This window comes from Saccostrea echinata, unplaced genomic scaffold (genome assembly GCF_033153115.1).
Source record: "Saccostrea echinata isolate AGI-Se365-2 ecotype Australia unplaced genomic scaffold, CSIRO_AGI_Sech_v1 ptg000005l, whole genome shotgun sequence".
Taxonomy (NCBI): domain Eukaryota; kingdom Metazoa; phylum Mollusca; class Bivalvia; order Ostreida; family Ostreidae; genus Saccostrea; species Saccostrea echinata.
The window spans coordinates 6069924-6137500 of record NW_026889754.1 but is presented as its reverse complement, the minus strand read 5'-3'; the positions used below and the strand labels follow the sequence as shown (position 1 = coordinate 6137500).

General features: G+C 34.9%; 2 protein-coding genes across 2 annotated transcripts; one reads left to right on the top strand and one right to left on the bottom strand.

Moving 5' to 3' along the window:
* The first annotated feature begins 19967 nt into the window (after positions 1-19967).
* On the top strand, positions 19968-22069 carry LOC133179857 (ATP-dependent DNA helicase RecQ-like). The gene is made up of 3 exons (XM_061314555.1): positions 19968-20250; positions 20956-21109; positions 21208-22069. The coding sequence occupies exons 1-3, from the start codon at positions 19968-19970 to the stop codon at positions 22067-22069; spliced, it is 1299 nt and encodes a 432-aa protein (XP_061170539.1).
* A 1223-nt stretch (positions 22070-23292) lies between these two features.
* On the bottom strand, positions 23293-25755 carry LOC133180014 (uncharacterized). The gene is made up of 4 exons (XM_061314637.1): positions 25256-25755; positions 24692-24813; positions 24372-24587; positions 23293-24154 (listed from the first exon to the last, which is right to left on the bottom strand). Exons 1-4 carry the CDS (start codon positions 25340-25342, stop codon positions 23359-23361), a joined length of 1221 nt encoding a protein of 406 aa, XP_061170621.1. The 5' UTR covers positions 25343-25755; the 3' UTR covers positions 23293-23358.
* Positions 25756-67577: the final 41822 nt, after the last annotated feature.

Here is a 67577-nt window from a genome sequence, read left to right as displayed (position 1 = left end):
CGCCATAACTGGAGAGGACCCCTAAACGCACCCGGTTTCTCGGGATCGAAATAAAGTGAACTTAAATATTCTTGGAGTTCTTCAGATAGAGGCATTTTTTTTTTATCTTAGCTGGTTTCCAAAAATTGACAACACAACAACACTGTTTCCTTTAGATCGCACAGTACGCTCCACATTTCGGGGGATAAAGAGAGATCTCGCTTCCCCTTTTTGATTTTAACATAATACCGATGTTTTCTTTTAGATACGGTCACTAAATGAGTCGATTTGATATGGCACTTTATTTTACGTTTTCCTTTCCAATTGACATTCACATTCTCTCTGATACCACACATTGAGTCGTGATTAATTTTCCACCCTATATAAACTTAATTTATACAAAAAACGATAAAGAACAGGTGTTAACATGGATCCCAACGACTTTGCTTTTAAGGTACCTTTCTGTGGTAAAACGCGATTTACATTACGAATCTTAAAAAATATTGACAAAGGGATTCTCTCAAAACCAATTAAAAAGATTGTGTATGCATATTCTCAATGGCAGCCTACGTTTCAAGAAATACGAAACTACAACCCAGCTATCATTTTTTATGAGGGACTCCCTTCCAAAGAGGATATGGCGGAATGGGCGGGGAGCGGTGAATTATTACTCATTCTAGACGATCTAGTATACAGGGTCATCCAGTCCTTTGATTATATGGAACTCTTTACCATTCATGTATATCATATGAATATATCGGTCATATTTGTTTCCACAGGGCAAGTACAGTCGAGTCATTTCTTTAATTTGTCAATATCTCGTACTTTTCAAAAATCCGAGAGATAGCTTTCAAGTGAAATACCTTGGGACTCAGCTTTACCCTAACAGAACGCCATATTTTCTCGATGCGTATGAAAAAGCGACGCAAAAACCATAGTCTTATTTATTGGTGGATCTGACCGTAAGTGGACAAAGAGATTATGCGCTGCGAACAGGGATATTTCCAGGTGACCTATTAACAGTTTACATGAGAACAAAGACATGAATGACCGTCTTCGTCGTAATTGGGCTTTTTTTAAATTTGTTAGCTACAGTACCCGCATCGTTATTCTTTACAATTCTATCGTGTCCTATCGTGCGTTTATCCTATCGTATCGTGCGTGTATCCTATCGTATCGTGCGTGTATCCTATCGTATCGTGTTTTCCGTTTATCAGGTTTTGCGTTTATCGTGAAGATCGTTTATCAGGTTCTATCGTGTATTGTGTTTTGCGTTTATCGTGTGCATTCGGAAACCCTCGCTTTTTATCTTTACCTTGAGAAGAAACACCCGAGGTATCCCGAGTTCATTTTTCGTTTTGTTAATTTATTAAGGATTAATTTAACTGTTGAACAGAAACACAAATTAATACTCTAACTCTGGTATATTTGTATTCGTGGCCTGTGTGTATATACATATGAATTCTCGGAAATAGCGGATAGGGCAATCCGAATAGTGGCGGAAGAAGGCGAATTAAAAAATTTTGCTCAGTTTCTTCATAACTATTAATTCTTCATATTTGCAGTGTTCGACATTTTTTTTTGTCATGAAAGGAAAAAAATACAAATCAAATAACGCTCAATATCGAGTCGCTAAGCGAAGTACGAAACTACGGGCACTAAAGATTGCTGGTACTTCGGATAAAATCGGCAGCCTTTTGTTCATTTTCCCGCCAAACAGTCAAGATGTCATCAAGTAAAAAAATCAAACTTGCGGTTTTATTCAGAATGTATCATCGGTAAGAACAAGTCGGACAAACAACAGATACTTTAATACAACTGTGCAAGTCCAACGAGATACTTTTAGCAAGGTTGCTTGTTTTGATGTGGGAAGCATTCAACCTTGGTGGAAGCGAGTAACGCAAGAACGCCGCTCAAACTTAGTGATGTGCATTGTACCCAGCCGCATTTACTCATCTAAAACAGAGGTGCTTATGAATTACAAGACAAGGGTAGAGGTTTGCAGAGAATTATCTTTTACATATCAGAAATCAACAACGGATGAGGACTCGGCTGCCAATGTTACAACCTAATTAAAATTAGATGTTCCGAATCTGCTACCGCTTCTCAAACATCTAACAACATCCCATTTGGGGGTTACGTCAGAGCGACCTTTCGATTATGAATAAATAAAAATTTTGGCCAGTCAGATTCAAGCTTCTGTATACAATTCTAAAATTAGTTCCACGGCTAAATCTTAACATTATTGATGCTCAGTAGACTGTCTTATGTTGAATTAAAGTAATTTTGGTATAAATTAAACGTATTGTCCGCCAATCTGGCATTCTTACCTGAATAACGCAAACGTAAATGCACAAACTATACGTCTGTAAATAATATATCCCGCACGTCACATTCATATTTATACAGTACGGTCTTTACCATGCATACTTTGTTTACTACGAAACCCCTCGGGCGTTTAGGTTGGAAGTACAGAAGGAAACGCATCCGAACTATAAGCCAAGATTTCGGAGATGGCGATTTCATCGGGTAATCGAAATGTCGCTCTGACGTGACCCCGATGTTTGAGAAGCGGTAGCGAATTCTGAACATCTCATTTTAATTAGATTGTTAGGGTCCAGTGCATTCAGCTTGTAAAACAGTTGTCATCATCCATTTATCTCGTCCCTTGTCTACAGAGTCTACTTCCATTACATGAAAAATTAGAAGAAGCTGGCTACTCTTGTGAAAGAGTATTTGCCCCATGCACAGCAGAACAAACAAGCAATTACTCCTCAAGGATTCCTGAAGTTCCTGATGGTTGAAGTGAAGAATCCCAATTTCATCTACATGGCGACTATGTCAATGACTTATCTACAAGTCCGCATTGGTCTCCGAGTGCATTAATTATAGTTGAGACGCCAAAGTAACTTTCTGTAGAGTTTTATTTTCTATCTCTCAAAAATGTAGAAATTACAACTTTTTTTCGAAAAAATTGAAAGAAAAAAATCACCCCGAGAGCAATGTGAAGTCTTTAAATTTTAAATCACACTTGGGATAGATATAAAACTTCACGGAGTTGTAGTCAAGAACCAACAGGAACTTTCTAATGTGTTTTATTGTCCTTCTCTCTCTGTCTCCAAAAAAAAAAAAGAATTATGAATTTTATCGGCAAACATTAAAGGAGACATCAATAGTGTCTACATTTAAAGAGAATTGAACTTAATCTTGTCTCAGTTATTTCTTCACTCATCGTTAAAAGCATTCAATTCTACGGAAGCCGGTTGGTGCCAGGTAGAAAAAATATTTTATCTGGCGGCCGCCAGATAATTATCTGGCGGCCGCCAGATAAATAACTGGCGGCCGCCAGAAAGTTATCTGGCGGCCGCCAAATAATTTTCTGGCGGCCGCCAGATAAAAAGATCTGGCGGCCGCCAGAAAATTATTTGGCGGCCGCCAGATAAGTTTCTGGCGGCCGCCAGTTATTTATCTGGCGGCCGCCAGTTATTTATCTGGCGGCCGCCAGATAAAATATTTTTCTACCTGGCACCTACCGGCTTCCGTACAAATCAGATATGATATGAAATTATAATATTCATGTAGCGTTCTTTTCTTTCTCTATTACATGTGATATTAATACCATTCTTAGTTTAAAAATCTTTAGTGTAATGCCCCCACAAGACAATCAGGAAAAGGCAAAGGGGATAAAACTGATAACATGGAAAAAGTGCAAGATAACGCAGGTCAACCTCAAGGAATCCAATCAGGTGATGAATGGGTTCTAATTAAAAAAGATCTACAAGAGATTAAAGATCAACTAAAAAGCACAATAAAACAGACGACATTAAATCGTTAGTCACCAGCATTGTAAAAGAATTGCTCGAAGAGCACAAAAGAGAAGCAGAAAAGAAAGAACTCTTTTATAAAGAAAAAATAGAAGAAAAAAAAAACTGAGTGACAGCGTAGACAAACAAACACTTGATAATGAGACGCTCCGAGAGTAATTATGAGAAAAAAAAAAAAAAAAAAAAAAAAAAAAAAACTCGCGAGCAAGAAACCAAAGTCCAAGAAGTAGAAGAACTGGCCTCTTTTGCAACAGTTAAGGCAAATTATAACGAACAAGATAGGCCGTTAAAACAATGTGAAAATATATGGAGTCAAAGAAAATAAAAACGAAAATACTTTGCAGGTTGCAAAAGAAATATTGAAAGTTAAGGGAAATGTGGACATCGACGATAATGATATTATTGCTATTCATCGCATACCGGGTAAACAAAAGGCCCCAAGACCTATCCTAATAAATTTTAAAAATGCAGACAGAAAAGCGAAAGTTACGGGTCAAAAGTCAAAGAGTCGGAGGGCATTATGAGGGTTAGGAGATGATGTGACAAGGGAAAACAGCGAACTCATCGCCAAACTTATTGAACATCCAGAGATTACATCAGCCTGGTATTTCAATGGTTCTGTGTATGCCAGTGTGGATGAAAAACGCATGAAGTTTGACATTTTAGACGACATTGATTATAGATTGAAGAACCGGAATTCTCGTGACTAACCGCTATGAACTCCGCATTTATAACTCTCTTCACGATTCCGATTTCGACAGTGAAACGAAAGACATGCCAATGATGCTACTCAAGCCACTTGACTTTTGAAAGTAAATTTTATCTGTTACACAGTTAATCTATTTTCATTTCTCATTCATGTCTGTGTTATTCTCTCCTTACTTTCCTTCTTCTGTCTCTCTTTTTCTCTATCTGATTTGCAGCCTGTTCCCAAAATCCCGTTGGATCCGTTTATTTATGTCTGTTTTTATACAAATACCCGATGGTTAAAATAATATCAGTCAATTGTCAAGGTCTTGGTGATATCGCAAAACGCAGAGATGTTTTTAATAACCTTAAGTCTTTAAAGTGTAATATGTATTGTTTGCAAGATACTCATTTCTCATCAGAAATGGAAAATGATATTCGAAATTTGTGGGGATACGAATGTTTTTTTTTTTTAGCTCATACACCACTTATTCCAGAGGAATGGCTATTTTAATAAATAACAATATTGATATCAAAGTAATCTCAGAAAAAGATGATGCAGATGTATACTTAAAACATGTATAGAAAACCATGAGGTATTGATATGTGATGTTTATGCTCCAAATACTGATAAACCTGATTTTTTTGAAAGTATACAAAATCATATAGAAGATTTGCAGTGTAGTAACATTATCTGGTGTGTAGATTTCAATTTGGTTTTGAATCCAGAGTTAGATCATTATAACTATAAAAAAGTAAATAATCCAAATGCAAGGAGCAAACTCTTAGAAATAATAGAGATTAATGGCTATGTACATCCTTTTATACAACTTCATGAGTCACTTCGTAGATATTCATGGAGGAAAGTCTCCATTAAAGCAAATTAGGTTAGATTTTTTCCTACTGTCAGAGCCACTTTAATCAGGATTAGATACATGTACAATAGAGCCCAGTTACAGATCAGATCATTCTATCATTTCTCTCTCGTTAGTATTTAATGACTTTAAGAGGGGTCGCGGCTTGTGGAAATTCAATAACTCATTACTTTATGACGAAAAGAACTTGAACTGTATTAAGGATGTTATCTTACAGGTTAAAAGACAATATGCAATTCCAGTATACAATTATGACAACATGCACACAGTGCCAGATGAAAATATTTTCTTTACCATAAATGAACAATTATTTTTGGAAACCTTACTATTAGAAATAAGGGATAAAACTATAAAAATAAGTACAACTCATCATTTTTTTCCTGGTGGTGTGTTTCTTTTATAAACAACCAATAACAAAAATTATTTTTTGCGGCCCACTTGACGCTTGCGTCAATATGTTTTCTGTTGATGTTGAAATGCAGTCGAGGTTGGTTTCATCAACTCTTCATCTGTTTAAAAAGACTGTATTCAACTTCAAAATCAGGGGAAAGTGCTTCAAATATTTAAAGGAGTTTCCCCTATTATTCCATTTTTAGGTCACCTGAGTCACTCAGGTGACCTATTGCTATCCGTTTCTGTCCCTCGTCGTGCGTCGTCCGTTAACGTTTGAACATGTTCAACTTCTTCTCTAGAACCGCTCAACCAATTTCAACCAATTTTGGCATATAGCTATATGGGTGAAGGAGAACACAAATTGTGAATTTCATGGTCCCTGCCCCCTTGGGGCCCAAGGGGTGGGGCTAAAACCACCAAAATTGATGCAGTCTTTAAAAATCTTTTTCTTTACTCCTGGACATCAAGCAGTCAAACTGTTGGCATGATTGTAATAAGCATTGGGCCCTCTACCTAAATTATGAAATTCATGGCCCCAGGGTCAGGGGTTCTGGTGCTAGGGCGGGGCTCTATTGATTATATAGTGAAAATGCATTAATTGTTTGAAAATCTTCTTCTCTGCTCCTGGGTATTATTTAAACAAACTAAGTGCATGGTTATGACAAGCAATGATGCCTTTTCCGAAATTGTGAAATTCATTGCCCCTGGGTCAGGGGTTCTGGTGTGTGTGTGTGTGGGGGGGGGGGGGCTCTATTGATTATAGTGAAAATGCATTAATAATTCTTTGAAAATCTTCTTCTCTTCTCCTGGGTATTATTTAAACAAACTAAGTGCATGGCTATGAAAAGCATTGATGCCTTTTCCAAAATTGTGAAACTCAAGGCCCCTGGGTCAGGGGTTCTGGTGTTTTTTTGGGGGGTGGGTGGGGGGTGGGGGGGCTCTATTGATTATATAGTGAAAATACATTAGTCTTTGAAAATCTTCTTCTCAGCTCCTGGGTATTATTTTAACAAACTAAGTGCATGGTTATGACGAGCATTGCTGCCTTTTCCAAAATTGTGAAATTCATGGCTCCTGGGTCAGGGGTTTGACCCTTTTTTCAGTAACGTAATTATGCCATGTGTGTATTGTTTTGGATTAGGGTCTCTCTCCGCTTATTGCATACTTTTTTCCTTGACAAAAACTTTTTAAAGCGTTTGTAAGACTCTCTTACAGGCAGTGCCAGGGAAATCTTCAGAGCAAAAAGAATAATAGTATTTGTTCTCGACATTCGTCACAAGTCACGGGGATTGAAAGTGAAGTTATGAGTTCTTACTCAGTACTTGACTAATTATTTCATTAATCCTGATCATCCTACTTCTCTTGCTTTTAAGCAACAAAGCTTCTATCAGTTTATTTTATACTCTATGGATCCTTTGAATTGTTGTTTTATACTCAGGTGACCGTTAAGACCCTTGCCCCCCTTTTTGTAAATTTCTACATGCAGAATTTCTTACCAATTGGTTTTGTCTGACTTGGTAATACGTTAACAAGAAAGAAAATTGTCATTCCTATTAAGTATTACTATTTATTATATACTTTAGGTTCATTCATGTATTAATATATTGGATCTGTTTTTAGATGAATCAGTGATGAAGAAATGACAATTTAGATTACTTGACTCTCAGAAGAATTCAATCATACCTAGATTATGATGGCATTCCATTTCTGATTCTGCTAAAAAGATTTTGGAGTGTCATCAAGGTCCAGACAGAGATGGAAAATCTTATTAAAAAAAAAACAGAAGAGTATTGAAAATGTGGTATAGGATAAATTCATGTAGTTTGCAATAACAATTTCCTCATTTCTGTTACTTCTTCGTAGATGAAGAATGTTGAGAGTATTACTTGACCTGTTTCGTTAATATGTAAAATAATTTGCAGGCAAAATATACAATGGGTTACATAAAATGTTCATTTTTAATGTGATTATTAAGGCCAATTTTTGTAAACAAAACTTTCCTTGACCCTTCCTTACTTGGAATAACAAAATTGGTAAGGTATATAGAGGTTTTTTTTTTATATACAGTTATAGAAAAAAAACTTAATATTTCAAGTTTGGATAATTAATAATGGGACAAGAAAACTTTGAATTATTACTTTAATTTTAAAACGAAGTGTTTCCTAGTTATTAATTAAAGCTTTGATCGGGCAGGTTTTAGTCAGTCCAGCGAGGGCAAACAATTTTTTTAAAGATTGCCTTGTTTGTTTGTTCTTTAACGTCCCTCTCTACAATTTTTCACTCATATGGAGATTTCACTTGTCAGAAGAGAGCTGTAAATGTTGTCCTATACTCGGCACTTACGGCCATTGAGCAGCGAGGGATCTTTTTCGTGCCAGCACTCACTGTAACACGGGACCTCGATTTATACGATCTCATCCGAAGGACCGATCTCCACGTCACACAGTGGGATTCGAACCCGCAACGCAAGGATCAATTCCTTTCTCGCTGACTCAAGAGCAGACACTCTAACCACTGCGCCACGCGGGCGACAAGATCGCCTTGAAAGTGCATTGTAAGTGATAAAATATCGAAATTAATGGACAATTTATTTTGTAATTTTATAGTCTGATCATACGTATAGAAAGAAGCGTAGAAGGGTACAGACTAGTAAGAAAAGAGGTTGCCCTGCAAAAATTAGAATTCGGCATGTACTGTAGTTTCCAAGTTACCAAGTAAACTTTCAATAGAGTCAATATTAGGCCATAATAAAAAAAAAATCATAGATTCTCATCCACGCCTGCCCCGATTTTTTTTTAATTTCTATTTTCTTTGGAAGAATAAATATAATTCACAGACAACTTTTTATTTTGAAACTTATGTTTTTTTTGCTGCACTTTAATTATATAAGTCGCATTTTCTTCATGGTTCATTTTATATTACAGATTATACAGATACTTAGCATACAGGCGATTTACTCGTTGGATCTGGCATATCCTTGGAAAAGGGAGACGAAAAATTATCCCAGCTTGTGTGGTTTCCAAAATCAGACAGACATTTCCATCAGAGTCTTATGCTGGTTTCAGCGTTTATGAAGTGATATTAATTCCACTATTAAATCAATCTTGTATTAAATACAACACATTTTACACTATCATTTTCCATCGAAGTTTATATATCTATATGTCCTTGTTGATCAGTTTATTTTTTTCATAGTCTTTATAATCATGTGTCAGTGGACGTGGTTCATCTGCTTTATGGCTAAACGCAAAAACTTCATAGGCAAACTTTAAGGAAGAATAGTGCCGTCATTGAATGAAAATCTTTCCCAGCAATTTTCTAACATATTCTGTGCAACGAAGAGAAAATAAGAATGAAGATTTTGGAAGGAAAGCAACTAAGTGACTTTGGATGATTTCATTATAGCTCCTTTGCCGCTGTTGCAAAATGTAGAATCTCTGAATACGTCAATGGTGTATCACCTTTTGGGGAAAAAAAAACATGAAAATAATTTTGTCAAGGAATCTGGAACATTCTTTCAATATTTGAGTCACCACCGTTTAATAATGATTTGACATCGTGAAAAAAATACCATTATATATACTGATCTGTAAAAACAAAATTATAAACAGAGAGAGTCTGCACCACGCTAAGAATGACCAATTTCATTGGTATACAGTGACTTTTTATTTGTGATATGACTCATGATACAAAGTTTAAATGCTGATATTTCATGCACTAATTTGATTTCTTGAATTTTTTGAATATACTTCATAATTGCATTGACCATCACATGGATTTCACTTCGATCTTTAGTGATCAGATCACTTAACCATTGAAGTGTTAATTGACTTGATATACTTTTGTCAACTTGTCAGATAATTATGATGACTTGTCAGATCTCAGAAAAATATTATGTCAACTACATGTAGATGGCACAAACCGGGCAAGGACTTTCATGTTAAATTTTAAAACAAGAGAATAAATGACTAATAAACAAAAAGATCTAACAAGTGAACATAAGTATCTAACAAGGCGATAAAGTTATCTGACAAGTGTTTGCAGATATATGCCACATGTTAAACTGCATAGATTTTAATATTTCATTTAAAGTTTCACAATAATGCAATTTAAAGTGGTAAAAAGTTGTATACATTTATAAAGATACCGAGAGGTAAAATTTTGAGCAACATAGTAAGTTTACAGTTTCTTAATATTTTAGAACTTTATTATTCACTTGTATCTGATGATTTGGAACTTTAAAAAACTTGAACAATATACCTGATGTCAATGATTTTATGTTTCCCCCCAATTAACAAGAAAAGAAGGAAGACTTAGTTTCCAAGCTAACTTTTTGGAGAGGAAAAAGAACACCTTTTTCCACCTGGGACAGCTCGTTGCATTATCTATTCTTCAAGATGGACCAGGAGCACCAATCTTCTCAGAGTGTATCACTGACTATATACTGAATGGAAAATCCAATTCACTGGACCAGGATGATTTGATGGAAGGTCCAAAGGAAATCTTGGAAAAAGTACAAAGTTTTTTCCAGTAATAATACGTTCATATAATAAATGCTAAAAAAAGCTTCATATATTAGAATTTTGTATATTAACAATTAAGATTGTTAATATAATTACATAATTTTTAGTCAAATGACCATTTTTGAACATAGCTAGTTTTTTTTTCTTCAATTGGATGTACTAATTACCATGCACTGGTAACTTGTAGATGGCTACTTGTTCCTCAGAGGATGAATTACAGCAACAGTACATGACTATAACAGACTATGCTACTGATGCTGGATTTCTCTTACCAGTAAGACGATTTACTGAAAAGCATGTGCCAACACTCCAAGCATGCTTAATAGAAAACCAAGTTGTGAGCGGTAAGAAGGAGCTGGACAAGTTTATTAAAGGTACACTGATGTGAATTAAGTATTCCACTCAAATATATGGTATTATAAAAAATGTTCTCCATGAACATGCAGTATTTATAATATTAAATGATTTAAAGAATTCTAATTGTAATTATTTTTTTATGAAACGAAGTTGCAAGAGGTTGTTCTGCTCTACAGTGTCCTTGCCAATTTGAAATTACCCAATATTGTATTATCAGAATATATGTATTAAGCTTGTGTTTTTTAGGATTAGATACCCACCAGCTAAAAAGTGCTCTTCAACAAGAGGGGACGAGAGAAAAATGTAGAGGACTTTTTAGCAGGAAGATAAAACCAGTAACAGCTGCTGCTATTCGACAGTTACTCAAATTCAAGTACACAGATGGAAACAAAAGGCAGCAGGGGATGGTAACTGGACAAGGCTTCCTTACCTTTTTACAAGCTACTAAAGGTATGCAGTTTACCTAGTGTAATCTAGCTTAACAATTTTTACTACCTCATCTCCCTTCAGTAATTTACTAAGAATATCTATATTTAGCAACTGAAACCTTATTTTTATGCACGGATATTCAAAGACTGGAGAGGGGGGGGGGGTTATAGTTTTTGCCTTGTCCATCTGTCTGTCTAGCTGTCTGTCCACAAAAACTCTTACCTTGCCTATAAATTGGGTAGAGCTATGGCTTTCATTTTCACAAGGGATTTGATTTTTTGATTTTTTTAACCTTGACTTTTTTTTTTTTTTTTTTTTTTTTTTTTTTTAATTTAACCTTGACTATAACTCTTCGATAATTAGTACCAAGACTTTCATGTTAATTTCCTTATGACAAGACCTTTCTTGGGATACCAACAATTTTGACCTTGAAGTTTGACCTACTTCTGAAAAACTTTAACCTTGATCGTAACTTTAAGACAGTACACTTAGTGCTAGGGTTTTTAGCTCACCTGAGCTGAAAGCTCAAGTGAGCTTTTCTGATCACTCGTTGTCCGTCCGTCTGTAAACCTTTCACATTTTCAACTTCTTCTCAAGAACCACTGGGCCAATTTTAACCAAACTTAGTACGAAGTATCCTTGGGTGAAGGGGAGTGTAAATTATTAAAATAAAGGACCAGGTCCCCTTACAAGGGGAGATAATCAAGAAAAGACAAAAATAGGGTGGGGTCATTAAAAAATCTTCTTCTCAAGAACCACTGGGCCAGAAAAGTTGAAACATATGTGGAAGCATCCTTAGAAAGTGTAGATTCTAATTTGTTAAAATCATGACCTCCGAGGGTAGGGCAGGAACACAATAGGGAATCCAAGTTTTACATTGAAATATATAGGAAAAATCTTAAAAAATCTTCTTCTCAAGAACCACTGGGCCAGAAAAGCTGAAACTTATGTGGAAACATCCTGGGATAGTGTAGATTATAAATTGTTCAACTCATGACCCCCGGGGGTAGGGCAGGGCCACAATAGGGAATCCAAGTTTTACATTGAAATACATCAGACAAATCTTTAAAAATCTTCTCAAGAACTGCTGGGCCAGAAAAGCTGAAACTTAAGTAGAAGCATCCATTGTTCAAATCATGACCCCCGGGGGTAGGGCAGGGCCACAATAGGGAATCCAAGTTTTACATTGAAATACAAAAGAAAAATCTTTAAAAATCTTCTTCTCAAGAACCACTGGGCCAGAAAAGCTGAAACTTATATGGAAGCATCCTGGGGTAGTGTAGATTATAAATTGTTCAAATCATGACCCGCAAGTAAAAGATAAATAAAAATGAGACAAAAATAACTTATCTTATTAAAAGTTCTTCAAAGACCATAAGAGAGGTCAATGCGAGAGGTCTTAATATGGGTCTACCTGATTAATAAAACTAAGAAAATAACTTTTTGAATTATATGATAAACATTCTTGCATAATTATCTTATTCTATTAACATTTCAAATACATTATTTACAGTGATTAATTATCAAAGGTGAATGGCAAAGGGGAATAACTTTGCTCAGCAGAATACAACTTGATATAGCCCTGGCCAGGACCAGAACACTTGACTAAATGGTCCAGGTGTTCAAAATTCTGATAAAAATACCCTTGCGTATAAAAACTTTTACTCTGTTTGCCTCGCATATGCCCAGAAACATAGAAGATTTTCAAAGAAATGCATTTCACTATATTATTTAATAAATAAAGCATCATCCTTACACCAGACATCTGACCAATTGGCCATGAACTCACAATTCTGGAAGAAGCACCCTTGCTCATCATAACTACACTTGTTTCTTTGCTTTATAACCAGTAGTAGACAAAATATTTTGAAAGAAATAAGGCATTTTCACTATATAATCAATAGAGCCCCTCCCCAATTCACCAGAAGCCCTTGCCCAGGGGCCATGAATTTCACGATTTTGGAGAGGCATTCTTCCTTATCATAACAATGCACTTCCTTTGTTTGAAAAGTACCCAGGAGCAGAGAAGAAGATTTTGAAAGAATTTATGCATTTTCCCTACATGATCAATAGAGCTCTGTCCTAACACTAGAACCCCTGACCCTCGGGCCATGAAATTCATAATTTCTCAGGAGGCAGCCATTGCTCATCATAACTATGTACTTCATAACTAATTAGTTCATTTAATATCCAGGAGCAGAGAAGAAGATTTTCAATTAATAAATGTATTTGCACTATATAATCAATAGAGCCTCGCCCTAACATCAGAACCCTTGACCCTAGGGCCATGAATTTCACAATTTCTGAAAAGGCAGCCATGCTCACCATAACTATGTTCTTAGTTTATTTAATTTCCAAGAGCAGAGAAGATTTCCAACGAATAAATGTATTTTCACTATATAATCAATAGAGCTCTGCCCTAACACCAGAACCCCTGACCATGGGGCCATGAATTTCACAATTTTGAAAGAGGCATTTTGCTCATCATAACTATATTCTTCGTTTATTTAATACCTAGGAGCAGAGAAGAAGATTTTTAAAGAATTAATGAAATATTACTATATAATCAAAAAAGCCCCACCCTAACACCAGCACCCCTGACCCTGGGGCCACGAATTTCACAATTTTGGAAGAGGCATGCACTCTTTGCTCATCATAACTTTATACTTGGTTAATTTATTTAAAACCCAGGAACAGAGAAGACTTTCAAAGAATTAATGCATTTTCACTATATAATCATTAGAGCCCCGCCCTAACACCAGAACCCCTGACCCTGGTGCCATGAATTTCACAATTTTGGTAGAGGGCTCAATGCTTATTACAATCATGCCCACAGTTTGACTGCTTGATGTCTAGGAGTAAAGAAGATTGATTGATTGTATGTTGTTTAACGTCCCCCTCGAGAATTTTTCACTCACATGGAGACGCCACCATTGCCGGTGGAGAGCTGCAAATTTTGTCCTATACTCGGCACTTACGGCCATTGAGCAGTGAGGGATCTTTTTCGTGCCAGCACCTACTGCGACGGGGGACCTCGGTTTATACGGTCTCATCCGAAGGACCGGCTTCCACGTCCCACAGTGGGATTTGAACCCGCGACGTAAGGATCAACTCCTTACTTCGCGACTCTAGAGCAGACGCTCTAACCACTGCGCCACGCGGGCGACGGAGTAAAGAAGAGGATTTTAAAGAATGCATTAATTTTGTTCGTTTTAGCCCCACCCCTCTGGCCCCAGGGGGGAAGGGACCATGAAATTCACAATTTTTGTTCCCCATCACCCATAGATGCTTTATGCCAAATTTGGTTGAAATTGGTTAAGCGGTTTCAGAGAAGAAGCTAAAAATGTTCAAATGTCGCACGATGACGGACGAAAACGAATAGCAATAGGTCACCTGAGTGACTCAGGAGACGTACAGTAAAGCTTTATGCAGTCAGAATGCTAAAAAATACTCAAGTTCCTATGGTTATGGTCCTAGTTGCCAGGGTAAAGAATGAAGACGAACATAATTTAGGAGAGCAGGGTACATTATGGACCACAAACTAATTTCAATTCATTCCAAGTTAAAAATTCTTTGAAAAAGAAATAGCTGTATTGTATACTAGCAATACAAAAAATCAAAAAATAAGGAAGATGAAAAAAAAAAAAATGTTTGTACTACAAATGTCTGCATTCGGATATGAGATTTACTTGATTAGTGAGACAAAATAATATACGTTATTCATAAATCAGAAAAAAAACAGTACTCTAAGTCTGACCTAAATATAGTTAAGTTACTGTGAAATTGCAAGGCAAGTTAACAATGAAACTATGAAAAGCATATTTTGTACATTAATCAACAAGTACAAGGATATTAAACAGGTCGAGGAATCTAACTTATATGGATATATTGTTGTAACTGTGCACAGCGGTGTTTACAGCGAACAATGGTCCAATCCAATGAATTAGCCGAAAAGCATGATGGTCTACTACATGTTTATATTTTACTACAAACACGTGGGTCAGGCAAAAGGACGAGATTTCAAATGACTGCGGGAAAGTCAACTAATAATTATTTTGAATGTTTTGGTGAAAAATATGAAGAAAAGGTACTAATTAAGATTTCCCATGCTCACATTAACAAACAAAGTCAATTTTCCGTGTTAAATAGTACGTTGAAATACCGCCCACAAAGTCTTCACAAGTAAATAAGAATCCAGTTTTTATAACTTGATATTCGTAAATTTGCCATGCTACTGGTGTTATTCATTGTTGCTTTGTTATTATTTGTTTACTACAAATTAAAAGTTAATGCATTTATAAACAAGAGGCCCATGGGCCTTGAATCGCTCTTCTGATAAACTGTACAACCTATCACTTCTATTTGAAGCCTCGAAGTATCCTGTATATTTAGATAAACCCTTGAAATTCCAATTCACACTCTGAGAACCCAAGATGATTCTAAGCCAATTAGTACCTGAGAGTTGGTCATGGTGACCTACTTATCACTTGTCATTCTCTGAGGACCCATCAACTAAGTTTGATGATTCTAAGACAATTAATACCTAAAATATTTTTTAAAATTATAACCATAAAATTTTATAAGTAGGTCAAAGTGACCTACTTTTCAATTGTTTAACTCCAAGGACCCAAGATGCATCAACTGACAAAGTTTGATGATTCTAAGCCAATTAGTATCTGTAATATTTAATTAAAGCCATAAATTTTCAAAAGTAGGTCACGGTGACCTACTTTTCAGTTGCTGTACTCCGAGGACCAAAGATACATCGACTGACAAAATTTGATGATTCTAGCCAATAAGTACCCAAAATATTCAATTACTGCCATAAATTTTCAAAAGTAGGTCACGGTGACCTACTTTTCAGTCAACCAACTCCGAGGACCAAAGATGCATCAACTGTCAAATTTTGACGATTCTAAGCTAAATAATTCCTGAAAATATTAAATACAGCCATAAATTTTCAAAAGTAGGTCACCGTGACCTACTTTTCAGTTGCTGTACTCCGAGGACCAAAGATACATCGACTGACAAAGTTTGATGATTCTAGCCAATAGGTACCCAAAAATATTTAATTACTGCCATAAATTTTCAAAAGTAGGTCACCGTGACCTACTTTTCAGTTGTTGTACTCTGAGGACCCATGACGCATAAACTGACAAAGTTTTATGATTCTAAGCCAATTAGTACCCGAAATATTTTATTAAAGCCATAAATTTTCCAAAAGTAGGTCATGGTGACCTACTTTTTTGTCGACCTACTCCGAAGACCCATGACGCTTCAACTGACAAAGTTTGATGATTCTAAGCCAATTAGTACCTGAAATATTTAATTAAAGCCATAAATTTTCAAAAGTAGGTCACGGTGACCTACTTTTTAGTCGACCTACTCTGAAGACCCAAGATGCATCAACTGACAAAGTTTAATGATTCTAAGCCAATTAGTACCCGAAATATTTAATTAACGCCATAAATTTTCAAAAGTAGGTCAGTGTGACCTACTTTTTAGTCGACCTACTCTGAAGACCCAAGATGCATCAACTGACAAAGTTTGATGATTCTAAGCCAATTAGTACCTGAAATATTTAATTATAGTCATATAAATTGAAAAGTAGGTCACGGTGACCTACTTTTCAGTTGACCTTTTTTGAGGACCCAAGATGCATCAACTTACAAAGTTTTATGATCATAGAACTTAAAATGTCCAAATTAAGCCTCTAAAACGCTTTGAAATCGAATGCCTGCAAAGTTCAAAAAGTAGGTCACTGTGACCTACTTTTTAATAAATATGTTTTATGGCCCCAAGATGCATCATCTTACTAGATTTAATGATTCTAAGCCTCCCCGTATTTGAATTAATGACCTTAATTGTTTTAAAAAAGATTAGCCATAAAATTCAAAAAGTAGGTCAAGGTGACCTACTTTTTAGTTGACGTACTTTGAGGACCCAAGATGCATCAACTGACAAAAATTGATGATCATAGGCCTTAAATTGTTCAAAATATGCCTCTAAATCATTTTGAAAAAGAATGGCCGCAAAATTTAAAAAGTAGGTCACCGTGACCTACTTTTGAGTCAACATGATATGAGGTCCTTAGATGCACCAACTGACAAGATTTGATGATCCTAGTCCTTATAGTAAGCAAAATATCAACATTTTAATAAAATGTAATTTTTGGTCAACTTTGAAGTGACCTTGAGACCACGCCCTTTGCCCCAGGGTAAATCCCCGTGCAAATTTTAATCTACAACATATCCTCATCCTTTTGTGTAAGTTTGGTGATAATCTGCCCAGTGGTTCTAGAGAAGAAGATTATTTAGCAACCAGTACTTTTGTTTCTATTTTCCTAATTATCTCCCCTTGTTAAAGGGTCACAACCCCAGTTTTAGTATAAAAGGGAGCCCTTGGGCCAAGGATACCCTGTGACAAATTTGACAATAATTGGCCAAGGGGTTCTTGAGTTATGGCCCATATTCTAAAAAGTTAACGCACACCGCACAAATGGCCATAGCATTAGCTCTTTGAGCCTTTGGCTCAGAAGAGCTAAAAAAAACTTAAGTTTATTGTTGTACGGCATTTATTTTACACAGTATCAAATTTCATGTACATGGATCATAGAACGTGTATTGAGTAGCATATATATCGAAGTTGTATACATAGTAAACAATGACAATACGTGAGTACACCACAGAGTCGATTGTTTTGGACCAAGGAATAGTCACGTGAAATTCATATTCACTGATAGTACAGCACGGGAAAAGCTGCCAGGCAATTGTCAACTAACGGACTTGTACAATGGAGTGTAGGAAACCCATATTTTACCGTTGTAAAACATTTGTATGTAAATGTGAGGATGGAATTAGTAGATAATATTGTATATATTGTATTAAGAGTGTAAAATGCTTGGAAAAATGAATCCTGTCTTTCCGAGATCGATTTGAAAAATTGTCCTTTTTGAAACGTGCATGTAGTATTTTTTGTAGTGACCAATAATGCAACTCATTTAGCCGATTGGTCGGTTTGTCAGTCACGTTGGTGCCTCATTTAGCATGTAAATTTATTCTGAAGTCACAGAAAAAAGTTTCCTTGACCTGTTAAAGTAACTGAAAATGATTGAAAATTTCAAGGCATTATACAATGAGTAGCTCTTCTGCTCCACCTAATTTCTTTGATCCTGAAGAAATTGAAGAACTTGTAAATAACACTGAATACCAAGTTGGTCAGTGTCACCATGATGATCTATCTCGTTTTTTAGTTCTTCAAGTACCTCATCACTGAGAGGACAAGGAACAATCTGTTCCTCTGATTCTTCTTGTGGTTCTTCTTGATCTGCTATCCCAAGATCTTCCACGCCAGACATTTCAGATACTTCACTCTCAATTGTTGGATCAAACAGGTCTTTCACGGCAGTTCTCTCAGTACCAAACAGTTCTAAGGCCCTTGAAACAAACAGCTGATGTGGTGACATGTGACCCTCACTCCTCAACCCATGGTGGTTCCACTGTGACTGGAAAAGACTCAAATCAGAGTTGATTCTTGGCAAAAATACAAAATGTAATGCCCACAAGTGGATGGCATTACCTAATCCGAACAAGTGCTCACTTTCCATGTAGGTAAATAGATCATAGTATAGGTTAGTGACTCCTTTCCAGACGTCCACCCACAGACGTTCCACTCTTTGATTGTGTACACTTTTTCCTTGTATAGCACTACCTCTATTCTCCCCTCTTTTGTCCACCATGTATCTACACACAGACACATTCTCCCTACCCATATCACACCGAACACGTGATGGAAGACCATACTCTTCCACTCCCTTTTTAAAAAGACCTAAGTCTGTGGATGCCTTGTTGTTGTTTCTGGCTGCCAGATAGATATTGACTCTGCTGTAGCCATGCATTTATACAGCCATGAATTACAATGTTCCACCCGAAACTTAGAAAAAGACAGGAATCTTGATGAAAGAGAGATGAAATAATCTAAGAAAAAAAAAAACGCGAGATTCCAGTATTGTTGTTGAAAACACTATTTCTCTAACAAGATTTAACTAACATAAAAAAATAACAATTACAAATCATTAATATTTTATGCCCTATCCTAGTACATGTAAATGGATATAAAGAAATTAAATTTCATATATAAAGCATTCTATCAAGTTAAACACTGACATGAAATGAAATGGAATTTTCATTCTTTATTAGTTATTTTACCTGATCAGTCTATGGTTTCCATCAAAATGCCGCAAAGAATTTGGCCCGGCTACTGAATATGTTCTTCTAATTATCGGTGTTCTCATACTACGCACAATGGCTCCAGCAGGATCTATTTCATTCAAAACTTCCCTTATCCGTCTTCTTTGAATTATGATACCTTGACTTGCCAGTCTAGCTCTCACCGCATTTGGACCAATCTGTTGGTTCTCTCCAGTAATATTCTTTATCATATTCTTTAGATATTCATCACTCACTGGTGTATATTTTTTGACCAAACTGATATTCCCTATAACCAATGAAAAACACATGCAATGAATGTTTTTTAAAAACCTTTTAAAACTTTTTATTTTTACATGATCAAATAATTGTTCCCGGTCTGCCGCTTTTACACCAATATTTATGCCAGAAACTTTAATCTCGCTTATAACCTTTAAAGTAAAAACTGTGGAGCCTTCACACACACTTGTCAAAAGGGTGGACTATTATTAGATCCATCGTCGGAAACCCACGGTCGGTCTCGCTTCTCTTACCTCCCGTGGGACACAAGGCCGAAAATTTCGCTTGGAGGTGTGTCTCAATACCGCATTTTCATTGGTCGCAATACGATACCGTATTGCGATGTGTAGCTTTTAATTACCCAATAAAAATCATCGTTGCAACCCGTATGTCGGGAAGGATTTTGCAAACAATATGGAGACGTACGAGGCGAAAGTGAAAGAAATTTTTCAAATAAACGAGCTAAAAGACTTTCAAAGAGAGTCTTTGGCAGCACTGCTGAAGAAAAGAGATGTTTTTCTGTCTATCAAAACCGGAGGTGGGAAAAGTATTTGCTACCAGGGTTTTCACACGGCACATAACGCTAGTTTTGACGACAACAATCCGATCTCAGTTTTGGTCGTCTCACCTCTACTTTCCATTATGCATGAACAGTGCAATTCATTGAATAGTTTAGGATTTCTTTCAGCATTTATTGGTAAGCAGCCTACTTTTATATGACCTATTTATCTACATAAACTATATATACAGTGTAGATGATGAAACTCATTTTTTGATAACATGTAAAAAATATGATCATCAAAGGAAAGAAATTTTTCAGTCAATTAAATTTCCGAATTTCTCGGCGTTAGATGGTGAACAAAAACTTTTTTGGTTACTCAATACTGAAGACAAAGACACTATTAATTTTGTGGGCAAATTCATAAATGATAACATGTAGCCATACACTTTAATATATAGTATTCCTTTTCACTGAAATAGTGCAATATTATTGTTGAAATGAGCAATGTCATTTACAAATTATTATACTATCAATTGGCATATCTTTTCCTTATTATTGTAATAATTTCATACTTGTCTGTTATGGGCTCTAAATTTATAAAATAAATGTTCTGTTCTATAATGTAATTGTATTGACATGCATGGGCATTGGCCATGTCGATCTCACTCACTTTTCCCCTCTGCTATGTTATGTGATGATTCAGAACCCCTCTATTAAACATTCATGTTTCTGTATCTGTGTGCGTCGTAGCACTCAATACTGGTTTTTATACGACAGGAAACATGTAAATGTTGATTTTTTTTCTGACATTTTTATTTATAAAAAATTATATCAAAACAAACATTTTCCCAGGTACATGTATTAGTATATTGTTAATTTAACTATTCCTTCATGATATAGGTGGTGAAAACGACGATTCCATATTAAGAAATGAAATGCAATTCATTTTCACCTCACCTAAAAGTGTGCTAAATGGAAAGTGGAGAGATTGGGTGACAAACAATTCAACCATTAGATTAATAGCTGTAGATGAAGCCCACACAGTGTTACATTGGTAAGTTTATTTATGAAGGGAAAAAATGATGCATTGTTACAATCCATCAAAATTTGAGCAATTCAAACAGGGTTTAAATTATTCCTCTCATTTTTTAGGGGAGAGTCTGCGAGCGAGGAAGACCCTTTCAGACGTTGGTATGGTCGATTAGGGGAACTGCGAAGCCTTGTGGAATGTCCTGTAATTTTGATGACTGCCACAGCAAATTCAGCTGCCAGGAAAGCCTTACAGAGAAAATTTTGTATGACAGACTGTTTAGAAATTATAGAGAACCCAGACAGGAACAATATTAAATTATTTTTACAGTGTGTTAAATACAACACTCCACTAGAGAATACATTCTTCTTTCTAATTCTGATGTTGAAAGAGAAAAGGGAGCTCTGTGATAGGAATCTGAATTTTTGCCCTGCTATCAGAACATGTAGTAAATTGTACACTATGTTTAGAATTATGTTTAAAGAAAATGTTAAATTGATTGACCATGTCGAAATGTATCATTCAAAAACCACAGATGATGTTAAACAATTAGTAAAAGAGGATATGTCTAAAGAAAATGGCAAAATTAGAATTCTTATTGCTACCAGTGCAGCTGGTATGGGTGTGAATTTCAAAGGAGTGAAATATACAATTAATTATGGTTGCCCCCGAGATATGGATACTTTTGTTCAGCAGTATGGCAGAGCAGGTAGAGACGGTGGCTCAGCAATGTCTTTATTGATTTACACAAAACGTGATATTAAATGTATAGATGATGACATGAAATTATATGTTAAAAATGAAACCATTTGTCGCCATGAGAATATATTGTCTTCCTATAAGAGTAAACCTGCTATGGATAGGGACATGCATATGTGTTGTGATATATGTGATAAGAAGTGTCATGTGAAAGATTGTGAAAAATGTAGTTTAGCACAACATCCTTATTATAAAACTCAATTTCCAGCTTTTTCTTCAGATTAAAGTAGCCAGGATGATCATGACTTGTTTACAGATTCAGATTGGGAGTAAGCATTAAGATGTAATACATGTAATTCAAAGTATCCTTAAAAAATATGGACGAATACATTGCTGCATTTCATAAATCAGTCAGTATTCTTGTATAATTTTGCCAATATATATTGTCAGCCTTTGTGATAGACCTATTTTTTAAAAATATGTTAGGGTTCATTTAAATCTGTGATAAGACACATTTTCACTGGGATACAGAAACTTGGGAAGAGGCACCATTCCTCATTATAACTATGTACTTAGATCATCAGCATAATACCCAGGAGCAGAGGAGAAGATTTTCAAAGAATTAATGCATTTTCACTATATAATCATTAGAACCCCGCCTAACACCAGAACCCCTGACCCAGGGGCCTTGAAATTCAAAATTCTTGATGAAGCACCATTGCTCATCATAACAATGTAATTAGATCACTGGGATTATACCCAGGAACAGAGGAGAAGATTTATTAAGAATTAATACATTTTCACTATATATTCAACAGAGCCCCGTCCTAGCACCAGAACCCCTGACCCTGGGGCCATGAATTTCACAATTTTGATTGAGGGCTCATTGCTTATTACAATCATGCCAACACTAATTTTAGTGGTTTTGGCCCCACCCCTCAGGCCCCAGGGGGGCAAGGACCATGAAATTCACATTTTTTGTTTCCTTCACCCATAGATGCTATATGCCAAAACTGGTTGAAATTGGTTAAGCGGTTTCAGAGAAGAAGCTGAAAATGTGCAAATGTTAACACACGATGCACAACTGACGAAACAGATAGCAATATGTCACCTGAGTGACTCGGGTGACCTAAAAAAAAATATTTATTTTCAAAAATCATTAGTATTATAAACAAACTTTTTTATGAGAGAGGAAGGATGAAGTTTAATTTAAACCCTTAATTGAAAGCACTGAAACAAGTTTTTGTTTATACTTCAAATTTATGAATCAGTTTGTACTCCTTTAAAGCTTGTACATATTTTATTTGTTTTATATACGAGGTTTATACATACATGTATATGTTCAACATGGTAAATTGTCATCTTTATAACATCTACCTCCTGTACCATTACATATATAATGGTGTACTGATCAAGCTATACTACTGCCATTTTTACAATAAATGCTTCAACTTGAATCTGATTTTGTTTTTAGAAAATAAAACACACTGAGTTACTATGTCACAACAAAACTGACAGAGTTAGATAAACAGATGGACATTGTAATTCCCATTTCATGCTTGGCCCTAATAAGTTTACATGTACAAGTCAGCAATGTTCTTTTGTTCATGTATCCATTCATGTAATTTAAGAATGTCAATTTGGTGAATCGGATCTTTAAATTTGGAGAAACTCTCCCAGCAAAGATCTGACACTGGTCCTTTGCTTCTCAAAGATTTAACCATAGTAATGATATCAACTGTTTTATCAACATCCGGCCTGTGTCTTGACGACTTCACTATTTTGGTAGTCCTCAAAAGCTGATCTTTAATGCTGTCAATGACTTGTGTAGTCATGCAAATTGTTTTTGCTGATTGAAAGGATTTATTTGCTCCTTGTGTGTTGAGTTCTCTCTTGATGTTGCACACTTGCAGTTCTACACAGTTGTCATTAAGGATATTGTTGTAAATGCCGCCCTTCAGATTTACAGTCATATTCCACATATACTCAAATGCCTGGTCAGGTGGAAGAATAGAATTAACATATGTGAGCATTCTCCACAACCAGATCTTATACTTTGAGTGACTTAAAGCAGAGGCATACAACCACTCAAACTTGGCATTACGCATGATACGGTCCCCGTCACCCATTTTGTATGCATCACAGGTATCACGGTAGAGAAGGGACATCCTTAGAAAGGATGTAAGTGGTTGATCAGGATCTGATAACTCTGTAATTTCATGAAAGATCCAGTTGTGCTTTTTCAGTAGATGTTTCTTAAGCCAACACTTCCTAATATATGTTTTCCCACACATTGCACAAGAGAAAGAAAGGTCTTGTTTCATGGCATCTATCTGTACATCATCAGTACTTAGATCTTCCAAGTGTGATCTAAAATATCAAAATAAATAATTTTTTTAGTACTAATAATTTTAGATTCATAAGTATGAAAAATGGAGACTTATGGCAAAAATATTAAAGACTGGTGAAAACTTGACTCTATTTGATCATGATCTTTTTGCTTGGGTGAGCTTATAATTGCATCTATCCAAGGAATAGCACTCATAAAAATACAACATTTGGTTCATACAAGAAAAGGGATTTTAACCTTATGTCTAAGAAACTTTTCCAGGAATTTAGGCCAAGTGCATTAAGAACATCTGTGGCAACATTGGTAATCCATTCCATTTTGTTGTCATTGTTCATTAATGAAAAAACAGGAGCATGTGAGGGTTGTGATGTAACTTCCTCCATGTCCATGATGTCCAAAAATGTTGACACAATGTAGGAATCTGTCACATCCTGGATGAATTGATGATGGGATCTAAAGGAAAATATAACAAGGCACACATTATTAACATTCTTTTTTATCTGTTGTTATTTTCAAATTCATATTGCAAAATACTTGACTTGGATAGTTCAACTTACCTGAAGTTATTTGTAACTTCCTTTGACCCAGTCACTGACCGACGGTTGATAGCATTCCTCAGTTTGTATAGGGAACCCTGGTCTGATGCACTGCTCTCAGTGTAGAATAGTTGAAATATTCCCTGAAAAAATATTATTGTGAAAACTGAAGAAATGGAATAGATTTAGACTTAAGACATCTTTTAAGGGTATAAAATTAAAACTTAATCAAAAAAATTCAGAATTGTCTGAAATCTACATAATTATGCAGATTAAGTAATTACATGTAATTTATCAATAAATATGCAACTTGTACCATGTACAAAAGGATTAGTTGTTAGTAAAAACTAGAACTATAAAGCAATAAAATCAAGTCATGCTAAACAAAAAAACATTGGAATGGCCTATGATGGGCTACGACTCCCAGTTTCTGAAACCTATGTATACTATCTACATGTACATGATGTACTAAGATAATTTAAGGAACTGATAATATATACCAATAATTGGAGGGCAACAAGTGATAAATGAATGATAGTAATGAAATTCATGCTGAAAAAATGGAAAATGCAGTTTATGACCTACTAAAATTTTAAAGCCAAATTGATAATCTGGATGCAAAGAACATGAGCAAGTCTGCAGAGTTTCACAATATTTCCACCTATTTGTCATTGCAAAGTTAAAGATGAAAATATGTATGGCACTTCATGTGTAAGTAAAATTATAAGTACTATATTATCTCTGCAAAATACTTACTCTAATTCATAAAAGCAAAAACAACTGGAACTAAAACATTCCTGAACAGGGTGTGTTACCAATAAGAAGTTCATCTCCCTGTGAAAACCTTCTGGCCTGTGAACAAGCCCCCCAAGCATATCATAATCTGATTTTGCATTTTGCATGGCTTCTTGAGCTGTAAATGCTCGCTCATTGGTGAGAACATCTCCACCAAAAACAACCCTGTCCATTATTTTCTGATCTTTTTCAACAGCTTGGAAAACCAGTTTATTCACATTTTGCAAAATTGTTATCATTCCCTCTGATGAATTTTCACTAGCTTCTACTAAGTCACAATTCAGAATGACTGATTTCTGTCGAGTTTTGTCCATAAAACAACCTGGCACACACTTTTGTAAGGGTTTCAGAAAATCGACATAGGTAATAAGGACTTTAATAATATGAAATTTCATATTTTCAATCAATGTGTGCAGGTCACCTGAAGATGGTAACCATGCACTGGTTGGTAACTTCAAAATATCCCTGGTTTCTCCATTCTCTTCTGTTGATCTAGGGTGTTTATCATCTGACATGATCCTCTTCTCTTTCACCATTGTCAGAAACCAATGCAAGCTCTTTCTCTGAGACATCATTGTCATCTTAGCAGGAGTAATTGTGACATCTAAATTGTCCCCTATGATTTCTATGCCATGTTTAACATCTAAGAGTCCTGGATTTTCAGGTGAAGGGTAATAAGAATGTAAATACCTTGTCATTGTTGCTGACACCTTCTTCTCCTGCTCTTTGATCAGCTGTTTCTTTTCTTTGTTGACAGTGCTGCTTGCCACAGAAATTCCAAGGTCATGAAGAATTTTCAAACCCTAAAACCAATGAACAGTATTATTTTTGATTCACACCTTTTTTAATAGATATTTGACTACATCAGGATTAACGTGACTTTTTTTTTTAAATTTCAATCCAATTTTAATAATTTTTAAAACTAATTTTAAATACCTCCTTTGACACTCCACACTTGTCTAGTGTTAGACCAAGGATGTACTGTAACTGATTTACTGATCTTGATCTGCCATAAAGAAGTACACCTATTGACATTATTAGCACTGGAAGGTTCTGCTTCTTTTTTACATCTATCAAACTGCTCATAATGGTAAACAGATAAGGAATCCCTTCCTTGAGTTTTGATTCCACAAAAGACCAGTCAAGATTCATCATACTTTCACTCTTTTTGCATTTTAATAGGGCACTTTTTTTGCTAACTACACAATCAATTTCTTTTTTCATCTTTTTTACACACAACTGAAATAATGCATCCATATAGCTGGTATCTTTGCATAAATTCTTCAGGACAGCATGAGGTGATCTTCTGTTAAACAGTGATTTTAAGGCTGCCTTAGAATTTTCATCTCTTACTACTCTACTTACATCAGCTCCAGCAATCTTGGTGACAATCTACAATGGAACACTGAAAAGTTTATGTATTTTGTATATATGTACATATTCTATGAAACAAAAGCATCATCACAGATGACATGAAATGATGTATAGTTCACATATACATGTAACAGTTAGAACTCTTGCAATAATGTAGATTTTCATATCTTCAATATTAGTAACATAAAGATTGAAAGTGTCAAAGTGAGTAGTTTAATTTCATTTGCCCTTCTTCTTAATCAAGAAAATATGGGATAGTCATTTATGAATTTAAAGTAGTGACCAGATATTGGACAGTAAAAGGCAAAGGCTGCATGACCCTAGCCCATTGAAAAATTTATCAAAAATTACCTTTACATCAAAATTTTCTGACACATGTGTTTGTGTTGATTTATCCTCCTTGCATGGTAACTTTGACTGGAGACTATGATTTGGGTTCTGGTGCAGAAGTAGTTTGTCAGGTGTTTTAAAGAGAGCTTTTTTACTTTTTCCTCTTGGTGTTGGTGTCTTATCTAGGGACCTCTTCACTGCACTTACCCTGGGTAACATGCCCACTTGTCTGTTGATGTTGTCTTAGAACATCTTAAAACAAATTATAAATCCCTGTGTAAATTTATGTATGCAATGCTTTTATAAACAAGGCAACAATTTCTAGATTTTTAAATAGCTGGCAGAACTTTTTTGTTTAACAATAGAACTGATATCGAATTCAAGCCCTCATTCTTTGATAAATATTTATACACTGTTATAGACACCTCTTCATGAGAAGTAGGTCAAAATGTTTCCAAATTTGTCTGAATCCAAATATCACATACCTAACAACTTTTCCCTCTCAGTTTTCAACTGCTCCACCTTTGCTCGCACACTTTACTCGATCTTGGATATTCTATTTAATTTATTGGTGCATAGATTACACGCATATGAATTGCTGGTCGGGAAAAAATTTAACCTTGTAAATGCATAATTATACTGTTCAATTGATGTTTTAGAGCTTAATGCTCCATATCCCCTGTCCTTTATAACACATAAGCAAAAAGAGCATTCTTTTACGTGCCCCGAGGCTGCCATAGTTTACAAACACTATCAAACAGCAACATGACATTATTCTCATGGGCGCCGCCATTACTGTATGCCTAATTTGATAACGTCGATTTTCATTGGCCCTCGAAAGGTCGCATTAGGTTACGCATATCAATGAGTCTAGCGAAATTTTCGGCCTTGTGTCCCACGGGAGGTAAGAGAAGCGAGACCGACCGTGGGTTTCCGACGATGTATTAGATCATTCAGATGGTGTAACTAAGCTTATACTGAGTAATTTGGATAAAGACTGGAACACAATCAGCTCACCTGAGCTTAAAGCTCGAGTGAGCTTTTCTGATCACATGGAGTCCGTCCGTTTCTAAACTTTTCACATTTTCAACTTCTCAAGAACCACCGATTCAATTTTAACTAAAGTTGCTACAAAGTATCCTTGGGAGAAGGGGAGTTAAAATTCTTAATATGCAGGGCCAAGCCCCTTCCAAGAAAAGACAAAAATAGGGTGGGGTCATTAAAAAATCTTCTTCTCAAGATCCACTGGGCCAGTATAGCTGAAACTTATGTGAAAGCTTCCTGAGGTAGTGTAGATTCCAAGTTTTCAAATTATGGTCCCCGGGAGTAGGGTGGGGCCACAATGGCTAATCAACGTATATAGAAAACATAGGTAATCAGAGATTACAGAGCTAACCTCAACGAATGTTGTCTTTAAGTAAGGCAAAGTTTCACACTAAACTAATAATCTAGTAGTGTGCATCCCTAGATGCAACAATCCCTAGATGCAACATTTATGCAATTTTGGTCTTATAGGGATTGAGGTTACTTGGGAGTGGACTTATCTAAAAACATAAAACTAGTCACTCATCCAGAAAATGTAAGTCAAATCCAGCATCTGAAGCAAGTTTGAGAGTGTTCATCCCTTGATGCATCATCCATGCAAGTTTTGTTCAGATAAGGCTTATAGTTACTTGGAAATGAAATCTGCTCCAAAAACTTTAACCTGGTCACTAATCCGGAAAATGTAGGTCAGATCCAGCATTTGAAGCATGTTCAGTAGGCTAGTGTGCATCCTTAGATGTATCATCCATGCAAGTTTGGTCAATATAGGGCTTATAGTTACTTGGAAATGAGACCTGCTCCAAAAACTTTAACCTGGTCACTCATCTGGAAAATGTAGCTCACATCCAGCATCCGAAGCAAGTTCAGTAGGCTAGTGTACATACTCAGATGTATCATCCATGCATGTTTGGTCAATATAGGGCTTATAGTTTCTTGGAAAATGAGATCTGCTCCAAAGACATTAACCTGGTCATTCTTTAGCTGAAATTGCAGCATCTGAAAACTTGACTGGTACAATGAAACACACTAGAAGCATCCTCCATGCATCTCTGATTAATATAGGGCATAGAAGTACTTGGTAGTACTACTTCAAGGATATTCCTATGAAATACTATTAAAATGAAATAGCTGATGCTTTGTCCCGCCGTCCGTATCCTGAGACAACAATTACGGTAGAGGACCCAGAAGACATTATCCCATCACCTGATGTACAGTGCTTCACCCCCGTAGAGGAAGAAAAAGGTACACAAGCAACGTTTTTCTATGCCGACCATCAGCGACCATTCCCTAAAACCATGGAAACAGAAACAATATACCCCGTGGACACTACTTCTATTGGTGATCTTCAACAGAGCTGTTCCAGATTTCAAAGCTTTGTACAACTATTTCTCAGATAAGGATCTACCAGAGGACAAGAAATGCAGAGATAGACTACTCAGTGAATCCATTTTTTATGTTTTTTTTGATGGCGTTCTTTACCATTATTACCAACCAAGATCCAAAAGGGCACGTCATCCAAACAATCACCTTAAACAACTGGCAGTTCCACGTTGTCTCAGAGAAGATGATATACGGTCATACCATGATAGTCTTGCAGGAGGTGCACATCTTGGATTTGAACGTACATACCGTGCCATCCAGTTAAAATATTATTGGCCTGCTATGTATCAAAATATAGCAGATTATGTCAGATCCTGCAGAGAATGTCAATTGTCCAAAAGACCAACACATCATGCTCCAGCACCATTGACACCAGGTGACAGATTTTCCCGAATCCACATGGACATCCTTGGCCCACTTACCAAAACAACAGAAGGACATAAATATATACTTCTAGTTGTGGATTCTTTCAGCAAATGGCCAGTTTTTTAAGTGTTTGTTCAGACATTGAGTCACCATACATTGGTGTGAATAAATTTTTTAGTGTCTCATAGATTGCAAACTTTTGTTTAGTGTATATATACAAGTCTTTTAAAAAAATTTTGACACATTACTTTTATTATCTACGAGCTTGCCACTTATGTAGGATATTTTTCATTTTTATCTTTGAGGACAAAGATTTTTCTGACCAAGAGGGAATTATCCTAGTGTAAAATCGACCCTCTGATATTTTTTTAGTATAAATTTAGTATAAATTTATTATCAATTTCAAATTATTTTTATTTCATTAATTTTTATTTACCAGTTGGTATTTTTATTTACTGCAATTAAATTCATGGCTTTGGATTTAGAAGAAATAATAACTTGAGGCCCTTTGTCAGTTTTCTTGAGAAAAGTTATGAAATCAATTAGTGTCATCCTTTCGTGTAAAATCTGAGCTTTTCTTAGTTTTCCGCAAATGGAACTTTGTTTTCTTAATTACTTAAATTGTATTTTGCCGTAATTAAAGCCCTATTGTTAATCTTCCGTTTGATGTCGAGTATGAGTCCTTTTAGATTAACGCCCCTTTGTAACAATTAGTGGCAAGAATAACTCAACACCTGGACAGGGGACGCTATCGGGTTTTTGTCCGATCACTTTTGCGACGGACATTCACGAATAAACAGCTTTAATTTAAAGACTGTCTCCTGTCCTGTTGTTCAGGTTTAGAAATCTTAGTTATCACTACAGTCCCCACAACACGGTGATACATGTATATCTTATGAAATTCTTAATCCAGCAGACGTTAAATCAACAAGAAATATTTGTAACTCATACGTGATGCATTTAATATAAGAAAATCTGTGTGACTATATATTTGTTTACTGTATGTATGACTTGCGCCACATGTGGTTTTTGTCAAATTGAATAAAATAAAAATAATTAAAGGGGGAGGAAATAAGCACCGCCCTCAATTTTACCTGGTCTGTGAATCCCTGTCAATCAGATGAAATTAAGCCTGAGATTGGATACTGAAAATTGATTGACATTTTGTTACCTGCCGTTGTGTATATCTTGTATACCTTGGCTGGGGATCGTACCGGTTATTGAATTAACAGCCAGTCTTTGATGCCTACCGCATATATAAAACATCGTGATAAAGAAGCAGCCAGAACTGATATTATTTTTTTTACTTTATGATAAAGTAATTAGCCATATATAATTTATACTTAATCAGTCTGTCAGACAATTAAATAAATGAAAAAGAGAATCAGTCATATATCTATTTAAATTGTAATTAAGAAAGGGGGATTCATTTCACTGTACAATCTATAATGCAGTATAGGTTATCCAAATTTACACGTACATCGATTTTACTTACAACAGAAAATACCGAACTGCATTGGAAGCATCATGTAATTTAATAAAATAATAATTTCTTTTTTATAATTATGAGATAGTCATATTGTCCAAGTTAAAAATTTCAAGACGTGTAATATTTCTCCGAGACATGGTGATGAAAGTTACGGTAATATAACCAGTTTTAAAGAGAAATAAGCAGTATTATAAAAGCTGTCATTGAATATGCAAGTTATGTTTAGAATTATGGATCCCGAGGAAAAAGTAAGATAAAGTGACTATATTCCCGTTTCGTCAAACTGTCGGAGAAACAATACGCGGATGCCATGACTATTTTTACGAAACTGTTCAAACATGCGTCATGGGTTAATCACATAGGAATTATATAAAAAATGTTTGCCTAATTTATTATATATTTTCTACAAAATTTAGTCTTCAAACAGGATTTCTAAGTTTTAGAGACTTATTCAGGACCGCGGTTTTTTCTACTTTCGTTTTGCAAATGACTATTTCCCTCGGTGTCGTCAGCTTACAACCAAAGATTTGAAATTGATTAACGCACAAAATTAAACTAAAATTGTCTCCTTTATTCAAACATATTTTTTAAAAAAGAATTGAACTAAAGGAATCAGTCTACATAAAAAAATTAGCATGTTTTATTTCATAAATTTGACGATCAACATTTCGATTGAGCAACACGCGAAGTTAAACTATGTCTTAGGAAAATATTTACAGGTAATATACAGGTAACATCCTGTGTATATAGGTAGGTATACACAAGCCAGCTTGGTTCCCTTTGGGCTTCACAGCCGTTTCAATTAAGCTCCACCCCACAACAAACTTACCTGAGGAAAACCGACCGGTTGAAAACCTCGGCCTTTAAAAAAAAAAAATTATGCCACCATAGGTAAAGTCGCCTTACGAATATTTATCGTATGTTTTGATAATACGGTTCACTACTTTCAAATGCTAATTTGTTCTTGGACTGGCTCGTGAAGTGCGAAGTAATATTCCACGTCTTTGTTCATTATCTACGATGGCCGATATCAGCCATGACACGCTACAGTTAAGGAGGTTGGATCCTGCCATCAAAAGTAATGAGAATTTTTTATCAAGTATATTTTTAGAATTTATACACATAGCTTTATTAAAAATCAAAACAAAAAATGGGGGTCAATGCGCTTCTTTTGGCGCTACAGAGCATTTAGTTTGACCTTTTTGCACTGTAAATACGTCTTACACATAAATCAATTTTTAAAGTTTTTCCTTCAATATTTTTTGTTCAAATAAATTATGGTGAACAAACACAGTCTTATTTCATCTTAAATAGACACATTAAAATTTGTAACAACGAAGAAATTTTTGAATTACTCCGCATGTTCAATTATTTGACCTTTTTGCACTCAAACATTTTCATTTTTCTGGTATTAAAATTTAACAAGCAAAAAAAATCATTTGAAAGTAATGACATTTTACTGAATTTAAGAAGAATGATTAAAAGTATCGTATATATTCAGAAAAGAAAATTAAAAGTGGGGGTCTGTGATGTTAATTTTTAGATATTACTAAAATAGTGCTAATTTTAAGCTTAAATTAGGGCTATTTTTTTCTTCATTTCCACAATATATTTGCTATATTTATCAAATATGATGATAGAATTCATGACAGTTTTTTCGATAGATAATTTAGGACCAGTATAAAACAGTCCACTGCACAAAAGAACTATGTGTGCAGACTACATGTAAAAATAGGAATCCAAACTTAACATACTTTTAATTCTTCGAAAGAGAAAAAATGATCATTTTCTTCTAAAAAACCTTCCGCCACAAAATATAGTTCCTCACTTAATGCTTTTGGTATGGAATTTAATCATGGAGTTTTAACTGAATATAGTTAAATTGGCATTGTAGAATCCAAATTTATTGTAAGAATTAAAACATTATGCAGAATTTTTGAAATATAGGTTAAGATAAGAATCTGCTCAAAAGCTCAGGAGCGAACCTCGTTAAATTTGGTGTAATGTAGGCGTTTTGTACACGTTACGTTGTCTGCTTTCTTATAGCTTTTGTAAAGTGTACAACGTTCACACCAAAATTTCAAATCAGTTTTTGTCTAACGTCATATTGGAGAGCATGAGAAGTAAAGGAAACATGCTAAACACCCAAACAAGCCAGAACATTGGACCTACTTATTATCACATTATACATTACAGGTTACATAACATTTGGCCATTCTCGAATGCATCATTCATGTCCAGCAAAACAGCAGGAATGAAGCTGGTCAGGTCAACACTTGTCGATTATCTTTATCAGATTAACTAATGGATGTTTATTTTCAATGCATACTAAATCTCTCTACCTTTAGAATTTTTATGAATCTACACATATTCATTGCTTGCAGATGTTTGATTTCCGCCCCTCGTGAATTAAAAATTGTGAGTGTATTTACCAATAACCAATTAATATCTATAATGTAACTATAACATACTTAAAAAATTATCAAAGTGAAGGATAGATGTTGAATATTCTTTTGCTTAAATGCAAAGATGGTAGCTACGTTTATTTTTTTTAAATACATGTACATTTCTTAACTATCAAAATTGTTCACCAATTGATGTTTAGATTTTTATGTGTTGCAACTTTTTCATTCAAAAAGACTGGTTATATCTTTGTATCCATGAACAGACCCGTTGGAAGAAATTTCAGAAATTTGCAGTTTAATGTGGACACTATTAAGGAAAAAATCCTTATAGAGCATACAAAAGTTATCAGAAGTTAATATTTACATGATTTAGGGACACAGTCATAAAATAGCCATGTATATAAATTTAAATCGGCAAAATTATTGGAGGGGGCACCCCCCCCCCCCCCGGTTCCTACAGCTAAGAAAAAAGAAAATACAAGTAATATAATGTATACAGAATAAATTCATGTCAAGTTTTATTTTATGTTGATGCCACTGAATTGAACTTTTCTTGTTTCTTAGCAAAAGAATTCATTTCATGGCGCAGACTCATGTTGATTACACAGTATTTAACATTTCTCGATTCTTCAAGTAAAAATAAATTTGCTTAAGTCAGACAAGCTTTTTAAGAAAGCTAATACTTGTTGCACTCATACTGCTAGTAATGTGTGATCTGACTTCGTTTTCACCGGTGGCAGTTTACACTTTACTCGCATTAAAATTCTTTGTAAGTACATGAAAAGAAATCTATAGCGTTTGAAAACAGTGGGGCCGTTTGCAAGAGGTCAAATAGATCGTAAAAAAGGCGATCATTTAATTTCCCAGCCTTGAAATTTTATTAAGGATATTACCAAGGAAGAAAGAAACAAAAAATGGAGGAACTATGTTACAAAGGTGGTAAGCTTATATATATATATAGCATTATATAAACATATATGTATCATAGGCGTCCGAACGGGGAGGGAGGTAGAAGGGGGGAGCTTAGCCTCCCCCTCAACTTTTTTGCAAAACAAGATATCGAGACATAATTCATTAAAAATTTGGACCTAACGCCCCAAACGTTTGTTTTTGGTGCTTACGCCACCCCTTTCTATTTGCTTCTGACGCCTATAAGTATATATATTCTGAGTTCACATTGTCATCATATATATCGAGTCTTAGTGATATTTTTGCAAGGTTTACCCGTATCGCTTTACCCGGCGTCTGTCGATCTGTCTGTCCGTCTGTCACACCTTGTATCTCAAGAACTGTAAAAGATATGGACTTGACATTTAATACATTCATTGCTGGCACTATGGCATTTGAAAATTGCCATGCCCATGGCTAACGACCTCGTGATTCTTGACTGACCCTTGACCTTGTCCTTTGACCTACTTTACTAAAAAGTTAAAAGTGCCAATTTACAGCATAATTTTGACATTTAAGGGGCAATTCTATGCTATTTTGCATGTGCACTGATTGTCGTAAAACATTATGAGATTACCAGCGTTATAATTTACTTGTTGACCTTTGACCTACTGTACAAAGAATACCCCGGGCAATCTAATCTAAAATAAGGCTTTAGAATTTTGAGTGGCGGGTGTTGATAATTAATTGTAATGATTTCAACTTTTAGGTTTATCTATTTGAGAGTTGGTAATCATTTTTTGATTGACAGACTCTATCGCAGTTTTTCTCTTCTTTTTTGCATTTAAAGAAAAGCAGGCGACACATGCGTTCCTTGGAAACTTTTTAAATACTGGAGTAAATTTGCTTCATTTTTCATTTCTAGATGCAGATGCTCTTCTGGTGTTAAATAGCAAAGGTTTTACATATAAAGAAATATCAAAATTGTTTCAGAAATTTAAAAACAAAGACATAAGGTAAGATGTTTTAAATTTTTATATTTTGTTTATTAATAATAAATTTATTACAAATTTTGGTTATACACTGTATTGGGTTTTGTTTGTTTATTTTTAATAGTGTGTATTTAACTTAACAGCGTCAATGCAACAGGCAAGCGACTGAAAAGATTAGGTGTGCCTTCTCGTCGGAACACGTCAAGTGTGCCGCATAATGTCACCAAACAAGTTATAGAGGTAAAATTAAAGTATGCTAAGTTATGAATGAAGTTATGAATTGCTTAACTATTACAGACAATCCAACTTCTTTTCGAAAAATAAAATTTGTTTAGATGGTAGCGATCCAAAATCAAAAACGATTTTACGTAAGGTATCATTTTCACATCTAAGTTAATACCAACATTGTGATTACGTATACAAGTGGAAAGAAAAAAAACAATAATCATATGTTAAAATGACATAACACATTTTTTTCTCAGAATCTATTACCTGATCTTCCCGAGACTGTTGGGTACAGATCTTTAACATCCATTCTTCGAAGAAAAGTGTACGCCGTCCAAAGGTAAATAAAACTTTATACTTTGTCCATCCATTGTACTTTCATTACATTTTCATTTTTATGTATCGTTTTTAAAATTATTCATTCAACATTTATATTTTAAATATATAGACAAGAAATGCTTAAATGCTTTCTTTCTTCTATTATACGAGAATAACAATTGCCCCCCCCCCCCCCAAAAAAAAAAGAAAGAAAGAAATCTCGACTCTTCTAGAGTATATTCAACTATAGGTCATCCACAGGTTTTTTTTTTAATTTCAGCTGCAAAAATATACGTTAGAAATCATGGCCGTACAAACGCAATGTGTTTTTATAAGCAAACAAGAGTCTTAACGTTCACCTGAGTATAATAAAACCCTGTGAAGGATGCAGAAGGGCAATTAAATAATCATGTGATAAAGCAAAATAAACTGATGGACGAAAATATACTAGTATTGCTCTAAAAGCAGGAGAAAAGGGGTAGTCACGTATCAACACATAGTTATGTCGGATAATTTGAAAAGTTTTTGTTTTATAAGGTTAAAAAAGGACGCAGATATCCCACCTGGAATTCATCCATTGGTACTAGCATAGCAGTCCGAAATATTTTTTTTTCACGATTTTGTTATTTTACGTGCCAAGACGTAAAATATCAAAATCTTGGAAAACGTCAGATATTTCGGACTACTAGCATAGGTGATAAAATGCATTAAAAGGCTTATGATAGAGTTAAACAAGAATAGATATGGATTACCCCATATCCAAGATATTCGACTTTTAATTTATTCGAATTTTCATTGTGTTCAGATGATTTCTAATAAAAAAAAACAAGTATTTACTGACAAAACGTCAGAGATACTCAAGCTGTAGAAAGTCAACTATAAAGGTGCCATATACATAAATATCCTAAAATGACATAATATTTAGGCTACTGAGTTTCAACATCTTTTGTTGAATAAAATATGCATATAGTAGGAAACAAACTGCATGTACATATATAACGTTACATGCATGTAGTGACTTTATCACAAAGTTGCACATGCATAAAAATAGTTTTAATTTCACATTGAACATAAACTAAATATAATTAATCGTATAATTTTAAAAATGTATTTAACGCCTCACTCATTTTCAGGAATATTTAATCCAAATAGCATGTTACAGGCCTATAGCAACGTTTTCAAAGTGAAGGGGGGGGGGGACTCCCAAAAAATCCCGCGTACTATGAGCCTGTGCTACATGTGTACCATCTAACTTTCCAATGATAGAATCTTCTGTAAAAAAAATTCAAAACAAGTCCAAGCCGTTATGGATTATCAAAGATAGCCCATTTTCACAAATAGCAAAACTTTAGATCTATCAAGGATAGATTTTAATTTATTTTTTAATTTTGTGCTATTAAAAAGTACTATCACTCAAAGTATAGGTAGAAGTTAAAGATGTTCCAACCTGTCACCTTTTAGAGTAATCAATGAACTCGTCCAGTGATGCATTGACGGCCGTTGTTAAACGTAAAGGAAAGCGCGAGATCGGTTGCGGCTATGGAGCATCACTGAACATTCCTCCACCATATACTGATTTTGAATATACAGACGTTTTGAAGATAAACTTCATTTTTGTTTCTAGAAATGTTTTTTATTTACAAAAATAGTACATTTTCGTGTAAGATCGATGACCGTAACTCAGCCCCTCTAGCCCAGTCTAGGGCTTCACCTTGAGTAAAAAACCTGCACTTGTTATGAAACTGGTGTATTAAGTTCTAAACTTCTTTATGTCCGTAGCAAGTACTGATACCCAGTCTACTGATCTAAGCGTCACTAGGGAACGGTGCACACACCTGTTCTTGCAAGACCAAATAGCCTAGGTCTACACACGTGCGAAGATCTTTCCGAGCTCGGAAAATCACGTTGTGTTTAGCCATAATAACCATTCCGTTATTTAAAAAAAGAGAGAAAAAACACACACACAGTTAATGATTAACATTCTAACTCAAAAGAAAATATACGGCAATTAACGAACAATAATCATGACAGTAATATAACTGGTGAAAAGATTTATCATTATCAATCGAAGTGTGACCTATATATTTTCGTGAAAAAGACTGAGGAGGCAGCGAGCGTAGGAATATGAAAACTTTTTATTTGCTTTCCTGGGGAAAAAGTGATTTTCTTAAAATCTTTTAACGATAATTTTGTTTTCTTTAACGTATTAAATATACAAGATTATTCTTAATATTTGTTGTAATGTTTTATCTACTGATCATGAATGGAACTATTTTCTTCGGAGCAATTGTGTGAAGAGTACCTGACTTTAGTAATATATCTTGAATAGATAATATGCACTGATCGAATATATTAAAAATGAACTGGTTTCTAAAACATTAACATACTGCTCAAATATTTCGTTTTTACCGACCTTTTAACCATTTTTTTTCCAATGCTGCATATACATGTACAGTATAATACGGAGTATTATGTGACGTTTTATTTGGTTATCAGTTTCTAGTATTTTTTTTTTCTGAAATCTTAAATTATACACAGCAATTATGTCAGATGATGTTTGATCTGCTTATCGTTATTTTCAAAATCCCCTGTAGCAATTTTTATGAAGGTTATTCTTGCCTTTTTCACGATCCAAAGATTTTTTTCTATAGGGATGTTGTCATGAAATTACTAAGGAAATTGGACCCCGAAGGCACTAAAATCAGAAGGAGGAGGTGAATCCTGAGAATTTACCATTCAATCGGACCCAATCAAATCTGGCATGTCGATGGGTATTCTCTTTTATCTATGTATTTAGAAACACTTCCGACTGAAATATCATATTGTAATAGTTCTTTGTCAGTGAATTTTTTTTCTTCAAATTTCAGATATGACAAAATAAAGCTATATGGATTTGCCATCCATGGGTGTATTGATGGGTGAGTCCTTTGTTGACTTCATATGGATTGCATGTTAGCGTGCAGATAGACATAGTACCCCAACATTTCATCAACATAATATTTTGTCCTGTTCAGACACACACACACAATGTAAAATAATCGTATCAATTTAGGGAACTCGTAATTAAAATTAGAGGTGAAATTGTGAATTTTTTTACTTTTAGATAAGTTGTTTTAAGGTACACGAAATCTATAACACAACAACAAAATGATCGGTCTAGACCAGTATAACATACATATGAATTACTTACCCATCGTTTGAGATTGGCAAAAAGAGACCATTCCTCTCCCAACAAATCCCATTCGACCTCGAAGTCATCAAGCGCTGGTAGCGTTTTTTTTTTGGGGGGGGGGGGGTGAGGGAGTCTGCATATTATTATCTTTCCTTTGTATATAAATAAAAAAAAAAGATTTTCAAAGGTGTTGGTATACAAAATAAAAAACATAAATAATGTATCTGAAGATTCTGTTATTTAATTCTACATTACGTATACGTTTAATTATTTAATTTTTTATTTTATATGGTGACGTCTCTATATGAGTGAAAAATTGTCGAATGGGACGTAAAACAACATAAAAAAATTATTTAATAAAAGTTATAATTATGAATGACAGGATATGTTCGAATTCGTAAAATATTAATGTAGTTTATTATCATGTTTGATAAAATTAAAAATTTTCCTTCACTTTTTTTTTATATCTATTTTGTTCAATACATATTAGATAGAATTTTAAATATATAACGGAAGATTCGATTCTGTAACTTTACGTTCTCTAATTTACATTCAAACTAGTACTAGATATTTTCAAAAATTTATTCCCGTTTCTTAACGTATGATATAAACTTGCATGTTAAGAAATTCTTCCGCCATCTTCTCCTAACTCAAGAAAGCTGTCTCCTTTCTTCGTTAAAAAAATGTATTAGTATCTGAATACTGTGAATGGTAATGACAAAAAAAGCAGTGATACAAGGGATTATATAGTAAGTGAATTTGTGTTAAAAAAGAAAGAGATGTCAATATTTGGAAATATTTTGTAAAAAAAAATTGCTGGTGTATAAAGGGCGCTTTAAGGAGGTTGGATCCTGTCGTCAAAAGTAATGAGAATTTTTTATCAAGTATATTTTTAGAATATACACATAGCTTAATTAAAAATCAAAACAAAAAATGGTGCTACAGAGTATTTAGTTTGACTTTTTGCACTATAAATACATCTTACACATGATTCAATTTTTAAAGTTTTTCTTCCAGTATTTTTTTGTTCAAATAAATTATGGGAACAAACACAGTCTTATTTCATCTTGAATAGATACATTAAAATTTGTGACAACAAAAAATTTTTAAATTACTTCGCATGTTTAATTATTTGACCTTTTTGCACTCAAAAATATCATTTTTCTGGCATTAAAAATTTTATCAAGCAATAAAATCATTTCAAAGTAATGACATTTTACTGAATTTGAGTAGAATGGTTAAAAAAATCTTATATTATTCAGAAAAGAGAATAAAAAGTTGGGGTCTGTGATGTTAATTTTTAGATAATACTAAAATTGTGCTAATTTTAAGCAAAAGTTAGGGCTATTTTTTTCTGGATTTTCGCAACATATTTGCTATATTTATCAAATATAATGATAGAATTCATGATAGTTTAATTAAAATATAATATAGGACCAGCATGAAACAGTTCACGGTACAGAACAACTCTGTGTGCAGGCTGCATGGAAAAATAGGAATAGAAACTTAATGTGACCGAGTTGCTATTGCTTGTGTAAATTTGGTAAAAACATCCGTTATTACCAACACATTTTCTTTGCCTTTCGATGGCTCCAACACTGTAAAATCTATGGCTAGAATCTGCAGGGGTCGATTGGCTAGTAAATGATTCATCGCTGGTTTAATCTGTAAGTTTTCGGATTTGGCTACACAGCAGCGTTCACAATTCTTGCAATATCCCTCAACATCGTTAAACATCCCAGGCCAGTAACATCGGTCTTTGATTACACTGAAGGTTCTTTCAATTCCTTCTATGTATCCAATATAAGGAATAGAAATTCCATTTGCTGCTTTCAAATTTAATTTCACATCATTCTTAATGTTTTTGCACATCGCTTCAATGTTATTTCTATAAAAACTTTCCGTAATTGTTGTTACCATGGATCCAGTGTCTAACGAACAGTTGATTTCAATTCCAAACAATTTTATGTTGACTGTAGGGCTCGGACCAAGAATACGATTGACACAGTTAGAGTCCTCTTTATTTCCTACTGATGTCGGACTCTGTTCATCAGCAGGATCTATTTTTCCGACTGCTGATAACTTGAAGAAAAGTTGCGTGGACAGTCTCTTCTGAGATGATTCTCGCTGTTACAGTTGTAGCAACGGCGGCGTAATTGTGGATATGATGATCGGTATTGTTCTTTGGGTTTTGACACAGTCTGTTGTTCTAATAGTTTTGTTAAATTGTTGATGTTTTGTTCTTGTCGTTTTATGAGTTCTAGGCACTTGTCAATTTCTTGATTAGTTTTCTCGGACGTCTTTGTAGATTCCGTTACTGAGTTTTCTGTTGAATGTTTCTCTTTTGAAACTTTTGTTCGGGTTTTTTCCTCTTCTTCTGAGTATAAAATTGCTTCGTCGCGGAAGTCTAGAAAATGCATTTTCGGTTGTTGTCGAGTGAGTCGTTTCAATTCTCGGCGTAATGAAATATCAATCACATTTTGCGCAAATTGTTCACAAAGGGTCAGATCAGGATTCGGAATAACATCTGTGTTTTTCGTTGTTATTTTCTTTATGAGGTTCAACAATGCGTAACTGTATTCACGTAAAGATTCTCCCTCCATCTGTTTTCGCTCAAAGAAATTTCTCTGTAGAACTGTTATTCCTTCTTTGTTTCCGAATGTATCGCTCAAAATGCGCAGAATTTTGGTTGGATTGTTTCTCTCCTCATATGATCTGTATTTAATTTCTTCTTTTGCTGATCCTTTTAAATTCGAATATATAAAATCGATACTTTCCTCTCTATTCATACGGCGGCTATTGATAAATGTTCAACTTCCTCTATCCAGTCATCGACGTGAATATCGTCCTTTTCTTCATTCCCGCTGAATTTTGGTACATTTCGGACTGGCGTTAAGTAGGTTGTTTTGGGTCTGGTATATTCTTCATTGTCCTCATCTATACGTCTGTCGAGTTCTTTTTGTAGAGTTTTGATTTGTTGTCTCAATTTCTTTGTCGTCAAAGTCCGCTGTTTTAAGGTACGTCGATCAAAATAACGGTAGTACTGGAATTTCACAGGTGACTTGTTTTTACCGATGACTGCTCACTGAATCCTGTAGACCTTCTCGCTCACACAAGAATCACCTTTGACTGTAAAAAACCGGCGACGCCATTTGTGACCGAGTGATATAAAGATGGAAATGATGGTGGTTTCTATATTTATTCACATATCAACAAGGTGATTCTACAAAAAAATATTTAAGTAAATATATACAATTTATACATAGTAATGCATTACATATGATAAGTAAATACATATTAAACTTTATTGCTCATAATCTTAGTCGTTTATTTACTAAGAAAAATTGTAAACCAAAGTTATTGACAATTAACATTGAATAAAATACCTTGTGCGAGGTGGTAAAGTCTACAGTCAGGAATCGCCGGATCTGCAGTAATTTGAATTTTAGATTTGGCTCGCTTTTATCACAAAAGAAACGATCTGATTTGATATTTCATTATGACAATAGCCAATGAGAAGTCATAGCCAATAGTAAAGCAAAGAAAGTGTTCACCAACTCAATCCACCTGCGCACACAAACTAGCTTAACTTTTATTCTCAATGACATAGTTAATTTATTTGGAATAGAAACATTTATTCAAAATGAGAAAATGTAATAAATATATTTCATATATATAAATCTGCCCACATTAACATATTTTAAATACTTTGAAAGAGAAAAAAATTATCATTTTCTTCTAAAAATCCTTCCGCCACAAGATATAGTTCCTCATTTAATGCTTTTGGTATGGAATTTAATCATGGAGTTTTAACTGAATATCGTTTAAATAGTATTGTAGAATCCAAATTTATTGTAAGAACTAAAACATGCAGAATTTTTTAAGTAAAGGTTAAGACAAAAATCTGCTCAAAAGCTCAGGAGCGAACCTCGTTAACGGTCACGTGGATTTTCTGTCACCTAATCTTGACCCCCTAACCCTTCCCCCTGGGTGACATGATAACTCTCCATGAACCCTCGTCTATCAAGTTATCTTAGACTGAGGTAACCTTTCCCCTATTTGTAGAAATAAAAATGAAAGAAAAAAAGCTTGATGAAGTATCTTTTCCCTATTACGAAGAGAAATATCTTAAAGATAAGGGATCTGTTTTAAGTTGATTGTAAACGTTTCAAATGTAATAATTCTATCTATTAAAAAAAATGCAAGCAAGCTTAAAACTATCTTGTGATGCTATATTCAATATAGAAAGTTATTCAAAATATTCGATTTTGAATTTAGTCTTAAGTTCTTTTTATATCGGAAAACAAGACCCAGCATCTTCCATCTGAATAAATTATTGATTTTTTTAGTAGCCGTGGGTGTTTTGTAATGTGTAAAGTTATGATTGATAGATGTCCAAATTTAGATTAGGAGAGGTCATTTCAATGAGGCGGGAGGCCATTCTAAACAAACAATAATTTTGTTTGGCCTCATTTTCCACTACATTCAAATAACATTTTTTACATATTCTTTTATCTCTCTCTAGTCCAATATATCTTCCAGTTACAATTTTTAGCCTGTGAGAAGATATTCTTAATCTGGTTATGCCCCTTCTAAAGTTAAAGTTATTCAGTAATGTTAAAGATTCTTTACACAGAAAATTACTTTTAAGCTTTACATAAGAATCCAGTTTTTCACAAAGACTTTTTTTTTCTTTATAGTTGAACCAAGAACAAATAAAGTGTTTGCTGATTTAATTATTGATGACAATTTTGAATTTAGATAGACTCAAAGAGGAGGCATTTGTTAAAATTTCTCGAAATTCAAAAATTCAAGTATACAACAGAACCAGGAGTCTCTATTAGTAGTAAGTGTTTTGGAATTGATAAAAGCATTGTACAGACGAGAATTGTAATCACAATTTTCCAATCTATCCCAATATTTATTTATTTATTTTTTATTGGCACAAACACAATTACAGTAATTGGTAAAGGCCCATACAGGACATATTCATAAGCATATTAAATAATACAGTAGAACTAGAATACAAACAATTGGTGTAGCAAATAATGTAGTGTACTCATCAGATACTAAGTGATTCATAACAATGTAGTTACTCATTTATAGCTAAAACATTTTTTCTAATATCAGATATTTGACATAAAAATGAAGATAATATTTTAAAAACCCCTTTTACACCTGGTTTTCATCAATGATTTTAACAAATTGTCATTATTATGGATTGTTTGGTTGAAATTAGGGAAAGTAGATTATTTTGTTTTGAATATTTTTCTCTGCGCTTCATATTTCGGACAGAGCAAAATGAAATGTTTTTCATCCTCAATATCAAGGTTTTGACAAACTTTACACAACCTATCATTTTTATTATTTTCAACATATCTACCTTTTTCAATTTCTAAATTATGTGCACTTAACCTTATTTTTGCTAAAAAGATCTATCATGCAGTGACTCTAGTTTATCAACATAATGTGCACGTTTATTATTAAAACAGAAGTTTCGATAGAATGATAGTTTTGAGGAGTTCATAATACTTGCATTTTGTTCTTGTAATATTTGATCATGAATACGTTGCTTAACAATGCTAAGCACTGGTTTCAATGACATATTAAAATTTGTTAAATAAGAATACCCTAAGTTCCTTAAACACATAAACCATATGTTATTTTCTTTAGTTTTGATAAAAATATCATGTGCCAATGTATGTTCAAATGAAATTAAATGATCAAGGTATTTGATAGCAAACATAATAATTTTTGATCTGACTGGGAGTCTCCCGAGTTCAGAATAGCAAACATTATTTGAAGTTTTGGAATGAACTCCTAAGATTTCTTTCAAAAATTTTAATATGAAACTTTTCATAAGTATAATAACATTGATTTTATGATATCAATGTAATATGGAAATCACCCAAGTTCTGACATTACTGCAGATTTTGCACTTTCGTTATGAACACCCAGTATAAATTTACAAAACTTCAAATGTAGCTTGTCAGGTGCTGAAAAATTATATACATTGTCAACTGAGATACCATTTCTAAATGAACAAAACACACCCCATATTTCGCTGTTATTACGAGTTAGTAAGAGAACGAGTTAACCATAATGCTTATTTGTTGCAATGTAAATGCGAACATTAAATATTCGATCAAAGCCAAAGCTATGATACCTAACAAGTTTGGCTTTCCAGAAAGCCTGAAATGTCATCTCTTTAGCTTCATTAATGTCACAGAATAAACAGTGGAATGTTATATTATTTTCTCAGCTATTACAGGCAGTAGTATTGCTTTTGAAAAAATGGGGGGGGGGGGAGGACCAAAAAAAATCGACGACTTTTCTGAACAATCTTTGATAAGGGGAAAAAGGGGCTATCCAAACTCAACATTTTCATTTCTTGGAAGGAGGGATTACAACTTTTCCGACAAACATATTTCATATTATAATACATTCTCATGGAATGATTTGACGTACCATACTGCAACAAAAGGTGGAAGAGGGGTCAAGGGTGCGCCTTTTCAATTTTTGGGGAAAAAAGTGGAAGGGGACGGCCCTCCTGGTGCTATGTGCCTGTATTATTTTACCTGTTGTAAATATGCTTTATTCAGTTTAAATATATTTTGTACAATGTCTGTAAAAAATTCTAACCACTGAGAAATATTCGTAAGAATTATTTAAAGTCATATATTGTGTGTTTATATATATATATATATATATATATATATATATATATAAGTTCAAACTACCTAAATTAAAAAGATCTTTCTATTTGTTTTATTACTTTAGATAAAAATAGGACTTTCCTGTAAATTACACAATTTAAATCAATCACCTTTCAAAGATATTAGAAATTTAAAGCAAAAACCGATTTATTTACCGATTCAGATTTTAATTAACAGACACAGTTTAATTTTTTTTTTTAATCAGTCGAACTATGGAAACATGAGGTTATTCAAGTTCAAAATCGGTGAAAAATTTAATTTCAACGTAAATAACATATATCATGTTTAGCTCCACCCAATCTCGTATTTTTATTTTTTTTAGCTCAGATACGCCATATATATATATAGCTTTAACAATTATTCCGAAAGAAGATGGATAAAAACTTAGCGTTCCTTTTGACTTTAGTTCTTAGCCGCCTACCACGGCAGCAAAGAAGTTTTAAAGCGCCAACTTAAATTAATCTGAACCTGAATTAATTCCAAGACTGTCCTTATTTTCCTTAATCGTATCCTCTGAAGTGACTTGGCCATCGAGCCACTGGGATTTTATTGATTATCGAGCCACTGGGAACATCAAAGGAAAAACTGAGACACTCCTGCATCATGCCCTTCTGCTGCCCATGCAGATTCATGTTCTAACGCTAGATTATGTATAATATAAGAACATGTACATGTACATGTATACGCTCTTGGACAAAAAATCATGCATAGAAAGGTAATAAAATTGAAACGTTACCATTTTAAATTAAGTATTAACACATCGAAAAGAACCCCAATCTACCAACATCGATTTTATAGGCTGTTCCATGAGACACACATTTTATAATTTTGGCTTTATTTCAAGAATACGAGGAGTGATTTTTTTTTACCTCTTCTCATTGACAAAAAACGCAAATTAGAATTGCATAAAGAATATGATAACAGTTGCTTTGTTTATTAACTCTTAAAATCTGAGCCAGGTAAAGAAAACTGTATATTTTCCTAATACTTTTCTACAGGGCTAAAAAGAATATAGTGCACATATAGAGAAAATACTCATAATGATTCTTTATGATCTTTATTCCAATGCCTGCAGCACTGAGTTACTTAAATCAGAGACATTTATAATTATGTTTCTGCCTAAATTGTGCTTTTAGGTAAAATTTCTTTTCTTCCAACTTTATTATTATTATTATTTTTTTTTTGAATAAGTTCTGTTTTATTTTACATATATACGGCATTAATTATCGATTGACTAAAGTGCTCATAAAAGTAAAGTTTTTGCCATTGTATATATGCATTTAATGTGAGTTGTTATTTAAATGTTTTCACTGTTTTCTTCGTCAGTAAATCTTGGGTCCACGCCTTGGCTTATACATTTAAATATGCCATGTTTAGTGTATTTTGATCCCCGCGCGCTGACCATCGTTTTACGCAATAGCCTAGATGCAATGTTTATGTATATAAACCGTTAATGAAGACCCACCACCACTCAAGTGATCCTACCTCTATTACTCTTAATGAACACTGGTGTAGTTTTACTTTAACTTTAAGATGGACCATTTTGTTTAATAATAATAGACAGACTTTGATCAATTTTGTTTACATCTCTATATTTAGAAATCGTGTCATCGTCAGTCCCTTTGCCAGACCACCAGCTTATCAATGGCAGCTTACACAAGGACTTTACTTCCGGTGATTCAAACTTAATGTGTCATCTCCCGAGGGAGATGACAAGCTAAGATACCTAACAAACGAATTTCGTCATTGCTAGCCAAAGCTATGATACCTAACAAACGAATTTCGTCATTGCTTTGAGAGACATGCGATCACTAAAGTGGCTTTGTTTGTACGTCGGATTTGAAGAATTGTTATAAGTCTTTAGAAATAGGTTTTCCTTGATATAAAGATTCTACACTATTCTCAACTGTTGAAATAAATTATCGAAGGGTTCTGATCCTAGTTAATTTCTCAGTAAATTCAGCTACCACTCTTTTCCATTACCAATGTTCATCTCTGGTTTCAAGTTTGCTGTGCATCCAGTGTGGTCAGGACAGATGACTTGTGTTATTATATATATCTATTAAAATACTCAGAATAAGAATGTTTTTTTTACCAAGGGTAAGATGGTCTCAAACACTGATCAGAAAACACATCTGGACTCTGCAGCGTCAAATGAAAAATAGGTGACATGTAATCACGCAGACCAATCCCGATATAAATAAACGTATTTTTACTACATTTACATGCCTTTTCTTCTTCAAGTATTCCCCATTCTTATAAAAAATGTTTCCACAAAACACTGATATAATTTTACTACTTGTAACATTCTCACACATAGTATACGTCACTGCGGTTCTTGCTTGGGATAGTTTTTCCTAATGCACTGAATTTCTAGTTGTTATATCTGGCATCCACCTCTTCACATATTGGTGAATCAGCAGGACGTTATTTGCTTTCCTGGGTTTGTATGTTATTTATGTTCATGGCTATCAGATTGAACACTCTCCCCGGGACATGTTTGGATCTCTTCCTTTGGTAATCTTGCAGTCTCCAGTCGTCCACAACACTTTGAAAGGGGCTGTAGAAAGACACCCGTCCTTTTACTTTAAAGTCCTCAAATTGCTTGGTGGAAGGTACGGTAACGCCAAAAAATCGTTCCTTCCATTCAGACTCGCCCCTTTTACTCTAAAGTCCTCAACTTGCTTAGTGGAAGGTACGGTATGCCAAAAAATCGTTCCTTCCATTCAGACTCGCCACGTATATAATTCTGTTATCAACAATATTAGATACAAGCTGCCATTCCAATTGTTCATAGTTATAATCAGTGCCATTTTTTCAATATTCAAAAATATCTTATTAGATTTAAGACAACCCAAGAGCAATGAATGGCACATTATTCAATGTAATGTCTGGAGACGCGTTCCTTCAGTGCTTGCCATAACTAAACCTACTTTTCTAAGTTGATAAAAGCCCTACCTTATTTAAATAGAAAGGTATGACAAAGGTGAGAATTGTTATAGACAGACTGGTTGTCAGAATGATAAACTGACAGATGGACAGATGTAAGAGATCTAAAATCTAAAATCCACTTTTGCAAAGGTGAGGGACAAAAGTAATTATGTACGATGACTTTATTGGACCAATTAAATATTTATAATTGAAACTAAATTCTCTTACAGAGCATTGTATGCACCAACATTATGCACAACTCTTAAATGTTTCTTAAGATCTTTGAAAAGGGTGCATATTTCTAGCATTCCTCAACGGAGGATCTTTCTGGTGTATTTCTAAAATAAAGGAGGACTTATTCACTCCTGTAGGAGTTCATTATTGCTTCAAAATTAAGCTTACCTTCAGGGTAGCGATTCTGTTAAGGATTCTGTTCAGGGTAACGACTCTGTTCAGGATTCTGTTCAGGGTAGCGATTCTGATCAGGGTAACGATTCTGTTCAGGATTCTGTTCAGGGTAGCGATTCTGTTCAGGGTAACGATTCTGTTCAGGGTAGCGATTCTGTTCAGGGTAACGATTCTGTTCAGGAATCTGTTCAGGGTAGCGATTCTGTTCAGGATTCTGTTCAGTGTAGCGATTCTGTTCAGGAATCTGTTCAGGGTAGCGATTCTGTTCAGTGCACAACGACCATGTATTAGTCAATGAGGCATAAGTATAGCTGAAATACCTTTCAAGAAAATGTACGCCTCATTAGATTCTCATGAGATTCTACCCATAATTGATGCTGTACATCTCTCTATAGAGATCAGGAACCTGTATAAAAACAAAGGTAACTAAGTCATAGCAATACCTATACATATTTACAATATTACAACTGGTATCATACTAACTGAAATACAGATACGATAATATTTATTGAAAATACATGACATTGTAACATGAAAACAGTACTCGAGTGCAAGTACTGAAATAAATAATTTGATACAAAGCGCAAGATGGGCCTCAAAATGTTCACGTGTTATAAATGTGAGGAATGGCCGAATTGCAATAAAAGAAAGAATATAGACATAGTAATCAAACCTTGCAGCGTCCATCTGCCCTTGTAAGGTGTCCAAGTTTTTCTTCAACTGTTAAAATTTTTACAAGAGCTATGAGAGATACTTCAATTTAATTTAAACTATGTTATGCAAAATTTGTTTAAAGATGAAAAATTTCTTTTTCAAAATTTTGAATTGAGTATATAAATTTACTGAAAGGGATAGGAAAAATGAATTGTGAATGATAATCAACGTATCAGTGCAAGCAGTAGTAAAATTTATCAATTTGTTACCTGAATTGCTGTTGATGGGGTAGAGTTAGGTGAACACCGACCGCCATAATGGTCTACTTTAACTGCTGTGAATGTTAAAATAATTCCGGAATCAAATGGATTTAGGGATGTTTTATTTTCCCAAAACTTAATATCCATTTCTCCCGTCACATCACTAAAAGTGAAGATCTTTCGGGAGGATTGTGACTTTTGTGTATTGTAAGCCCCGTTCACATGCGCTGATTTACTCACCGAGTGTAAATTTTACATACATGCAAAAGAACTACGCACGCTAACTCTCGATCCCCGCCTACATTTTACACCTATTTAATTTAATACTAATGGCAATTTGACCGTAAAATCTTTGTTGATTGCAAAGAACAGTTCAATGGTAATTGACTGATAATTTTATTTCCAGTGTTAAATAGTTAATCACCCCCTAATTCCAGCTCTTGAAATAAGGGGGGTATACGATTTTTCATTGAAATCGGGCTTTAAAGCAACACCACATTTTAATAAATAGTTAATCACCCCCTTATTCCAGCTCTTGAAATGAAAGAAAAAGTGAGCAAGCTCACATATCCCACGCTCCCCCAAAACTCGACAATGCAACATGTACTGAATAGCACAGTGCATTTTAAATACACAGTATAATTCAGAAAGGGGCATTACTTGCAAGAAATCATCACATCAAAACTTCTTGCATATAAGGCCATACAAATCTTTGTATTTTACAAATTTAATTGGGCTGAAGTTTCTAGATAAATAATGGAATAAAATTTCTTGGTAATATATAAATCTATACATTATGTCTGAAATACCTACAAAGTTTCAGGAAATTCAGTGCAGAAGTTATGCTGACAAACTGTTACTTAAATTCCTCAGTGATTTCGATTTGTTAATGAGTGTAGTCCATGTCCAACACATGACAACTTACACATTTAAATAATTGATGGAAACAAAATTATGATGTAGTCATATGAATTTGTTTATATACTGTACTTATGAAATTATTTAAGGCAAAGCACCAATTTGGGGGGGGGGGGAGAACTATCCAAGATTTTGTGTGTGTGCTAAATCATTAATATTTTGATCTCAAAATCAATAGGGGTCTTTTAAGGTCATAAAATATTTCACATAAAATGTCATTACAAAGGCTGAATAATAGGCAAAACTCTTAGGGCAAAAATAATGGAATCGGAATTTCCTGGTAATATGCACATCTACACGCTGTGTCCTAACTATCTGCAAAGTTTGACGAAATACTGTGCGGCCGTTTAAAAGGAGTTGCGCTGACAAACTGTTCATCTCTATATTCAAGATATGGCCAAAATTCTAAGTTGAAAAGTGCCGAAAATCCCAGAAAAATAAAGGAATCGGAATTTCCTGGTAATATGCACATCTACACATTGTGTCCTAAATATCTGCAAAGTTTGATGAAATTCTGTGCAGCGGTTTAGGAGGAGTTGCGCTGACAAAAAAAAACAGGACTGACGGACTGACTGACTGACTGACGGACGGGTCAAAAACATTATACCCCCGCAACTAGTTGCGTGGGGTATAATAAGGGGGGTATACGATTTTTCATTGAAATCGCGCTTTAAAGCAACACCACATTTCAAAATATTCTTGGATTTGAATAAATGTTCATTAAATCTTTTCTTATGTTTTACTCGTATAAAATTAAACATATATTATTAATAAAATACAATGTTTTAGTTGTAAACCCCTTTAAAATTGGTGAAAAAATAAGCATTTTTGTAGTTTTTTGTCTGTAAACATATGCTCCCCCCGTGAAACACAAAAAACTTTGGTATGAATTTGTGAAATGACAGTCCATATTACCTGTAAAAAGGAATTTTTGTTTCACGGAGGGGGGGGGGGGGAGATGTTTTAAAAATATTTTCCGTTTTCCGTTGAATTCTATAGTGAAAAACACAAGTTTTACTAAAATTATAGAGTTGTCTCTCTTACTTTTCCAAAAGAAGTAATGTTTTATGAAAATTCATATTAATATCTATATAGATATGAAAAATCATTCAAATGTGTTAACTTTTGAAAATTGACTTTGAGGTAGGCGGGAGAACAATACTATCGTTCGCAGTTCTTTGCACCCGGGTGTAAAAGTATATTTGCTAAGCGTTCACATGGTAACTTAATAAATTAGATCAAATGGCAATGATTCATGAAGTTTAACAAAAACGATGGCGGATTATTTTAGGTTCCGAAGAAGGAGGGTATTCCCTTACTGTGTATCTTTAGGTGTTTGCGCTGGCCTAGGTCGTTTAAGGGATCAATGGGCTAGGGAAAGGTCAACAGACTGGTACGACAGAATTGCTTTACAAATGTTTGACGATTCTCAGTGGATTGAGAACTTTCGAATGGGAAGACGTGCATTCGAAATGCTTTGTAATGATCTGGACAAATACTAAGCTCCCATGGAAAAATGTGTTCGCCAGCCACTAGGGGCCAAAAGCAAGTTGCTATGACATTGTACTGGCTGTCATCGACAACAGAGTACCGAACAATCGGGAACTTGTTTGGGGTTGGAAAATCAACCGTGTGTGAGTCTGTACACAAGGTTTCAAATGCTATTAACTATAATCTCCTACAAAGATATGTTTCTTTTCCATCTGGAGAGGACCTTAAAACTGTTATAAAAGGATAAAACGATCAATGGGGATTTCCAAATTGTGGTGGAGCCTTGATGGAACACATGTGCCAATTATTGCACCAGCTGAAGCACACGGAGACTACCTGAATAGGAAAGGCTACTATTCGTTGGTCATCCAAGCTGTGTGCGACCATAAGTATATTTTCCGGAATATAAATATTGGCTGGCCCGGACGAGTTCATGATGCTCGAATTTTCGCCAACTCAGAAATCTTTCACATGTGTGAAAATGGAACATTGTTTCCTAACTGGGATCTGAAGATTCAGTTTCAAGGGCGCGAAATATCCATGCCCATTGTATTGATTGGTTATCCTGCCTATCCTCTAAAACCATGGTTAATGAAACCATTTTCAAACAGGACAAACCTCCATCGCCTTCAGCTTGACTTCAATCATCGATTGAGCAGAGCCAGGATGACAATAGAAAATTCATTTGGAAGACTGAAAGGTCGATTGAAATGTCTACGCAGCTCTGTTAAGGCTGCATAAAGTGGGCGGGGCCTAATTTATACGGGAAACGTCTACTGTGACATCACACAAATATAGCAATTCCTCAAAACAACAGAAAATGAAATAATTTGCAGTTTTAAACTGCATAAGAGTGATGAACTACATTCATTTTTGTCGCTAGTTAAATCCCACACAGCAAGATATAAACAAGTCACTGATCGCAATGCACTTGTCGACATGACGTCATCATGGTAAAATTTGACGCATTTTATGTACAGTGAGAGGTGGACCAAGTTATTTTTCCACAGTGGAAAAAGCATTTTATTATTAAACAGAATATTATTTGCAAATCTTAGGTAGACCATTATTACAAATCTGAAACCTTTGTTTTGTGCCATTATTTAAAAACTATCGAGAGAATGTATTGAATTAATTCTACCGTGTTTTTATGTACAGGGTGTGCATGTTTCACTCCGAGGTGCCTCATTAAATCGCCTTTTCGCAAGGGCATACACTTAATAGATCTTGACCATTTTTTGAATATGCATAACGGAAACATTCCTTAACTTGAAAAGTGCTGCTGCTTTCCTGAAATCGAGAGCATTACTAAATAAATAAATAAAATACAAGGCAAAGGTCACACATATTTCGACTATAGCCAAATAACTTGAAATTTAAACTAATAAAATGCGAATTCTATTTAAAGCAGCAGCACTTCTCATAAACTACAAGTTATGTAGATACAATTTATAACTGAAATTTTTAATTCTAACTAGGGTATGCCCTTGCGATATTGAAATTTATTTATGACCTACATACAGTACACATTACATGCATTTATCACGTGACTGTCAAATGACGGGACCAAACCAAATTCCGTACCGAGCGAGGTATACACTGTAATTTCAATTGAAATTAAAGTCATGTGATAATATAGTAGCTTTCCAAAAATCAATTCAGTTTAAAATAGTATGTATTTATGCACGTTTATATTTCGTTGATTTATTCGTAGTACGCCTTAACAGTCCTGCGTATCAAAACGGCTAAACGTAGATGTCCAGTTCGCCTGTAAAGTAATAGCCACATGTGTGGTTCTACACAAAATCTGCGAGCTGGAAAGTAGAATAAATGAGAGAAAGTTTTTCGTCTGTTTATTTTAATGAAATATTTATTAAACAATTTCAAAGAAAATACAATACATACAATGATACATTTACCTACTTTGGTGAGAAAAAAATGAGTTTTTAAAATTATGTTACACTTTAAAGAAGAGAACATGTACCCAAGATTGATGCTTGCATATTCCTTTGTGCTTATTCCTTTTGTTCACATTTACAAATTATAGTAAGTTGCATCATCAAAGCTACTGGCACTGTCCTCCTTTGATGGCACATTTTCCCTTGAAGCTGGAGTAGGTAAAACGAAAGAGGTACTTTGAGATTGGGGTACGTAGCACACACTGGTAGGTCCTGAGACTCCACTAAATGAGGATTATGGTACATTCGTGTTGAGCTCTGGGGGACACTGCCCAACAACCATCCCTATAATCAGATTCATCATATTGAATTAATACTGGCGTTCCTCTCGTTCTTCCGACTCCAGATTGGCTTTTTCCAGTTCAATCTTTTTCTTTTCGATCTCAAGCTTATTCTTTTCAAATTCCAAGAATTGGTCCGCCGGCTTTTCGTTTGTGGTGCTGAAACCTTCCATAACGGTTCCAAGAGCTACATGCAATCTACTCTTTTTTGCTTTCTTCCCTTTACCGTCCTTTTTCACTGTACTTTCCTCCTTCGTTTTGGGTCATTTTCTTTGCTTTCTATCTCCTGATCTTTCTTATCCCCAGTCAATGTTGTTTCCTCGGTCAGGGGCTGTATTGCATCAATGGCCAGATCTTCATTTTGTCTCCTTTTTCAGCACATTGTTCTTCAGAAACCTGTTCCATTTCTTGTACTCCATCACTACTTTCCTCGCTTGATGAAGAGAAATCAGCACAGCGTTTGCGAATTACACTTTCGATCACATTAACTGGGGAGGATGCACGTCGAGTTCCTAAAATTGCATCAAGTTTTTCAAAATATTTGCATGTTTTCCTTCCCTTTCCACTTTTCTTTTTGTTACCTTTACGCTGACGATAAGAACGCTTCAGAGTGTGCATTCGAACCTTACATTGTTCTGGAGTCCGTTTGTAACCTTTGTCTGTCATTTCGGAGGAAAGAGTTTTGTAAATGCTTGTATTGTTTGTTTTGGGTTTTCCAATTGCTCCTCAATTTCATTCTCTTTCCAGATAGACAGCAATGTAAGTGTTTCTTCTGGCCATGCGGTTCCCATTCTTCTGGCAGCCATTTTTATTTTAACTTATGTATGGTATCACAGACACGCCTTGATTAAATTGGACAATAACGCAATACGGAGTACTTGCATACGTGTGCAAAATTTGCTGTGCCCTCACATGCCGAAAAATACACTAGGAGTAAATTTACATATATGCAAATGTAAATTTGCATCTTGTCTGAGTAGGAGCAAATTTACACCCGGGTGTATATTTGCACATATGTATATTTACTTTTGCATATATGCAATTGCGTTCACATGCTCAAATTAACACCCGGGTGCAAATTTTGCATGCATGCAAAATTTACACCCGGTGAGTAAATCAGCGCATGTGAACGGGGCTGTATACAGCCTTCCCTCCGCAAGAGCTGCATGATTTGGAAATTTTTTATCAGATGTACTTACCATGGCTGCACACAAGACCGTGTTCATTCTGGGAGGTCATTGGTTTAGAACATGTTTGAATGAGAACTGGGATCCTAACCAATCAAAAAGGGCAGTTTTCTGTCATAGTTTCTTGCCTTCTTGATAGAATTTCTGTACCAACATGAGATTGATTTATGTGATAAACAAGTATTTACTTACCCATGCAGAGCTACTTTTGAATTGAAATGAAAGATATCTTGGTCTTTTCTCTATCCTGTAGACACAGTGTTGGTAAATACACATATTGTACTGTTGCACTTGAGGTACAGTAAACTGCCGAACCCAGAGCGATTACCACTTTCTATGTTACATAAATGCAAACGATTGTTACATCGTTTGCATACAAACTGGTCTGCCTAGAACTTATTCAACAGTTCTTCGCCCCTCGTTCCATCTGATGTCTTCTTCAGTTCCACACGTTTCGATGCAGAACATATAGATCAGTCTGCTTCGGGATTAGATGTCAAGTTGTTGCCACGTATGAATGGTCTTTGTAAGAAACCTTCTTAACGTCCTGTATGCTGACACTGTTTAACTGTCTCATGCGCGCCGATTTTTTTGATCTGCCTTTGTTGCAAACATCCCTTTAACTGTTCCCGGCAACCTTTCTTGAAGTTGTTTACAGTCCGCCATGTTGAACGACGCATTTCCAATTAATTTAAAATTCATGTGTTATGTCACGTGGTCGCTATCCGTAGCTACTTTAATTTATCTTTTCTGACGATCCTCGACGTCCTGTACGATCATTTCTGGATTATTTCAGAAGAGTCCGAAAGACAAAAAATAAGAGCGGATATTATTTTGTTAAAGTCCCAATGGGTCATTACAAGTTAAGAGGAATACTGTTTTTTGAAATTTTTGTCGCAGTTTTCTTGGCAACTACTCATCGCAGATTCTTGAAATTTCATCATATGTAAACAAAGAGTGTGATAAAACTTCAAGAATCTGCGATGAGTAGTTGCTGGGAAAACTGCGACAAAAATTCCATACAGACAGACGCACGGATAAAGGAAGTTGACATCAGATTTAAACAAAAATGAATCCCATCATATGGCATGCCTAAACAAAGAGTGTGCTAACACTCCAATTATCAGCCCTGAGTAGTCGCTGAGGAACCTGTAACAAAAATTTGGTAACGACAGATAACGTCGGATTTGAAAAAAAAATAAGTCCCACCATATGGCATGCCTTAACAACGAATGACAGTCCTTGGTGTAGTTAAAGACACAATAATTTTGGTAAAGAAACATCTTTGTTTTATGTATATGATAACCTCATCCATATATGCGACATATTCATTGGCATCTTCTTTTAAATCATTAGGCAAGATGTGTAGAATAATAGCATCATACTCTACTTGTCCACAGTATTTAAGGAACGTAAATCTCTCGTCAATGGTAAGTGTAATGGATTTGTTCACAGATGCAGCAGGAGTTTCTCCTTGATATTATTAGTATTCGAAGTTCCAAATAGTAAAAACTGAGAAAACAGCTCGAACTTGTACTGATTTTGACTACGGAAAGTTCCGTCTACCATATCAATACACAGGGCTCACGAAGGATGTGACCGGCCAACAGCGGATGCTTCCTCCTCCATGTCAACTTATCCCACCCTTGGAATTTCAAGGGATGCGGGTTTTTTTTGTTTTTTTTTTTTTTGCTCACATAACATAATTGTATTGTTTATAGTTGTGTGTTTGTTTGTATGTTAAATATCCCTCGAGAGAATTGTTCATTCATATGGAGACGCCGCCATTTGCCGCTGGAGAGCTGCAAATTTTGTCCCTTACTCGGCACTAACAACCCTTTCGTTAACCTCACCTCTGCATTAAGTAGTACTTGTATTTCCAGAATGACCTCCTAATGCGCTTTTGAATTGATAAATTTTTTAAAGATGTAATTGTAATAAGGTATACGGAACATTTCCTTCATGTTAAAGGGCTATAATAATGGAAACTGCTTGGCTGAATGGAGATAGCATTTGGAAATCAGAATCATTGAGGGAAAATGTTACTTGACCACGGAAAACTGAGTCGTTAATACTGTCAGGAATTTTAATCTGCAAAATAATTGATTGGCTTAGAGATGCTTTAGTCGTGTCATGGTCCTTGATATGATGGGCACAATAACATTGGTAATTTCAACATGACGACTCACTTCTGTTTTTGTTGTTCTTAGGTCTCTCCACTTTGCAGGAAGCTGTGTCGTCTTTGATTTTAAAACTTCTTACTGATTGATGTGTCTTCTCCGTTAACTTTGGCAGTCCTTTCCATTTCCTCCTGCAAGAAATATTATTTGCATGATATATATATAGAGAGAGAGAGAGATAACATATAAAGTTGCGAGGTGTGAAAACGGACATCAATCATCCTAACTCGTCCATTAAATTTATTAGGACCCGACAATCTAAACCAAACTTTCGACATTATTTCCTTTTTAATATATACTTATATATATAGAAAAGAGTGTTTCGGCGGTATTTTAAGGGTTCTTGCCCTAAGGTCCGCCTCTTCAGGGGTCCATTTTAGCAATATAGTCTTGTAGTAAACGTGATCTTATAATTATATCGACTATGCTTTTGTCCTTGCTATAAGCTATAATTGGATCCGATGTAAATATTTCTTTGCATCTTATATCTGTTTTCATTTCGTTTCAGTATTTTATGATGCGTTTTTTAAAATCCTTTGATTCTAGGATTGTATTTTGTAACCATAACTAATTCATTTTGGAGTTTATTGTTTGTTGCTTTTATTAAGGATCTCATTTCTATCTGCTCCAATTGTGATAATAGGGTCTATTTCTGTATCAGAGTAGCCTCTCTTTCTGCGGTCTGTCTGATGACAGAAATAAAGACGACAAGGCAAAAGTCAAGTCATCTTTTAGACTGATCCGTAGACACCATTATCTTAAAATTAAGTTGCTAAAAAACCTGAGACATATCCTAAGTTTATCAAGAAATTTATGTTCTAGAAATTGAAGTTTAAATGTACGTGACCTATCTATCTTTCTGTGTATTTTAGCAAGTTAACGGCTGTTATTCGCATCCTCTTTTGATATATTTTCTTATCTTTCTTCAGTAAAACAGGTATTGCAGATTTTAACCCAAGATTGTCTAGTAGTGGCAAGTAATACCGGAATTCTTCGTCAATAATAGCACAACATCCTCTTACACCCACTTCAGTCTCCTGGTATATAAGTACATATATTTCAAGCAAATGAAATTGATGTACCCATACAAAAGGCATTACTTTAAAATGATTGTCAAAAACTCTTCTTCTAACAAAAATTTGATAAAGAAACACAGAAAACCATTAAAAAAAACCTGGATATCCCTTGTCGTAGGAAATTAATATCAGATTTATTAAAACTAATCAGCAGTTGAAAGTCTTCCTTCTTTAGAACAAAAAAGTAAAAAAAAATGTTCGGCAGGGATAGTCAGCTGAAAATTAGCTAGTTTTTTTTAACTGAACAAATATAAAATTGTGCAATCTGGTTGACCATTCAATGCTACAAGTCACACCTAATATACATGTATCTGGTCGCTAATATTGTTTCAAAATTTTTGATGTCGCCATTTCTGGTCACAATCAACAGATATTTCACTCGCCATGGTTAAATCATTTTATGTATAACAAGTTTGAAGTGCATGAGCTTTAATTGGGCACTGTGGACTTTGTAAGCTGTTTGTCATGTATACTTTGTCAACTGGTACATACTTTTATAATGTAAATGTTCCAAGAAAGAACAGACTATTCGCCGGTAGATATGGATATTACATCAAAAATTCCTAACACTATTAGACTGGAAACTCCAAGAACTGATGAAGCTGTTTTTCGAGAAGATCACAGTGTCGTGAGTCAAAATTTGATGAATTCTTTTTTGCGATGTGAACGCTATTAGGACACATTACAAGCAAGTTCTCCTCGCTGTTACGATTATGTGGCAGTGTAACAAAATACTGAAAATAAGCAAACTTTAATGTACAAGTTGATTTCTGACCATTAAATAGTGTATCAAGATAATGGTGCTGTGGGTGCTTGATGACGACCACATTACTCTTTAAATCCTCAGAGTCTGGAGAACTCAGGACATTTTTCCTGTTTTCTAATATGTAATTTGTACTCTATTTCAGGTACAACTTGCAACATTTCAATTTATTAACTACAACCATTACCACTCACCAGATTTATTTAGTTTCCACACTAAAGATATTAAACTGTCATAAGCTGTGGAACCATTTCTACAGTATTATCAAGACTCTCTAACAAGTTTTTCTGGAGGGTGCACAGGGTCTCAGAATAGAGAACAAGGATAAATCGCTCAAAGATGAGAAGCCAGTTTGACAGAACGCCACAATGCCGCCCATTGAAAAAAGATGTATATTCATTGTGCACAAAAAAGTGCACGGTTTCTAGACCTATTTCTACGTGTTTTTTTTCTTCAAATTGTCGTCTCAAAATATAACTTACCGTGTGTTCCTTATAATTCTTTTACTATTTTTACAACAAAACATATCTCATGACCGTTGTATATAGCCCTCCAGAGCTTATTTTCACTGCCATTATGGGCGGCAATATAACTCGGTCCAACACGCTTTGTGCAGATGTCAAACATTATAGTTGTTAGAAGTCAAAGGAATTATGACATCGAGCTTTTAGTACAGTTGAGGTAAAAATTTTGAGAAATTAATCCAAAATCGAGCGCAACTTTTTTGAAAATGTTGAAACTTTGCTATAGTGAAAACTTGAAAAAGGATTTAGATGTTTAGCGGCAATCAAGACTGAAAATTCAGTTGTTGCTATTTCCAAACAGCTCCTGTCATACAACATATTGTGTGAAAATATTTTAATATTCTATTTTTACTAAAGTCAAGAAAGTGTCATCAGAGGAGCTCATCCAGGCCATAAGAGTTATGAAGAAAAACTCTCTTCTTTATAAGGAATGATTTTTAAACTTGTTTTAAAGTTTTGAGAAATTCTTGTCTCTCTTCTCTTCTGTTGGAGATTCCACCCAGGCACCAGCATTGTTCATTTCACCTCTTGCTGTCATAGCAGATCCTCGCTGAATCTTGTCATCTAATGAATTACCATTGGAAGCCAGCAAGGAGAGCATCATATTACTTATCTTTTGTTTCAACGATGCAAGTTACATATCGAACCAATCTATACTTCTCTGTTTCGTACATCGAGTTCCCCTCATGATGATTAAAGTTGTTATTTCATATTTGGTACAGGTGATTAGAAAACCTTACCATAGCAGCGGTGTTCATTTTTAATGCTTTCCAGAGGTCGATTGATGTAGCATAGGACTCTTCAGCTGGCAATGTAGTGCTCTTCTTGGTTCCTCTTGTTTGTACAGAGTGGAGACTGCAAAAACTCTCTTGGAACTGCCTCCATGAAGAAATACTCAACTTGCACGGTGTTAGCGCCGTCCTGTAGTGGCTCAATTTCGTCTGTGTAGGAATTTTTCATTTTAGCCCGAGTGAAATTTGTCTGCCGAACTTGAATATTTTATACACCAAGAAATATTTTAAAAATATTTTTCACAAATATTCTAAAGCTTCTCAGCAGATTGTTGAAAAGGATGAAACGAAGGCGGATTCCAGGCGTGCGTCCCGCTCCCTCCCCAATTTGATTTTTTAAAATGAAATTCTGTTTATATAACAAGTTGTTACCTTCAGTTAAGTACTTAAATTTATAAAATGATAACATCTAAATCCTTTATTTATTTATTTTTTCACTAGTGTTATACACAGACGTACACGGTTCGAGATATTTTAGAATATTATTTTGCGACCATGTGTATTCTAACACAAGGTCACGACTCGTTTATTCCGGTATGGAAAATACAAAAGAATGGTTGAGTTACTTCGACGGTCGGTCTTAGACCGTGACAAGGGCGGATGTCAAGTCATTTATAAGAAGTTATAAGCAGGATTCGAAATATAATCAGAGACTGTCCCAAAAAAAGAAATTATACAAGAGATTGAATGAAGACACGCTGGCAATTGTACTCATCCCAGATGATACTAACCAGTTGGTCATGATGCTAAAGCGGTCCCCGGTGACGGAAATTGTTTATACAATTGCGTTTCCATCTACGTAACAGGTAAATTATATCTGATTCAATATTATACAAATTTACCACAATATAATGTAGATATTTATGGCCTGTAATTGATTTTAAAAGTTTTACTTATGTCGAAAACATTGAATCATTATCTTCAGCGGACAAAACCTTTGCGGGCCTCAGTTTCAAATTTGTTTATTACATCTCAAAGACCATACAAACCAGTGTCCATGGATACGAATACCATCGGACGTTGGATAAAAACTGTTAAACAGAAATCTGGCATCGACATTAATCTGTTTAAACCGCACAGCACGAGGCCGGTTACTGCCAGCGCTTCGTGTGCGTGAAAAAAAATTTACCAGGCTTCGGAAATCCTTGATCATGGATTTTACTTGCAGGAATGAAACGCAGAAAAAGTTTGGTAATTTTTTAAAATTTCATGATTTTATTCAGCCTGAATTGGCTGAATGATCCATATTCTCAATTTACCGTTCACGGTAGCTCAGTGATCGGGAGGTCGAATCTCGGCCGCGACTGACCGAAGTCGAAAAAAAAAATGGGTAGCAACTGTTCCTTCGCCATGCGCTCGGCACTTTGACGTAAAAGTTGTGGTTCCCTCGAATGAGACCTCACTGCTCAATGGCTCTGAGTGCCGAGTAAAGGCCAAAATTTAAAGCCCTTCATCGGTATATGGTGACTTCTCTATATGAGTAAAAATTCTCGAATGGGAAGTTAAACAACATACAATCAATAATGTATTCTCCATTAATTTGAGGAAACCTCCTTCTAACTGCTACAGTCACACAAGTTGGCACTGGAACTCTCCTTCCTGCTCCAAGAGGAATTGCGATATGTCTGGTTCCGGAAACTAGAGGGGGCAAATGCAGGTAGAACTCAAGTTTAAAATGTTGGCAATCTCCAGTACATCACGTCGTAAACACTAATTTCTGAATTCTGGTTTTGTTGTGATGCATGGAGATTAACAACCCCATTGGTTCATGCGAGGATCGTCGAATACTTTGCATCCTTCACCTAAACACCATGCTATTTCTGAACTGGAGTTATCATCCTGCACTAATCCTGAACTTTGGATGCAAGATTTCATGAAATCTGGCTCTGTTTCTATAGCTCTTTTCTTGGCGCATTTTGTGTTCATCCATTAGTGTTACGATATCCTACAACTATTGTCGTAAAAGTATTTAGTGTGAGAAAAGTAAAACGTAGAGATTTGGATGATACCTTTAGATGGAAATATTTCTCAGTAAAATGTTTAATTCGTTTTTACACTTTAAATAAATATTCAGATTGTCAACAAGTATTAAACATTTGATAAACTTATTTCTGGTACATTCTTGCAATGTTGACACCAACTGACTGTCTTCTCTGTTTTCAGGACTTGCAGCTGCATCTAGCAAATGATTTCTGTTGTGAAGATGTCCCCTACTGATATTGCGTATGCCCTGGCTAACATAGGGATGATGAGGAGCAGGCTGCAAGAATTACAATTGTTACTTTTAGATCTACAAAATATACCCCTTCCGATCTAGGACGACCTCATCATGGTGGAAGGGTGATCATCGTAACATTGACATGGCCAACACTTCTACATATAGGATAACAAACAGTCATACTTACGTAGTTGTGATTGTCTTGCATTGACGGCAGGGATTTCGGCAGTTGATACAACCTCATCTCCTGCATGGAGAGCTTTTGCATTTCCCTCTGTTTTCACAAGGACAGCATTGGTAAATCCATCATTTTTCATATGTACTATTTACTTTTAAAATTTAAATATAGTGCATCTTATTTACATTATCAACAGAATTTTATTTTTAAATTACTTTCAAGTGGTCAAAATCGTTGAAATATATATGTTTTCTTGTTTAAATTTTGGTGAAAATTATTAAATTGTTAACGATATGATCTGATAGGTAAACGTGTAAAAAACTTTTTTTTAATAAAATGTGCTTGAAAATTTCAACTTGTTTCTGTGTCAAACCTTCAAAATACAATTGTGAATCATTTTCTCGAACTTACAATATTACAATTTTTAGTGAACAGTTTCCAATTGCTTAATATTTTGAGTATCTTTGCCATTTTGGGGAGAAAGTGTTCAGTGTACATAGTACATGTATAAATGTAAATAAATACTATAGTACCTGTATAGTTGTAAATAAATACTCATGAATATTGTGAACATCATTTATGGCTGAGAATTTTTTTATTGCCAAAACTTTGTTTCTTTGATATCATTTTACTTTTGTGATAAAGGTTTCCTGTATTTTTATTAACTTGTTTTTTTTTTTAATGTTCTAAAAATCAGATAAAGTTCCAATCAAAGATCTGGAGGAGCAGGATTACTTGCATAAGTAGGCTGTCAAACTACCTACTGAATATTATTATGTGTTAAGTGATTACTTTTCCATTCAAAGACCAGTTATTCACATGCATGTGGCAAATGTACAAGAAATGTGACTGGGCTTATTTTTTTGTACTTGAACACAACTGTACACTTCTATAATAGAAAGAAATGGTACTAGTATTTTTTTTTAAGTAAAGGAGATGGGCAAATATAGCGTGCAGAAAGCCTATAGTTTCAGAAATACAAAAATCATGTTCAGTTTGTGAATTTAATATTCAGAGTAAAGTTCTCATTATTGAAATTTATGAAATTGTGATAGACCAAAACTTTTCTGAGGAAAATTTTCTCGGCAAAATTTATTCTTTTATTAAAAAAATTAATGTGGTATTCGTGGGGTTCGAACCCTAGCAATAAAAATCCTGAGTATCATTTTCTTTCGAGACTAGCACGCTAACCACTAGACTACACAAGTCCTGACGAACAGTGGCATTTAAATCATGTTTGTGATATGACCCTTGACTCAATGGACTTCAAGTATTTCTCGAAAAGATGCGAATGTTATGTCGTAAAAGTATATTTTTAAGGTATAGTGGGTCATTGCTCCACATTTTTGGTACCCCAAAAAATGTACATTTTTATGAAACTTTGAGGATTAACTTTCAAAAAGGTGGAGCGAAGATCCACTCATATCGAAAAATAGTGTTATAGTATGAGAAAATGACTCTTTTTGCCCGCTTTAGTGTGTGTCTAATATTTCACAGACAAATAATTTCAATCTTTTAGGGATTTTTGCAAATTGTAGAGATTTAACATAAAGTATATTTTAATGTTAGACGAAATAGCAAGGAAAATTCTGATATAATTGAAATTTAATTTTTCATCTTCATGTTTGTCACACTATAGGCTTATCGCTCGTCATGTTCACTCATCTCCTTGTTCATTGAAATTAATTGTAGCCCGTTTTAAAATCATTTTTAAAATGCTTGCATTTTTATCCATATTTGACAATGTTTAACACCCCCCCCCTTCCCCCGCGACCCATTTAGGCTTTCAATTGAATGCAATCCAAACACGTTTTTTTTTTATTAAGGATTTATACATCGTTCTTTTCCTTGCAAATCAAGACTGCTCCCTAGTCAATGTTTGAAAAGGTTGTCGGTAAACAAACGTTTCGTTTACCTAGATCGAGCTTGCATTCATGACCGTGTGGTGACGTTCGGTTGCTGGAACTGCTTCTCTTGTAAAATTAGCGACACGTCAGTAACCGCTACCTGCGGTCACTGCACTTCGAGGTACACAGTTTACCTGGCCAATGGACAAATGCATGGACGCGTGACGAAGTATTGTGTTGATGTATATATGGTTAGCAAATAACAGATATTGGCGTCTGTAGATAAAATATGGCAGTTGTTGGTTTACTTTCAGAACTATTTTATGATGTCAGTAGAGCTTTAATAAAAAAGATATAAATGCATTTCAGAATTATTTAATTAAAAGTGTTTGGAATATATTCGAATCATTATTAAAATGATTTAATACACCTAATATGTATCAATTACCATCTTTGACTCTGTCAAACAAGTAGTTTTTAGCTCACCTGAGCTTAAAGCTCAAGTGAGCTTTTCTGATCACCCGTTGTCCATCGGTCCGTCTGTAAACTTTTCACATTTTCAATTTCTTCTCAAGAACCACTGGGCCAATTTTAACCAAACTTGGTACAAAGTATCCTTTGGTGGAGGGGAGTTTAAATTGTTAAAATAAAGGGCCAAGAGCCCTTACAAGGGGAGATAATCAAGAAAAGACAAAAATAGGGTGGGGTCATTAAAAAATCTTCTTCTCAAGAACCACTGGGCCAGAAAAGCTGAAACTTACATGGAAGCATCCTGGGATAGCGTAGATTCTAAATTGTTCAAATCATTACCCCCGGGGGTAGGGCGGGGCCACAATTGGGAATACAAGTTTTACATTGAAATATATAGGAAAAATCTTTAAAAGTCATCTTCTCAAGAACCACTGAGGCAGAAAAGCTGACTTATGTGGAAGCATCCTCAAGTAGTGTACACTCTAAATTGTTCAAATCATGACCCCGGGGGTAGGGCGGGGCCACAATAGGGAATCCCAAGTTTTGCATTGAAATATTTAGGAAAAATCTTAAAAATCGTCTCAAGAACCACTGGACCAGAAAAACTGAAACTTATGTGGAAGCATCCTGGGGTAGTTTAGATTCTAAATGTACAAGTCATTGCCCCCGGGGGTAGGGCGGGGCCACAATAGGTATTACAAGAGGGGAAATCTGGTGATGAACAGCATGGCCAAAGTTACTCAGGTGAGCGATGTGGCCCCTCTTGTACTACCTGTGGGCAATGGTAATTATCTTTTAAATGCTTCCTTCATGTCCCATGTGATCCAGAGAGATCGGACGTTGGGAGGGACTCGTGTCAATACTTCCATAGATTGTTGATAGTCTATGTCTGTTTGTGATAGCATTAATGATTATTCCACATCAACATTACTGACAGCATGCCAGCCAAAGCAGTATCATGTATATGACTTTTTTGCGCACATAAATTCATTTCGTACAGTAAGGCCAAAACATTTCAATACTAGAGAAGAACTTCCATTCCTTGGTGCACATAAGAAGGTAAAAAAAATGAACAAAATGTTTGCCTTTACCACCTATCTTAAGACGCGGGACGAACTCGTCAACACAATTTTTAAAGCGAACTTGGTTTTTATTGTGAAAATTATTAAATACGCAACACTGAATCGCAAACTGTTACACAACATTTCATCAAAATTGGTTAATCCAAAGATATAAATCCCAATGTAATGAATCCTTATGTAAACTAGTTAACCTTT

Excerpts from the sequence above, each read along its gene's own strand:
- LOC133179857 (XM_061314555.1), top strand. The coding sequence starts at position 19,968 with ATGGAGACGTACGAGGCGAAAGTGAAAGAAATTTTTCAAATAAACGAG. Across the intron at positions 20,251-20,955 it reads ATTTCTTTCAGCATTTATTG|GTGGTGAAAACGACGATTCC; the intron begins GTAAGCAGCCTA and ends TTCATGATATAG. Across the intron at positions 21,110-21,207 it reads GCCCACACAGTGTTACATTG|GGGAGAGTCTGCGAGCGAGG; the intron begins GTAAGTTTATTT and ends CTCATTTTTTAG.
- LOC133180014 (XM_061314637.1), bottom strand. The coding sequence starts at position 25,342 with ATGACAAATAGGTGGAAATATTGTGAAACTCTGCAGACTTGCTCATGT. Across the intron at positions 24,814-25,255 it reads AATTTGGCTTTAAAATTTTA|GGAATATTTCAACTATTCTA; the intron begins GTAGGTCATAAA and ends ATATTTTTTCAG. Across the intron at positions 24,155-24,371 it reads AAAAGTTTCTTAGACATAAG|ATCACACTTGGAAGATCTAA; the intron begins GTTAAAATCCCT and ends TTGATATTTTAG.